Below are 71,040 nucleotides of genomic sequence, written 5' to 3'. Positions count from 1 at the left end.
GGAGAGGGGTGCTGGGGTAGGGGCAGGGTATTAATGGAGAGGGGTGCCGGGGTAGGGGCAGGGTATTTATGGAGAGGGGGCAGGGTGAGGGTATTAATGGAGAGGGAGACATATGATGTAGGGGACTCAGAATTAGATTGTCAGCTCTGCGATACTAAGCTCTGTTATGGAGGTCACTGACCCAGCCCAGTGTTAGATTGTCAGCTTTGCGGTACAGCACACGGGGCCCACGTCATTGCATTACATCACTGTGGGGTATTCTCCCCACCTTCCTTTGAATATGAAATGTATAAAGCCCACCCATCGCAGCCTGGCGGCCCCGCAGTAACACATTGATTACATCACTATTAGAGTGTCAGCTCTGCAGCACAAGCTATGCATTATACTGCATCATACCGATTAATCTCACTATTAGAGTGTCAGCTCTGTGTCATACTAATTAATCTCACTATTAGAGTGTCAGCTCTGTGTTATACAGATTAATAACGTTATTAGAGTGTAAGCTTTGTGGGAGAGACAATGTTGCGGATTAATCTCACCGTTAGAGTGTCAGCTCTGCTGACCGATCTCCTGTGGCCGTTTCCATGACGCTCACTTATTTTTTAGCCCAGTTTCCATTTCAGTCTGAGTGGTCCCCGCGGCCAGGCTGTCTCTTCTCTGTGTGTTTCGCTGTCTCGGAGGCCTCTGTATGTCACTTGGGAATGTCTCTTTTCTGCAGGGCAGTCTCCAGGTCCTGCGGGTGCATCTCAGAGCTTTGTTCTTATCCCTGGGCTGTCTCTTCTCGGTTTGCCTTTGTGCACATCTCCAGGGCGGTCCCAGTGCTCCCCCTCTCTGCAGAGGGCTGTCTCTTACACTCACTTCTGGCTGTCTCTCTGCAGATGTGTCTGGGGCTGATCCCTTGATGTCTCCAGTGGTCTCAAAGGTGTCTGTCCCTTGACCAGGGACACCTCCTCTCTCCTCAATCTCTCTCTCTCTCCAGCTGCGTCCCTTTCTCCCTTCCTTCTCTCCCCCTCACAATTGCTGTCTCTCTCCCGCTCTGTCTCTCTGCAGTCTTCCTCCCTCCAATTCTCTCTCTCTCTGTAAGCCTGTCTAGCTTTCTCTCTGTCTCCCAGGCTGTCTCTCTCTCTCTCTCCCTTTCCCTGGCTGTCTCTCTCTCTCTCCCTTTCCCTGGCTGTCTCTCTGGCTGGGACAATGGATTCAGACAGCTGTGGATGTGAGAGAGAGCTCAGCCAGCCCTGGGCTCAGAGGGACTGAGAGCCTGGTTTGAAACATGACTCTCCCCCATCCTCCTCCTCCTCCAACTCCCCTACACCTCACCATCCATTACTCCCCCAGCATCCCTTCCTCCCCCTCCTCTCCCCTGCATCCCTTCCTCCCCCTCCCTCTCCATCCCTCTCCATCCCTCTCCCTGCACTCCCCCCTCTCTCTCTCTCTGTCTCATCTGTGTAATTTATACAGTTTTGGGGGTGGGGGGAATTCCAGGACCAGACCCAGAATACAGAATGGAAACCAGCAAGAAGAGGCTGGGGAAGGGGGAGGCTGGAGAGAGAAACAGGACAAGGTTTTCAGGAGGGAAAGGAAGCACAGAGGCAGGAGAGAGGGAGAGAGAGAGGGAGGGAGGCGAGAGAGAGAGAGAGATGGAGGCAGGAGAGAGAGAGAGATGGAGGCAGGAGAGAAAGATGGAGGCAGGAGAGAGAGAGAGAGGTGGAGGCTGGAGAGAGTGATGGAGGCAGGAGAGTGATGGAGGCAGGAGAGAGAGATGGAGGCAGGAGACAGAGATGGAGGCAGGAGACAGAGATGGAGGCAGGAGAGAGAGGTGGAGGCAGAAGACATAGTTGGAGGCAGGAGAGAGAGAGAGAGATGCAGGCAGGAGAGAGATGGATGTTTGAGAGAGAGAGAGATGGAGGCTGAAGAGCGATGGAGGCAGGAGAGAGAGATGCAGCTAGGAGAGAGATGGAGGCTGGAGAGAGAGAGAGAGAGAGATATGGAGGCAGCAGAGAGAGAGATGGAGGCAGTAGATAGAGATGGAGGCAGTAGATAGAGATGGAGGCAGGAGGGAGAGAGAGATAGAGGCAGTAGAGAGAGATGGAGGCTGAAGAGCGATGGAGGCAGGAGAGAGAGAGAGATGCAGCTAGGAGAGAGATGGAGGCTGGAGAGAGAGAGAGAGATGGAGGCAGTAGAGAGAGAGATGGAGCTAGTAGAGAGAGAGAGATAGAGGCAGTAGAGAGAGATGGAGGCTGCCCCCCACTGCGCCAAAGTACCCAAAGTGGGGTGAGTCTGGTGTGTTTATGCCCCAGGTTATTGGGACGCATTCGCTGAGCATGCGCTGAACTCTCAATACAATAAATCAGCCATCTGTGATGTAAGCGGGGTCCGTGTGTCATACGTGTCCGCGCAGTGCTGTAAGCGGGGGCCGCGGTGATGTCAGCATGTGTCATACGTGTCCGTGCAGTGATGTAAGCGGGGTCCGCGTGTCATACGTGTCCGCGCAGTGATGTAAGCGGGGGCCACGGTGATGTCAGCGTGTTTCATATGTATCCGCGCAGTGATGTAAGCGGGGGGCCGTGGTGATGTCAGCGTGTCTCATACGTGTCCGAGCAGTGATGAAAGCGGGGTCAGCAGTGATGTAAGCGGGGGCCGCGGTGATGTCAGCGTCTGTTATACATGTCTGCGCGGTGATGTAAGCGGGGGCCGCGGTGATGTCAGCGTGTGTCATACATGTCTGCGCGGTGATGTAAGCGGGGGCCGCGGTGATGTAAGCGTGTGTCATACGTGTCCGCGCGGTGATGTAAGCGGGGTCAGCAGTGGTGTAAGCGGAGGCCGCGGTGATGTCAGCGGGGTCTCCTGTGCGTGGCGGAGGCTGGGCGGCTCTCCATTATTCAGCTTCTTCCTCCGGATCGGCTGCCGGAATCAGACAGGAAATTCACAGAAATCGTTCTTCCTGCACTCGATAGCGAGCGGCCCCCAAACGCCGGGCCCTCAATGTCCGGGGCCCGAATAACCCAAATAATGATAGAAATGCACAGAGAAGGCGGAATAATCTTCCTAATAAACTAACGATGATCAGGAGAGCCTCGGCGTGCTGGGTGTGAGAGTCTCCCCGGGTCCTACAGCCCTGCCAAGTACCCTGGTTTAGTTTAGCCAGTCCCTGTTTGTGCCCCTAATCTTTGATGCCCCACATCATGTCGGTAAATCCTTATGGGCACCTCGAACCCCCCCCCCCCCGCCTCATCACCGGCACAACGTCAGGATATCTTTACCGCCTGACCAATAATGGTTTCCATAATGACCGCTGTTAGAGCCGCCATTAGCGAGTCCCTGCAGTAGGGTCTGTGTGAGGGGCCCTTAAAGGGTTAATATTTAGGGGTCTCGGGGGCAGAGAATGTAGGGTTTATAATGGGGGCAGTTACCGGGCTATCCTACCCCTATCATCCTCAGCTTGCCAGTATTTGCCCCGTGGAGACCGATTTTACACGCAGCTCTTTGTATGATTTGTGACGCGATCACTTGTCAAAGCCAACACGGACGGGTCACAGATCAGCCAATGAAAGCCATGTGTGTTAGCGTGCAGTCTAACGACCAACACATGTATCGCCATGTAAAGCGTCCCCGGGGGCCACATGCCAGCATCTGCCAGGGCGGATTCAGTGAGGGTCACACACTGCATGGCACATGGAAGGAACCCAGGATCTAGGGTGCGCAGAATATTGGGGTGCACAGAGTATTGAGCTTGTTGGGTGCGCAGAGTATTGGGGTGCACAGAGTATCGGGGTGCATAGAGTATTGAGCTTGTTTGGGTCAGTAGAGTATTGGGGTGCTCAGAGTATCAGGGTGTGCTGAGTATTGTATGTCAGAGCAGAGGATTGAGTGCTTTGGGGTGTGCAGAGTATCGGGGTGCCTCGTACCACCACATTAGGGTTGATGCGGCTCCGGCGTGGTGGGATTAGGGTTGACGCGGCTCTGGCGTGGTAGGATTAGGGTTGACGCGGCTCCGGCGTGGTGGGATTAGGGCTGACGCGGCTCCGGCGTGGTGGGATTAGCGCGGCTCTGGCGTGGTGGGATTAGGGTTGACGCGGCTCTGGCGTGGTAGGATTAGGGTTGACGCGGCTCCGGTGTGGTGGGATTAGGGTTGACGCGGCTCCAGAGTGGTGGGATTAGCGCGGCTCTGGCGTGGTGGGATTAGAGTTGACGCGGCTCCAGAGTGGTGGGATTAGCGCTGACGCGGCTCCAGAGTGGTGGGATTAGCGCGGCTCCAGAGTGGTGGGATTAGGGTTGACGTGGCTCAGGCGTGGTGGGATTAGGGTTGATGTGGCTCCAGCGTGGTGGGATTAGCTCTGACGCGGCTCCGGAGTGGTGGGATTAGCGCGGCTCCGGCGTGGTGGGATTAGCGCTGACGCGGCTCCGGCGTGGTGGGATTAGGGTTGACCCGGCTCCGGCGTGGTGAAATTAGGGTTGACGCGGCTCCAGCGTGGTGGGATTAGGGTTGATGCGGCTCCAGCGTGGTGGGATTAGCGCTGATGCGGCTCCGGAGTGGTGAAATTAGGGTTGACGCGGCTCCGGCGTGGTGGGATTAGGGTTGATGCGGCTCCAGCGTGGTGGGATTAGTGCTGATGCGGCTCCGGAGTGGTGGGATTAGGGTTGACCCGGCTCCGGCGTGGTGGGATTATGGCTGACGCGGCTCCGGCGTGGTGGGATTAGGGTTGACCCGGCTCCGGCGTGGTGGGATTAGGGTTGACGCGGCTCCGGCGTGGTGGGATTAGGGTTGACGCGGCTCCGGCGTGGTGGGATTAGGGTTGATGCGGCTCCAGCGTGGTGGGATTAGCGCTGATGCGGCTCCGGAGTGGTGGGATTAGGGTTGATGTGGTTCCGGCGTGGTGGGATTAACGTGGGGTGACCGTGGCGAGCTCCAGGACACGTGCTCAGCGTTGGCCTCTGGCAGCCTCGGGTGATTCGCTGACCTCCCGCCCGCCATTTCCTTACATCACACCCTTGGCTGGGAACCCAGACGGACGGCGTCATCTTTCCCAGAATCCTCGCTGTTTCCATTACACGGAGCGCAGCCTCCGCAGCCACATCTGAATATAATCAGCCTCCCGGAGCAGGAGGTCACCGGGGCGCGAGGCCCCTGCGCTGGACTCCGCATCGTGTTTATTTATCCCAATTCGGATTAACAGCCGGGACACAACAAAGCAGGGCCCGGGGGCCAGTAACAAGGTTTAAAAAAAAGTCACGTTACCACGGTAACTCGTCATGACATCACCCCATCACGTGCGTGAAGAATGATGTGGGGCGGGGCGTCGGACGCAGGACGTGGAGGTCCGTGTCTTGGGCTCTCGCACAGAGCCCCCGTGGTGCAGATAGGGGGGTGAAGACTAGAGCTCTGCAGCACCCAAAGAGTTAAATGAGAGAAATGGGGGACTTTGATAGCAACGAACAGCAGAGTGCTGACTCCGCCTCCTTATGCTGACCGGAAACACAAGCTGGACCCCCCATAACCACTATTACCCCGCATAGTCCCCTATAACCCTTTAAAGACCATCATAGCCACTATTACCCCTCATAGTCCCCTTAAAGCCCATCATAGCCACCATTAGCCCCCCGTAGCCCCGGTAACCGTGAGATCAGCAGCATCGTTTACTCTGACTTTCCACTGAATAGTTGGTGGTTATTGACAGCATAACAGTGTATATACGGTATATATATATTTTCATACAGTACATGTTATTCAATAATTACAGGAAGATTAATAAAATACAGACCCCCCCCGGTGTAAGGACGGCTGTGGGGACCTCCCATGGGGCAGTTTAGTCACTTGTCTCGGGATCCACACAGTTTTACCCCCATTGTGGGCAGATTCGATTTTCTGCACTGTCTCGGGGGTGGGGCACCTGCGCTGCCGGCCGTCACATCACGCTCACACAGTCTTCGCGTGTTCACGTGACGGGACCGGATGGGGGTCACCGGTTCACAGCTGGCCGGGTAATTGCTCCCAGGTATGTTTTATGGGGTCACAGCTGCTGGTTATGGGGTCACCGCGCCTTAGCAATGCGGTCAGTGACTGGCAGATGGGGGGCCGAGAGCATCCTAAACGGTGATCGGCAGGACTGAGCCCACTCCGACACCAGCCTCACGTTACACGTTACACGTCTGCCGTCAGATACTGTAAGCTCTGCGGGCAAAATGCAGTACGGTGTCCCCGATGTGTTCTAAATATGTTTATTGCCCCGTTTAATATGGAGGAACCTCAGTGCCCTCCACTTAATTCACTAATATACACGCACTTACACATGACTACACACTTACACGCGACTACACACACTTACACGCGCTTTTACATGACTATGCACCCTTACACACGACTACACACCCTTACACGCGCTTATACACGACTACATACACACGCTTACACACAACTACGCACTTATACACGACGACACACTTACACGTGACTACACACACTTACACACGCTTTTACATGACTACGCACTTACACACGCTTACATACATTTACATGCTTTTACACACTCATACACATGTTACAAGCATATTTACACGCTTTCACACACTCTTACACGTGTTTTACACACATTTACATGCTTTTACACACACGCGTTACGCGCACATTTACACACTTTCACACACATTACATGCACATTTACATGCTTTTACACACTTACACATGTTACACACATATTTACACACATTACACGTACTTTTACATGCTTTTACACACTCTTACACGTGTCACACACATTTACACGCACTTACACACTCTTACACGCGTTACACGTGCATTTACACGCATTTACACACTCTTACACGCTTTTATACGTAAGCAAACATAAAAAGCGAAAGACGGAACAGTTTGTGGAATCAGAAAATCGAATGCGACAACCAGAAACATTCCAGATCTGTGCCGTTCCCACACGCAGCCCATGTGTCACGCTAATCCCGGCCACGGCTGTCACGCTAATCCCGGCCTCGGCTGTCACGCACATGTCTCGCTGTCACCACAAGTGGCTAATAATGGGCTGTTTGGAGTCTAATAAAAGGCTCAGCTATTCCCGGTGGCCCCCAGCTGCTTGTCCCGGCAGCCCGACCCCCACTACAGCAAGCCACACGCCACGGCGTGACAGCACATGATTAACCCCCGCCTGCCCAGCACAAACCGGGAAATACTGCCCAAAAACCCCGGCCGTGGAGCCCCCCCCCCCGCTGCCACAACCGGGAGCCCAGACTGAAAACGAGTGGAAAATCCTGAAATTCACTAATCTCACCAGCTGCCCCCCCTTGACCCCCCCCCCCACAAACCCAGCTTCCCCCTTCCATCCAGTCCGGTCACAAATGCCCCCAGGTGACAATTTTTACATTTTAGATGATGATAAATTTCACTTAAAACCCCAAAATCTATTATTTTATCACTTCCTGGCAGCGCAAATAACAGAAAACAAAGTAAACTGTAAGCTCTTGGGTCAGGGACCCCCTTCCCTGATCTATTTATATCTATTGGAGGAGAAACGGTTCAACAAGAGGCCATCATTTCAAATGCTTATGGCGGCATACTTTACTCCGAGTGCGGTAGAGAAGTGGAACAGCCTCCCAGCAGAGGTGGTAGAGGCTGATACAGTCAGGGGATTTAAACATGCAGAGGAGTCATCCACGGAAAGCCCCCGTTACTGTGTTTGCCGGAGGGCAATAAAGCGCCGTTTCTCCTGCTCGTCTTAGATTCAGGAGCCGTATGTCTATCCCATGCGTGTTTAATACCTTCACTGTATTACCCTCTACCACCTCTCCTGGGAGGCTGCTCCCCTTATCTATCCATATGCCTATCCCATGCATGTTTAATACCCTCACTGTATTACCCGGGGCCCGTGTATCGCAGGAGGCGCATGATGCAGGTTTGCTGCGGTTTGTGACTCTGGGGCCCCTTTTCTTGTCAGGAGCTATGTATGAAAGCGCCAGAAGGTAGATTGTAAGCTCACACACCAAGTCCCTATATTTAAATTGTACCGCGCTACGGAATATGTTAGCGCCTCACAACCCCGTTATCACCCTGCAGCGACCGGGTGCCCCTCGTTCTGCACTCTGCCCCCGTTTTGCCCCTCGCCCCCCCCGGGGGGTCTCACCCTGTTGTTGTGTTATTTTGTTTCATGTTTGTAAACACAGGGGGCGGAGACCATTGGGCCGTAAATCTACCGGATCCAATGCATCCTTAACCCTGCCCCTGATTTATCTATACATTATACAGGGGGCTGCAGGGCCGGCCCAAGGCAAAATGCCGCCTGAGGCGAATTTTAAAATGCTGCCCCCCCCTTATATACCCTTCCTCTCCCTCTGTCCCTGCCGCCGCCCCCCCCCATTATCTACCCTTCCTCTCCCTCCCTATTATCTACCCTTTCCCCCCCTTGTACTTCCCTTTCAGCAGTCCTGCGGCGAGTCTCCCTGTTCGGTCTCGGTGCCGGCTTGTAACGCTGAGCACAGGAAATGAGATCATCTTCCGGCACTCAGCATTACAAGCCGGCACCGAGACCGAACAGGGAGACTCGCGGCAGAGGAGAGAGGGGCACCGAGCCGGTACTGACAGCTTGGTAGCGAAAACCACGCGCCGCCCCTCTCTCTCTCTTAAAAAAAAAAAAGGGCTTGGGGCGGTTGCCCCACTCGGCTCCATTGTCGGGCCGGCCCTGGGGGGCCGGTCACTGATTTATCTATACATTATACAGGGGGCCGGTCACTGATTTATCTATACATTATACAGGGGCGGTCACTGATTATGGGGCCCTATTAGCCACTGGCCCCCGGGGGCTTGTCAGTAATTGTCGCGTCCTGCGGAAGGAATTGCCCGCTGGTGATGTCATCACGCAGGTTCTAGATCCGGTTCTCAGACTCCGGAACCATTTCTGCTTTTCTCCTGTTTTGAAATCTTTGATATTTTTGAATGAAATCTGCCATGAAGGGTTAATAAAAGGTTATTCATTCTCTGCGTCTCATTGGACGGTCGACGTGTCTCCCGCCAGGTCTCGTCTTTATTCCGTGGGAATTATGACACTTCTGGGGTCCCCGGCTGCAGCCTCACCTCAGAACCCCGGAACTTTCTAAACGAGCGGCCCCTAAGACTCGCAGAATATTAACCCTTTAATAGCCCATCGTGGACATCCCACGCAGTGACTCCCCGAATGTGTCACCCAATCGGCTATGTAACCGGTCTTCATAGAAACCCCAACTTGTCATTATCCAAAAGATGCACTTAATTGATTCACCTGTGTTCAAGCAGGGATATCACCCATAACCTACCCCAGCGGGCCTCTCCTTGGCCCCGGCACACCTACTGGGGGTACAGTTTGTGTACCTCCTGATGCGGGGCCCTGAGATATGACATCATAACCAGCTGCGCAAACCCCCGGTCCCTGCTGCGGCCTCCACCGTAAACTTTGCCTCCACAAGTTGGGGGGCTGCTTTCAGGGGCAAACGTCTCGATCAGGGGGCCATCTCGTTCTGGAGTCATTCTAGTGCGTGGCACCTGGTGGCAGTGGCCTTAGGTATGGGGGTTCAGACAGACCTTAGCAGGGAGACCCTTAATACCCCAAATGGGGGTAAGAATGAGTAGTTAAAGCCCAATCCCCGCTTTATCGAAGGATAATTGACAGCTCCAGGCCTCACGCAGGAACAGGCCCTGAATCATGGGGGTATCCAGGCCCTGAGATGAGATGCCCTCAGTTTGTGTCCCCGCTGGGAGCCCGGGGGCCATGCTCTCATGTTTCCCTGCTACAGACAGGCAGCAGCTTTCCTTTTTTCCCATTTCGCTATGATGTCACAGGATGACGAAGTATTATTACTAATCAGCGGCCATCTCGTTGGGAACGACGACGTTTTGGGGCCTGGAGGCCTCAGAGGTTTCTTTTTCCTCGCAGGGTTATAACTAAGAAAATATTCGGTGCTCCCCCTGAGCGTTTGGCTCCCGGAGAGACTCGTGAGATCTTCCGGATCGTTTATTAAGAAGAGACACACGTGGTTTCTATTTGGCCGCCGGAAAGACTCCACGTATCGGAACGCGATCCCTCGGCGCGCTGATTCCTTCCTGATGTCTGCGTCTGTCTGAGGGGAGCCGCCATTTTCAGAGCAAGCTGCCAGGCTGGCCAGCGGGGTAACGAGGGCCATGGGGGGGGGATGACTGAGGCGATGAACCCCACAGACCCCCCCCCCCCCTCGTGGGGCAATTCCTGGAGTCAGAGGGCAGGGACGGCTTCCTTTTCCTGTCTTTTGATGAGAGCGTTTCTATCCCCACATGCTGCAGATACCCCCCGCAGATACACGGGAGAGGGGTCAGATACCCCTCGCAGATACACGGGAGAGGGGTGTTACAGGGTCACCGTACCCAAGGCCGGGTCCCCTGTTTGAGGGCCGAGGAATCACCGGTCGGTCCCTCATACGGAGCTCCTGCTATCCACGGATCAGTCAGACCACCATTCACAGTAAAACAAGAACTTTATTTACAAACACACAGAACTTTATATATAACCTCAATCCAATGAACACAAAACCCAACCCCCAATCCCATCACAAATCCCATCAGTATACAGGGGATGTATCAGGTGAGGGGATGAAGGGATACAATGGGTTCCCCCAGCTGTGTTATCCCCCTGTAGTGCGGGGGCCGGCGGGGCAGACAGGGCTGTGCTGGCTGATTAAGAGCCCCAGCCAGATTATAGGATCGTCTCTTTGAAGGCTGGGGCTGAATCCACATCAGTCTCTGGGCCGGTTACACAATAAACACAATATAATATTATAATATAATATATTACCGGGTCACGGGATACGGAACCGGACACAGGCGCTCCATGACCCGGCTAAACTTCATGACACGGGATTAGCATGACACATGAGCCAGCTAGCCTGGCCCTGTCACATGGGGGCAGATACCCCCGCAGATACACGGGAGAGAGGGCAGATACCCCCCGCAGATACATGGGAGAGGGGCAGATACCCCCCGCAGATACACGGGAGAGAGGGCAGATACCCCCCGCAGATACACGGGAGAGAGGGCAGATACCCCCCTCAGATACACGGGAGAGGGGCAGATACACCCCGCAGATACACGGGAGAGAGGGCAGATACAGTGGCGTCGCTACAGGGGGGCAAGGGGGGGCAATTGCCCCCCCTAGGTTAATCTTTGCCCCCCCTGTTGCCCCCCTGCTAAATTTGGATCCCGTCTTTCTTTCTTTTTTTTAATTTATTTTTAAACGCCGAGGAGAGAGAGGGTGCGGCCCGAGTAAGATCGGCAGCCAAGGCAACCGATCTTACGCGGGCCGCACCTCGAGCCCGGCTACTTACTAGTGATGTCCGGATCATGAACGAATCGTTCATTTGATCCGGTTCTTTTTAGTGATCCGGATGAGTCGGTTCACTAGACTGAACGATTCGTTTGTAACGGTTCAGTCTGTGAATCATTCAGCTGTAACCTGATCCTAGAGCTGTGAGTCATCTGCAGAGCACTCAGACACAGACTCTGGGGTCAGGTTACAGCTCATTAATTCACACAGGAACGATGACTCTTAGAGTCAGAGAGTCGTTCGAAGAGTCGAATGATCCGAAGAGTCGAATGATCCAAAGAGTCGAATGATCCGAAGAGTCGAATGATTCGAATCTTACAGGGATCCGAATCTTACAAGGATCCGAATCTTACAGAGATTCGAATCATTCAGAGAATATCACTGATACCATACTTTTATAAATAAATACATTAATAATGTTCACACTGTCCCCAGGATTTAGATTCCCCTGAGTTTGCCCCCCTTTACCTATAACTGCACCTACAGTTAACTTTATTAAATTAATTAAATTAACCCTCAGTCATCAGCATAAAATTAACCCTTATACCCCATCAACCATAACTGCCCCTGAAATTAACCGTAAAGATCCCATTAACCATAACGGCCCCTGAAATTAACCCTAAAGACCCCATTAACCATAACGGCCCCAGAAATTAACCCTAAATACTCCATTAACCATAACTGCCCCTAAATTAATTGCATGTACTCCAGATAAATTACCTAATAAATTGGTATGGTTGATGGGGTCTTTAGTGTTAATTTGGGGGCAGTTATGCTTAATGGGGTGTTTAGGGATAATTTAGGGGCAGTTATGCTTAATGGGGTCTTTAGTGTTAATTTAGGGGCAGTTATGCTTAATGAGGTGTTTAGGGTTAATTTGGGGGCAGTTATGCTTAATGGGTCTTTAGTGTTAATTTAGGGGCAGTTATGCTTAATGAGGTGTTTAGGGTTAATTTGGGGGTAGTTATGCTTAATGGGGTCTTTAGTGTTAATTTAGGGGCAGTTATGCTTAATGAGGTGTTTAGGGTTAATTTGGGGGCAGTTATGCTTAATGGGGTCTTTAGTGTTAATTTAGGGGCATTTATGCTTAATGAGGTGTTTAGGGTTAATTTGGGGGCAGTTATGGTTAATGGGGTGTTAAGGGTTAATTTTAGGGGCAGTCATGGTTGATGGGGTGTTAAGGGTTAATTTTAGGGGCAGACATGGTTGATGGGGTGTTTAGGGTTAATTTAATGGTGAGGGTTAATTTAATTAATTTAATAAAGTTAGCTTAAGGTGCAGTTGCAGGTAAAGGGGAATGTAAATCCTGGGGGCAGTGATTATTAATGTATTATTTATAACAGTATGGTGATATTCTCTGAATGATTAGAATGCCAATGAAGGCAGAGAGTCGTTACAGTGATCCGGATCTTACAATGATCCGGATCTTACAGTGATCCGGATCACTGTAAGATTCGGATCCCTGTAAGATCCGAATCTTTGAACGACTCTCTGCCTTCATTGACATCACTGGAGGCAGGGGGGAGGATTCATAATGAAAGGGGCGGGGCCAATCGTTAGTGTGCCTGCACGGAGTTACTGGAAAACAGTAACTCCGTGCAGGCACACTGAGTGATCCGAAGATCCGGATCATGAATCGGATCATTTCAGTGAACGAATCGAAATGATCCGATTCACTTTAATGATCCGAACTTCCCATCACTACTACTTACCTGTAAGAGGGTCTTCTGTACTGCAAAGAGGAAGCGGAACCTAGCAGAGTTCACGTGACATCACATGACTCTGCTCCAGTCCCGCTTCCTCTGTGCTTTACCAGAGAACACAGAGGGAGGCCGCGCCCTCTGCTGAAGTCTGTGAGCGGCATCAAGGAGCTGCAGTGCAGGTAAGGGGGTGGGGAGGGAGTTTGAATGAGAATGTATGATTGAGGGAATGAATCTGTGAATGAAGTGTGTGATAGCATGGATGTGTAAGTGCTGGAACCTAGGCATGATGGGACTGTGATTGCTGTTAGCAATCACACTCCTATCATGCCAAGTCAGCCAGTACATGCTGAAACCTAGCTAGCTGCCCCCCTTGTCTATGGGTGCTGCCAGCAGTATGGGGTCTGCACATCACTTACAGCCATCCTGTACCAGCATGTACTGGCTGACTTGGCATGATAGGAGTGTGATTGCTAACAGCAATCACAGTCCCATCATCCCTAGGTTTCAGCATTTACTGGTTGGATGTGTAAGTGCTGGAACCTAGGCATGATGGGACTTTGATTGCTGTTAGCAATCACACTCCTATCATGCCAAGTCAGCCAGTACATGCTAAAACCTAGCTAGCTGCCCCCCTTGTGTATTGATGCTGCCAGCAGTATGGGGTCTGCACATCACTTACAGCCACCCTGTACCAGCATGTACTGGCTGACCTGGCATGATAGGAGTGTGATTGCTAACAGCAATCACAGCAAGCACAGTCCCATCATGCCTAGGTACCAGCATTTACTGGTTGCCTGGGTATGATAGGAGTGTGATTGCTGTGTGGGCAGTGTGGACGGCAGGGCCGGCTTTGGGGTGCGCAACCTGTGATCTATGAATGTAATTTAGGGGGTTTTAAATATACCTTTTAATGCCGTGTTTTTATGTGAATTCCAATTGATCTTTACCTGCAAAGCTGGGTTTTTGCGTTATTCTGTAGATCCATATCTATATATTTCCATACATTATTTATGTGTACCTGCAAATACAGTGTTTGTATGTCTTATTCCAGTGATGGCAAACCTTTTTGAGCCCAAGTGCCCAAACTGCAAACCAAAACGACTTATTTTTTTCAAAGTGCCAACACTGCCATTAAACCTGAATAACGAGGTTTTAGTTTAGAAAAAACAATTCGTACAGTTTTTCAAACTAATTAACAGCTTTTGTTTAAAAAGAAAAACACAATAACAGAGCTTTCCATTAAACATTTTTTGTATTGAAAAAAAACAAAAAAAAAACAACTGTACACGTGCATGTATTTTTTTAAAGACACCTTTTGTGGGCACATATACACTGCCCATAAACGTATGCACATACACGCACATATACACAGCTGCCCTATACACACACACATATGCCTGCCCAAGTGCCCATACATATGCCTTACCATATGTATATGCACACACATCATTCTCCACCATCAGACCCCCCCACCCACCTTCATTCTCCACATCAGACCCCCCCCAACCCACCTTTGTTCTCCACATCAGACCCCCCCACAACCTTTGTTCTCCACATCAGACCCCCTCCCACCCACCTTCATTCTCCACATCAGACCCCCCTAACCCACCTTCATTCTCCACATCAGACCCCCCTAACCCACCTTCATTCTCCACATCAGACCCCCCTAACCCACCTTCATTCTCCACATCAGATGCCCCCACCCACCTTCATTCTCCACATCAGACCCCCCTAACCCACCTTCGTTCTCCACATCAGACCCCCCCAATAATCAACCACCCACCCACCTTGGTTCTCCACAAATCTTACCTTTTCTTAATCCTTTCTGCTTTTTCTTCCTCCTTTCTGCTTCCTTTTCCTCCTTTCTGCTTCCTTTTCCTCCTTTCTGCTTCCTTTTCCTCCTTTCTGCTTTTTCCTTTCTGCTTCTTCCGTTCTAACTGTGCAGTGCAGCCGCGCACAGCTGTTTATGCTGGGCGCCGGGGCTGGATATAAGCGTCATATCCAGTCGCCCGGCGCTCAGCACTGAGAACTGTGGGAGATGTAGTCCGGGGGACGCCGTGACTATAGTATATTACTGTAGTCACGGCGTGCCCACAGAGACGGCTCGGCGTGCCAACAGCGGCACGCGTGCCACGGGTTCGCCATCACTGTCTTATTCAGTTGATTAATACCTGCAATGCTGTTTCCATGTATTTATTTGATCTATACCTGCGATGCTACGTTTCATATATTATTATTGTATACCTGCAAATACAGGATTTGTATGTCTGATTCTGTTTATTTGATATATATCTTCAGTGCTGAGATCACAGGTGAATTTCAGTTGATCTATCCATGCAAAGCTTGGTTTGTGTGTTAATGTGTTGATCTATACCTGCTATCGGCAACTGGGGCTAATATTAATATATATGGGCAGCAGGGGCAAAAACTCTAAGGGGGGTATAAACGACAATGCAGTGTGAAAAATCCATCCTGATGCAGACGTCTGTGACGTGGATTGTGTCCTGCTGTTTGTGTGTTTTTGGTTATCAGTGTAGCAGAGCCTGTCCTCGGGTGTGTGTGTATAGGTGTTGGTGTGGCAGAGCCTGTCCTGGTGTGTGTTTAGTTGTCAGTGTGGCAGAGCCTGTCCTAGGGTGTGTGTTTGGGTGTCAGTGTGTCAGAGCCTGTCTGTGTGTGTGTGTGTGTTTGGATGTGGGTGTGGAAGAGCCTGCCCTGATGTGTGTGTTCAGTTGTCAGTGTGGCAGAGCCTGTCCTGGTGTGTGTGTGTGTGTTTGGATGTGGCAAAGCCTGTCCTGATGTGTGTGGGTGTCTGTGTGGCAGAGCCTGTCCTGGTGTGTGTGTGTTTTTGGATGTGGGTGTGGCAGAGCCTGTCCTGATGTGTGTGTTCAGTTGTCAGTGTGGCAGAGCCTGTCCTGGTGTGTGTGTGTATGTTTGGTTGTCGGTGTCGCAGAGCCTGTCCTGGTATGTGTGTGTCTGAGTGTTGGTGTGACAGAGCCTGTGTTGGTGTGTGTGTCTGAGTGTTGGTGTGACAGAGCCTGTGTTGGTGTGTGTGTCTGGGTGTCAGTGTGTCAGAGCCTGTCCTGGTGTGTGTGTGTGTTTGGATGTGGGTGTGGCAGAGCCTGTCCTGATGTGTGTGTGTGTGTTTTTGGTTGTCAGTGTGGCAGAGCCTGTCCTGGTGTGTGTGTCTGGGTGTCGGTGTGGCAGAGCCTGTCCTGGTGTGTGTGTCTGGGTGTTGGTGTGACAGAGCCTGTCCTGGTGTGTGTGTCTGGGTGTTGGTGTGACAGAGCCTGTGTTGGTGTGTGTGTTTGGTCATCTGTTCCTGGCACTTAACTTACAGTAGGAATTATTTAATTTATATTTATCCAGAGATAAAATGCCCTCCTGAAGTTGTAGTGACTTCAGGGGACAAAACGTTCAAGGCCCTGAAATCATTTAGTGGAAAAGTTATTTATTGTGTTATAATATTTATTTCAAGGATTAGTCGCACTCAATTGTGGCTTCAGGCTTCCCATGTTGAATGATCAAGTATTATTTTAGCCCAATAACAAAAGTATAATTCCATAGCACATTATTTTTGGAAATTATGAAAGCCCCCCCAGTTTGAATGTGATATCTTGTGTGCCCCCCCTATATATTGTTTCTAGAGTCGCCACTGGGCAGATACCCCCCGTAGATACATGGGAGAGGGGCAGATACCCCCCTCAGATACACGGGAGAGGGGCAGATACCCCCCGCAGATACACGGGAGAGAGGGCAGATACCCCCCGCAGATACACGGGAGAGGGGCAGATACCCCCCGCAGATACACGGGAGAGAGGGCAGATACCCCCCGCAGATACACGGGAGAGAGGGCAGATACCCCCCGCAGATACATGGGAGAGGGGCAGATACCCCCCGCAGATACACGGGAGAGGGGCAGATACCCCCCGCAGATACACGGGAGAGGGGAAGTGACAGCAGCCTTTGACATGTCAGGGGGGTAACAAGATGACAAAGTACAGAACTTCTGAGCTGCCCTGAGAGGGAGCACAGAAAGGATCCAGTCAGAGCTGGCCAGAAATGGAGTACCAATAGAGAAAAAAAATAAAGCTGAGGACCCCACAGGAGAATCTGCGCTGAGCTCTGATTTCACCCCAGTCTGGCCGGATCCCTCTAAATACATTCTGGACTTTTCCGGGAATAAGCGGCTGCGTTAGAGGAATGGGAAGGTCGGGGTCTGAGCAGCGAGGGGCCTGGGCCCAGCATGCGGCCCACTGGACACCCCTCGGCGATCCCATGGAAACGGTCCCACCTATCCTGCTTTATCTCAGGAAATAGAGAACCGTCTTATCTGCCCCATCTGAATTTCCAGTTTGGAACCAGTGTGTGGAGGAACCGGGGGGGGGGGGGGGGTGAGGAGATCACGGCTGCCATTTTATTCCATGATTCATATCCACGCTCCAGGCGGCTAACCGGCCGAGGTAACGTTCTGCCCCCTGCAGGGCACGGAGTGTAACTGATTCCCTTCTGTGGGTTTATACGTCCCACAGACTGCAGGGGGCAGCACTGTGATGCGTGAGCGCCACCTGCTGGCGGATTTACACATCGCTCGCCGCATGGCGCCATCTTGTGGTCGTTGCTTCAATTTCTTTTCTTTCCTTATTTTTTTTTTTCTCGCATTTAATTAACATAAATTTTTCATGAAAATATCTCTTTTTTTTACATGCTTTGCTTGTCTTGTTTATATGAGATTTTCCAGCTGTAGATTTTCTTGCATTTCCATTACCGGCTCTACAGGGGTCCCGGACCCCTCCGGAAAGGTCCGTCACCGGCCTCGGATATCTGGGTGACGCCATACAGGGACTGCTGGCCTCATCTGCACTCTGATGTTAAGGAGCGTGAAGGATGAATTTTCAGGGTTTGGGCCCCTGAGGGCCACTGAAGGGTGATGTAAATGCTGCATCATACAAAGACACTTAAGATAACTCTATGGTTCACACTTTGTGGCCCCAGTTTGGAGAGGGGGGCAACTGCATATTAATGCCCCTGGTTATAGAATGGGACGGTGTGATGGTCGGGTGTCCACGTGCTTTTGGTCACATGCTTTTGGTCACATGCTTTTGTCACATGCTTTGGTCACATGGTGTCGCACTGGGGCCTAAATATTTAGGAGAACCTAAAGATAGGGAGGCAATGCAATAAAGGGGCAGAAAAATCAAGCAGCATGCTGGGTGTATAGCGAGGGGCATTAGTGGCAGGAAGAGAGAGGAGATTCTGCCCCTTTACACAACTCTAGTCAGACCCCCACCTAGAGTAGTGGGTACAGTGCTGGAGATCCCATCTACAGAAGGATAGTGACAGACCCTGGAGAGAAGGCGACTAAAACGGGGAACGGAATGATAATTCTCTGTAACACATATCCTGCCCCCCACGGGGCCGGTATTCTGCCTCCGCTGACGTGGGGGGTGAGCATAGTGCCCCCGCTGGGGGGTTAGAGTAGTGCGTGCACTGGGGCTACTTTTCCACACCCTGCTCATGGCTGCTTCGCTGCTGCTCTCTGACTTCACCCTGTTGCCCCCTGTCTGCGCTGCGGATAGGAATTACCCCGCATGGAACGTGGCCCTCAGGCAGGGGCCACAGACATATTTATTAAGGGGGTTGGCGATTAGAGATCTGCTCCCCAGTTCCCGCCGCTCCGGTTTCATTCCTGCCCATTAGAAAGAAATCGGATCAGAGCCAAAAAGTTCTGAAACCCCCCCCCACCGATGTAATCCCCCCCATCCCCAATGTATTCTCTCCCCAATCCCCGATGTAATCTACCCGCCCCCCACGATGTAATCTCCCCCCATCCCCGATGTATTCTCTCCCCCCCATCCCCGATGTATTCTCTCCCCCCCCATCCCCGATGTATTCTCTCCCCCCCATCCCCGATGTAATCTCTCCCCCACATCCCCGATGTATTCTCTCCCCCCATCCCCGATGTATTCTCCCCCCATCCCCGATGTATTCTCCCCCCCATCCCCCAATGTAATCTCTGCCCGGAGGAATGTTGTTGACTTTGTTGGCCGCTTTATCAGTACAGAGAGAACAGCAAACAGAGAGGACAAACACAGGTAGCCCGGCGGCGCTTCTGGAAACTGGACACCAGTAACCAGTTACACTGGGAGACACCCAGATCTCCCCTGCGGTGAGGAGAGCAGCCTGCGCCTCCAGGACTTCTTCATAATGCTCCAGGTGCCGGGGCATTAGCCCAGGGCCTGAGACATTAGCCCAGGTGCCGATACATTAGCCCAGGTGCCGATACATTAGCCCAGGTGCCGATACATTAGCCCAGGCGCTGAGACATTAGCCCAGGTGCTGGGGCATTAGTCCAGGGCCTGAGATATAAACCCAGATGGTAGAAGATAAGCCTGTAGGATTCTGAGTTACCCTGTTTACACCATGACCAGATCCTTTGCCGATCCAATGGTCAGAACATGTTGCTGTGACATCACTATGCCCCTCATACACTTTGGGGGACAAAAAAGTTTACTGATCAGAGAAGTTAAGGTTGCAGGGCATGCGAGTTGAATTAACCGTTATGTGTCCTCACCTAAAACTCACAACATTGGGTAACAAAACATCATTCCCCGAAATAAATACATAAACTAGAAAAAAAGAAATCTAAAACAAACAAAATGGGGATGTTGGTGAAACGACTCTTGAGGGCTTCTACCCCCCCCATCCCCCTAACCACAGCTTAAAACCCCTTGGAGAGGTACGGATGCCATATCTCTCCCCTTCCCTCCATTCCTACCCTGTAGAGTGGGGGGGAATCCATTCTCAGCCCAACGGCAGCAGACTGGTAAAAGGGCTACTAACGAGGGCGCAAATCTATCCCTGTGCACCAGCGGCCCCCAGTGGTTGGAGGGTGTACTCCACTCCATTCCAGCAACGTGCAGGCTAATGAGTCTGGGGGTCGCTTGCAGGCGAGTGAGTGCGAGTTCTGAGTGGTTCCTTGGGACTCTATGCTGCAGAATACGTTCACTCACGAGCACTCACAGTTTAGTGAGTAGGCCCCTCTGTAATGCCATGTTGTTTATGTTGGCGTTCCCCCCAAATAGAGACGCAGACACTGATATCAATTTAATATTTTACTCCCGCTATTAATAAATAAATGGCCACGAGGGCCGGTTACGTAACACACCGCGACACAACAACATATTTCACAACAGTAACAACAGTCAACGTTACAGCCACTAAAAACTGATACAGTCTCCATGGAAACCATGGGCCACTGAAGCCTGCACAGAGGCTACGAAACCACTTCTCACCGGGCCCAAGCAAACCTCCCAACTTCTACCCCCGGGGGGAACGATGGGGGGTGACTTGGGAGGCAGAGTGTTACTCAAAATGGCAGCGCTACTGCGTATGCGCACGATTCTGCATTCTGCATTCTCCGGTGTTCCCGAATCCCTCTGTCCTGCCGAAAAACCGGGGCAGAGGTAAATCCCGGCAAGATGGATTGCAAAATTCGGGATTGTCCCTCGTTAACCAGGACAGTTTGCAGGTATGCATCACCATCTGCCAAAGGGGAGGGACAATCGGTGGTCAGATTAGGAAAAGGCGCCAAATACAGAACCCCCCTGTGACAGGGCCAGGCCAGCTGTCTGTTTTTGTATACATTGTACAGCCAACACACTGTATTTGCAGCGCTCACGCTGTTTGGTAGGCCTCAGATTATACATTTGTATTATTTGAGCCTGAGACTAGTTTAGCGCACCGACATTTTTTCTTTAGCCGGCTCATACGTTTGTGTGACGTGTAGCCGGGTCATGGAGCGTCTGTGTCCGGTTCCGTATCCCGTGACCCGGTAATATATTATATTATAATATTATATTGTGTGTATTATTGTGTAACCGGCCCAGAGACTGAATGTGGCTGCAGCTCCGGCCTTCAAAGAGACAATCAGGTAACCCGGCTGGGGCTCTTAATCAGCCAGCACAGCCCTGTCTGCCCCAACGGCCCTTTATCACTCCCATCACTCCTGTGCTCCAACGGCCCTTTATCACTCCCATCACTCCTGTGTTCCAACGGCCCTTTATCACTCCCATCACTCCTGTGTTCCAACGGCCCTTTATCACTCCCATCACTCCTGTGCTCCAATGGCCCTTTATCACTCCCATCACTCCTGTGCTCCAATGGCCCTTTATCACTCCCATCACTCCTGTGTTCCAATGGCACATTGTGTTTGCTGATCCAAATTTAAGTTTAAAAGGCTGATTGATCATCAGAAATGTCCTTGTTTTCCATGAAAACATCTCAGGGACCCCAAACTTTTGAGCGGTAGTGTGTGTGTAAGTGTGTGTGTGTGTAAGCTTGTATAAGTGTGTGTGTGTAAGTGCGTGTGAGTGTGTGAGTGTAAGTGTGTGTACATATCCTCTCGGGGAGGGTAATTCCCGCAGGGCTGGGGAAAAGCCCGGAATAAAATCACTGAATCCATTGAGACGTCCGCAGGTGTCTCGGGGGGGTTGTGGCGTTTGGGGATTTTGTGCTGAAATTGTTTGACATGAATCGGGTTGTGAAACCTGGCAGACGGAGTTTATGGGAAGCCGGACCGGTCAGAATTGTGCAACAAACTTCTGGGATGTGACGGTTTGTTGTCATTCCCTGGGTATAAAGTCTGCTAAATTCACTCAATCTCGAGCTGTCACTCAGAGACACACTCAGGGTCTGGAGCTCTCACTCAGAGACACACTCAGGGTCTGGAGCTGTCACTCAGAGACACACTCAGGGTCTGGAGCTGTCACTCTGTTTGCCACACACCTCCAAGTTCATGAAGATGGCCAGACGTCTCGCAGTCAGCGCTTTCATCTGTCTGTTGTCTCTTGGTGTCTCGTACCCACTGTGAGTAAAGCGTGAGTGTGAGTGTGTATGGGTAATGTATAGAGCAAGCGTGTCAAACTCCAGGCCTCGAGGGCCACAGCCGGGCCAGGATATCCCAACATGAGAGACTGTAACGGATTTAAATCACTGGTGTTCAGACATCCTGGTCTGTTTGTGGCCCTCGGGGGCCAGGAGTCCAACACCCCTGGGAGCCCTTTTTGAAAACGAGTTCCTGCGTAGGACGTGGATATGGGGGTCAGGCCAGTAGCTGCTACTTACCTGCCGCAAGAGAGAAGAAAGAGAGGGGATGGGAGAGAGAGATGGGGAGAGAGGGGATGGGAGAGAAGATGGGAAAGAGAGATTGGGGGAGAGAAGGCATAGAGGGGATTGGAGAGAGACCTGGAGAGCAGAGAGAGAGTGGGGATGGAAAAGAGAGAAATAAGTGAGAGAGGGAATAGGAGAAAGGAAAGGGGGGGTGACATTTAAATGCATAAAGGGGTTAATAAAGGACAGGAGTAAATTTATTTAAAAAGGGAAAAGTTACAACGAGAGACCGTAAACTAACACTAGAGATGGAATGCAAGGAAGTTTTACTTTACTGAGAGGGTGGTAGATAAGTGGAACAGCCTCCCAGCAGAGGTGGTAAAGGTTTTTCCGTGGGGTTTGGTACTGGGGGGGTCACATCGCGGCTGTAAATGTCTCCAGTAATGAGAGGATATTTTTCTCTTTTAGGATTAAAGGGAAACCAGATGATAAAGGATCCAACCGGCTCCATATTAATGAGACAAATACTAATGCAACAGGTGAGACCCCCGCAGTGAGACCCCCGGTACCCACACTGCAGTGAGACCCCCACAGTGAGACCCCTGGTACCCAGACTGCAGTGAGACCCCCGCAGTGAGACCCCCGGTACCCACACTGCAGTGAGACCCCCACAGTGAGACCCCTGGTACCCAGACTGCAGTGAGACCCCCAAAGTGAGACCCTGGTACCCAGACTGCAGTGAGACCCCCACAGTGAGACCCCAGGTACCCAGACTGCAGTGAGACCCCTGGTACCCAGACTGCAGTGAGACCCCCACAGCGAGACCTCCGGTACCCAGACTGCAGTGAGACCCCCGGTACCCAGACTGCAGTGAGACCCCCACAGAGAGACCCCCACAGGGCGCGGTGACATCGCAGAGAGACCCCCGCAGGGCGCAGTGACAGCGCAGAGAGACCCCCCGCAGGGCGCGGTGACAGCACAGTGAGACCCCCGCAGAGAGACCCCCCGCAGGGCACGGTGACAGCACAGTGAGACCCCCGCAGAGAGACCCCTGCAGAGAGACCCCCGCAGAGAGACCCCCACAATGCGCGGTGTCATGTTGTAGCGATCGAAGTTCTCGCTCTGTCTCTCAGACCCGGCCGATCGCTGCGCGGAGGAAGGATTTGGAGCGATGACGTTAGACGATCAGGGAGTGATGCATTACTTCAGAGGTAACTTGCGCAGGCGCGACACCCGGGACCCCGCACACTAATCCAGGGGGCCTGGCTGACACTACAGGGTTAATAAATTGCCCTATTCCAGGTCAAGACCCCAAAGCTGGTGCTCCGGTTCCTCCGAGGCTGCAGGGGGCGCTATATGGGATCTGTCACATGTCCACTAAATAATCCCATTCAATATCATATATATATATATATACATTAACCCTGCCCCCTCCATGTGTATCCCATGGGAACAGCCATCTAAACTTCCTGTGCGGAGGATCTGTAGGATTATTCCTCCCCATTAGAGTGTGTGTTAGAATAAGTATGTGCAGCATGTGTGAGTCCATGTGCCAGTGAGTATCATAGGGGAGGGCAAGGGGCCACTTGGCTTTACGTGCCCCCCAGGCCAGAATGTGCTAGTCCTCCCCTGTAACTCCGCCCTGTCCCTTTAAATCCGATTCCTGGGGATGCAATGGCCTTTCCAATCCCTGGCTGAATTGAGCTGAACTTCCTACTGAGCAGCCGACAGCTTCCTAATGCCCCGGCGCTGTATATAATATACATGGGGCCCCTAACCTGTATTCATATTACAGTTTAACTAAGCGGTGCGGTGGGTGGGTTTGTGGCGGTTTAGTTATATAATAATCCGTGTGTCTCGGGGTCACTCCGGGGGCCCCACAGACTCCTTCGTGTGGACCGGATTCCGAGGCAAAGCTCAGTACATTAATGAGACGTGGCCGGGGCTGACGGGTCCGGTGGACGCGGCGTTCCGGATTCACAACAAGGAGCAACCCCAGCTCCACCAGAGGACCTACGTCTTCAAGGTAACACAAGCACACCCCGATATACAGCCATCTGTCCATATACACCCCCAATATACAGCCATCTATCCATATACACACCAATATACAGCCATCTGTCCATATACACCCCGATATACAGCCGTCTATCCATATACACCCCGATATACAGCCGTCTATCCATATACACCCCAATATACAGCCATCTATCCATATACACCCCGATATACAGCCATCTATCCATATACACACCGATATACAGCCATCTATCCATATACACCCCGATATACAGCCATCTATCCATATACACCCCAATATACAGCCGTCTATCCATATACACCCCAATATACAGCCATCTGTCCATATACATCCCGATAAACAGCCATCTGTCCATATACATCCCGATAAACAGCCATCTGTCCATATACACCCCGATATACAGCCACCTGTCCATATACACCCCGATATACAGCCACCTGTCCATATACACCCTGATATACAGCCATCTGTCCATATACACCCTGATATACAGCCATCTATCCATATACACCCCGATATACAGCCATCTGTCCATATACACCCCGATATACAGCCATCTATCCATATACACCCTGATATACAGCCATCTATCCATATACACCCCAAATATACAGCCATCTATCCATATACACCCCAAATATACAACCATCTATCCAAATACACCCCGATATACAGCCATCTATCCATATACACCCTGATATACAGCCATCTATCCATATACACCCTGATATACAGCCATCTATCCATATACACCCCCAATATACAGCCATCTATCCATATACACCCCGATATACAGCCATCTATCCATATACACCCTGATATACAGCCATCTATCCATATACACCCCCAATATACAGCCATCTATCCATATACACCCCGATATACAGCCATCTATCCATATACACCCCCCCATCTACATATAGACCCCCATAAACCCGATTCCTGTACTTACACCACAGCTCCCACACACACCCTATTCCTCTACTCAACATCTGTATCATTTTCTTTGTACAGCGCTGCGGAATCTGTCGGCGCTTTATAAATAAAGTATAATAATAATAATACTCAGGCCACAGCTTACATTCAGTCACTACACGCCATCCCTACACGCTAAGCTCACTCTTTGCTGCGTCTCTCTTTCTGTAATTCCAGGGAAGCCGCGTGTGGAGTTTTTTTGAGGGCCGCCCGGTATCCGGATACCCGCGGCCCATCAGCCAGGAGTTCCCAGGGGTTCCCGACAATCTGGATGCTGCAGTGGAGTGTCACTCTGGGGAGTGCAAGACAGACAGCGTCATTTTCTTTAAAGGTGACTGAGTGACATGCGTGTGAGAGAGACAGCTCTATTACCCAGTGAGCAGTCTATGAGAACGTGGTATTACATGTATAACATATTGCCCCCAGGTGGCAAGGTCTACGTGTACAGCCCCCATGAAGTGCCCCCCGTGAAGGAGCGGCGTTGGACGGCGCTGGGTAACTGCACAGCCGCCGTCCGCTGGCTGGAGAGATATTACTGCTTCAAAAGCACCAACTTTACTCGGTTTGACCCGGTGAGCGGAGAGGTGCTGTCACCGAGACTTCTGGACACGAGAGATTACTTCGTGAGCTGTCCCGGAAGAGGTGAGAAAGAGGCTGAACATCCCTCTCACACTCATTCCTTCCACCCTCCACTCACCTTCCTCACTCAGAGGATCATCTCTCTCTTTGTAGTGCTAAATCTCTTTCTGTTCTGTAGATCTCTTTGTCTCGCTAGATTTCTGTGTCGCTAGATCTCTCTCTTTTCCGTTAGATCTCTTTTCCTCCTTTAAACACTAGACCCCTCTCTCTAACTCTTTCTCTTTCTGAGTCACCCCTTCATCTCTTCCTTTCTCTCTCTCTTGGTTTAAGTGCTTCCTTTATCATTCTCACCAGCTTTGACTTTCTCCCCCTCTCCACCACCCGGCAGGTCATGGAGAAGCCGCCATGAGAAACGCCACCTTCGCGTCAATCAAGAACCGCTGCAGCGGCCGACCGTTCGAGGCATTCTCCTCTGATGATAAAGGAAGGACCTACGCATTTCGAGGTGATGATTGTATCTGAATGCGTTTTAGTGATGTGTGTGGAGTGCGAGGGAATGGCAGACAATAATGAGCGTGGCGTGCGAGGGAAGGGCAGATAATGAGCGCGGCGTGCGAGGGAAGGGCAGATAATGAGCATGGAGTGCGAGTGTTAGAAAAATGCTTATGTTATCGTAAATATTATTCCCGACAAATACATCAGAAAGCAGGGAATGTCTAGTCTGTGATATATGCACGAGTTCCCGCCAACACGCCTACTCTATGTTATTCTATATATATATATATATATATATATATATATATATATATATGTGTGTGCAAAGGGTCAAGTCTGGGCCATTTTTAATTAATGCAGCTTAAAGAGGCGTAACCTGCTTGAAAAGTAACCAATCATAATGATGCATGCTATTAGAAGTAGATAAGAGGTTATATAAACCCTGTAATTCAAACATGTAATTAGACAACGCTTCGACTTTTGTGTGTTGTCTCGATTATGCACATGATCTAAATAAAGGAAAACTCTTTCTGAGGAGAATTCGACCATTAATTCAACCAACAGCGAGGGAATGGCAGATAATCTGTATGGAGTGTGAGGGAATGGCAGATAATGTATATAGAGTGCGAGGGAATGGCAGATAATGAGCGTGTAGTGCGAGGGAATGGCAGATAATCTGTATGGAGTGCGAGGGAATGGCAGATAAGGTGCATGGAGTGCGAGGGAATGGCAGATAGTAATGTGCAAGGGAATGGCAGATAATAATGAGCGTGGAGTCCGAGGGAATGACAGATAATGTGCGTGAAGTGTGAGGGAATGGCAAATAATAATGTGTGTGGAGTGCGAGGGAATGGCAGATAATAATGTGTGTGGAGTGAGAGGGAATGGTAGATAATAATGTTTCTTGGGGCCCGAATTACCTCTTTCTGTTTATGCAGGCGGCTGGTATTTCCGTGTGGACAGCAGTAAAGATGGATGGCACGCGTGGCCCCTGAATCACACCTGGAGGACCCTGCAGGGCCCAGTGGACACTGTCTTTAACTGGGAGAATAAGATGTACTTCATTCAGGTATAAAGAGAGTCTAAGACACAGCTGGGGGTATACGGGGCAGAAGGGGTACACACAGAGTGAAGTGGGGGGCAGAAGGTGTGCACACAGCATGCAGTGGGGTGCAGAAGGGGTACTGTGTGTAAATATCACATTTTATTCCTCCTCTCCCTCAGGGATCTCAGGTGATTATTTATTTAACGGACCAGATCTACGTCCCGGTTCTGGGGTATCCCAAATCTCTGCAGGAAGAGCTGGGGTTAACAGAGGTGGACGCTGCCTTCACCTGCCCCCTCTCCAGTGAACTATATGTTATCAAAGGTGAGTGTGAGCCAACAGACACACAGGGGAGGAATAACAGGGCACAGAATGGCAGCTCAGGGGTTTTAACAGTTGGATAATAAATATATGGGCGGATAACAGCCAATAATGTATAACGGTATATAATATGTGTACGAGCAGTATAACGGTATATTATATGTATACGGGCCGTATAACGGTATATTATATGTATACGGGCCATATAACGGTATATAATATGTATACGGGCCGTATAACGGTATATAATATGTATACGGGCCATATAACGGTATATATTATGTATGCAGGCCGTATTACGGTATTTAAAATGTATACGGGTCGTATAACGGTATATTATATGTCTATAGGCTGTATAACTGTATATGTATATGGGCCATATAACGTTATATAATATGTATGCGGGCCATATAACAGGATGGAATATGTATACGGGCTGTATAACGGTATATTATATGTATATAGGCCGTATAACGGTATATGTATATGGGCCATATAACAGGATGGAATATGTATACGGGCCGTATAACGGTATATTATATGTATACAGGCCGTATAACGGTATATTATATGTATATAGGCCGTATAACAGTATATGTATACGGGCCGTATAACGGTATATAATACGTATACGGGTCGTATAACGGTATATTATATGTATACGGGCCGTATAACGGTATATAATATGTATACGGGTCGTATAACGGTATATTATATGTATATGGTATATATATATATATATGTATATAATGGTATATAATATGTTGTGTATACCGTGATCACTTGTTGTCCTCAGTGTTGTCTGGGTGATTATCACAGGTCAGTGTCATTATACCCCCCCACCCCCCGCTGCTTCTCCCCAGCCCTGCCCACTCATGCTCATGACCAATGTGTATGAAGTGTCCCCTCCTCCATGTCCTCAGGTAACAAGCTGCAGATGGTGGATCTCAAGAAGACCCCACGAGTTCCTGGAGAGGAGAAGGTCATCGCTCACACTCAGGTGGACAGCGCTATGTGTAACACTCACGGGATCTACCTCTTCCAGGGGCCAGTCTATTACCACTACCTTAACGTGGGGCAGCTGCTGACCTCGTCTCAGTGGCCCAAACCAGGAAACATCTCTGTTAATTTCTTTGATTGTTAGATTGTCTACGTTGGGCCGACGTGGAGATATCTGCTAAGATGTTGGCAGCCCTCTCTGCCCCCCCCAGCCGTGTTACTTGCTGTCATTCTCACCGAGTCACGTGGCGCACAGCTTGCCGTGTTTGTATTGTACTGGGAACATGTAGCAATAAATGAGTGATAACAGGCCTCACGCGTAATTTCTTTTGGTAACTGTCTATTTAATTGGCCCCCCATTCGTTTCCAACACATTCTCTGAGACCACGTCCTCGCCCAATGCATTTCATTTGGAATCAGTCCCTATTCTATAACATGAATGTATCCACGCAACAATAAAGCATACGCGACTCTTAGCGCAGGAAGATTTATTGGATAAAATATTAGAAAACCAACAACGATCAACACCAAGCATTTTCACCCAAAGATGCAGACCGTGCCGGATGCCATGCGGTGCTTGTACTCGTATAACACAAAAGAGGCCGGGGGAAAGTTCCCCATCATTTCCAGGCTCCCCGGCACGGTGTGGATGGTGATCCCCTTGCCCAAACCTTCAGACAGCTTCTGCAACATCCGTTGGGCCAAGTATCGCTTGGCGTAGCTGGGCTCGGCCTCGATGTTGGCGTAGACATCTGGAGGGGGGTTTGGAATTTTCCATTCCAGGTCACCAATCAACTGATTCGTTTTAACTTTGTCCAAGGACACAGGGTTCTCGCTGTAAGACATCACGACCTGGGTCCCACAAGCCCCCCGCACTGAGATGTGGTTCCCCTTCACTAAGACCTCCCCAGGCTTCTCCGAGGGTGGTTGGGACACCATCACTGCCCAACGCAGCCAGTCGTAATTCTTCCCCATCACCTTGAAGATGGCTTCGGCTTTTTCACGGTCGGTCAGGGACTCGTTTGCCGTCAGGAAGGTCTCCACGTCTTCCTGGGCCTGCTCCTTGAAATACGCCGCGCAGTCTTTCGACGTTTCCTCCATTCTCCGATAAAGAACGGTCATTTTTTCTGTCCATCTGCTGATCATCAGTTGAGTGTCGCGGCCGGTCAGGGATCCGTGGACGAACAGACACAGTAAGCCCGTGCCCAGGACAAAGTTGACCTTTTGGCAGAAGGCAATCATTTGCCAGCGGCGCGGGCGGTGGTCTCGAATAACCTGCTGCAGGAGGGTGATCTGATCTGCCAGGACGGACACTCCCAGCAGACGGTTGTAGAGAGCGTTCAGCTGTCTGTCGATCTTGTAGTCCTGCACATACTGTAAGAAGACTTCCTTCTCCTTGTCTGAGTAAGACTTCCCTGCTCGGACCACAGAACCCAGCTGCTGGTAGACCACCGTGATGTCATCTTCACATCTGGTCACATCGTTGTCCCTCATCAAGCCTTTTCCTGCCGCCAGCTCCTTGTCAATAGACTCCAGGTGTTTCTTCACAAACTCGGTCTCTTCAGGAGTGGCCAAGCCCTTAATTTGAGCCACGGTCCCCATGACAAGAGCGTTCACAGACTGAAGGAAGCCCACCGACTCCCACGCCTTCCCAAACAGAGCCATGATCAGCTCAGAAATCCTGAAGAAGACACAAAACATGTAAAACAAAGACAGCGAGACATGCCCTTCATAGAACGCCCTATAAATTACCACGCGCACCACCTACGACCCCCCACCAGCGATGGATCGCATAATCTACGAGCCCACAACCCACATCCACAGAGCCTCTGCCTGTCTCTATACTGCTAACCCCATATCTGCCTATAAACCCCCCAGTCCCCCAACTCTCTGTCTATATGACCGCAACCCAAACCTACCTGCTTATATACCCCCAGCAACACCCTACCTGTCTTTATAACTGCAACCACATTTACCCCCAGCCAAACCCTACCTGCCTATCTACCCCCAGCAACACCCTACCTGCCTATATACCCCAGCCAAACCCTACCTGCCTATATACCCCCAGCCCACCATCTACCTATCTATAGAACCGCAACCCAAAACCACCCAGATGAAATACCCTCTGCTCACCCTACCCCACCTACCTATATACCCCCAGCCCCCCAACTACCTGTCTATATAACCGCAACCCAAACCTACCTGCTTATATACCCCCAGCAACACCCTACCTGCCTATATACCCCCAGCCCCCCAACTACCTGTCTATATAACCGCAACCCAAACCTATCTGCTTATATAGCCCCAGCCAACCCTACCTGCCTATATACCCCCAGCCAACCCTACCTGCCTATATAACCGCAACCCAAACCTACCTGCTTATATACCCCCAGCAACACCCTACCTGTCTTTATAACTGCAACCACATTTACCCCCAGCCAAACCCTACCTGCCTATATACCCCCAGCCAAACCCTACCTGCCTATATACCCCCAGCCCACCATCTACCTATCTATAGAACCGCAACCCAAAACCACCCAGATGAAATACCCTCTGCTCACCTTACCCCACCTACCTATATACCCCCAGCCCACTCTACCTTTCTATATACCCTCAGCCCACTTTACCTTTCTATATACCTCCACCCAACCCTACCTGCCTATATATACCCAGGCCATCCCCTACCAGATGAAATACCCTCCACTCACCCTACCCTTCCTGCCTATATACCCCATCCCACTCTACCTTTCTATATATACCCTCAGCCCACTCTACCTGCTTATATACCCCAGTCCAACCCTACCTGCTTATATACCCCCAGTCCAACCCTACCTGCTTATATACCCCCAGCCCAACCCTACCAGCTTATATACCCCCAGCCCAACCCTACCAACCTTAGATCACCCCTTACCTGTGTCTATACCCTCAACCACCCACTACCTTTCTATATACCAACAGCCCACTCCTACCTGCCTATATACCCTGAACCCACCAACTACCTGACGTTATACCGTCACCCCATCCCATACCTGTGTATACATCCTATCCTCACCTTTATTCCTTATTCCTGATAAATTCTCCTGGGCACTGATGGGGTGGATTTCTATGATGGCTGATAAACCCTGTCCCTGGTCAGTCCTGTGATCGGTCGGGGCAGTTGTCCCTGGTCAGTCCTGTGATCGGTCGGGGCAGTTGTCCCTGGTCAGTCCTGTGATCGGTCGGGGCAGTTGTCCCTGGTCAGTCCTGTGATCGGTCGGAGCAGTTGTCCCTGGTCAGTCCTGTGATCGGTCGGGGCAGTTGTCCCTGGTCAGTCCTGTGATCGGTCGGAGCAGTTGTCCTTGGTCAGTCCTGTGATCGATCGGGGCAGTTGTCCCTGGTCAGTCCTGTGATTGGTCGAGGCAGTTGTCCCTGGTCAGTCCTGTGATCGGTCGGGGCAGTTGTCCCTGGTCAGTCCTGTGATCGGTCGGGGCAGTTGTCCCTGGTCAGTCCTGTGATCGGTCGGGGCAGTTGTCCCTGGTCAGTCGTGTGATTGGTCGGGGCAGTTGTCCCTGGTCAGTCGTGTGATTGGTCGGGGCAGTTGTCCTTGGTCAGTCCTGTGATCGGTCGGGGCAGTTGTCCCTGGTCAGTCCTGTGATTGGTCGAGGCAGTTGTCCCTGGTCAGTCCTGTGATCGGTCGGGGCAGTTGTCCCTGGTCAGTCGTGTGATTGGTCGGGGCAGTTGTCCCTGGTCAGTCCTGTGATCAGGCTGCGTCTGTTGATCGCAGGTGAATTTTCTAGCAGTTATCGCTCTCTTATCAGAGGCTGAGAGCAGGTAACACAGAAATAACAGAGCGGCTTCTGATTGGCTGTCAGCCCAGGGGACGAGGAAAACCCACGGCGGGGCGAGGTGAAAAAAACAATGCAAAGACATTACAAAGTCACCGCCGCGGCGTCGCCGTCCGGTCGCCGTATCTCTCCAACGTCCTCTAACCTCCCATGATGCCTCTTTCTCTCCCTCCTCATCTGTTTCTGCCCTGGAGTTCCTTGTTCTCTTTCTCACTCTAATAGGGCATCTCGTCCCACTTCCCATCTCCCCGTGACCTCCATCCCTTCACCTCAGCATCTCTCCCCTCTCCATCTGAATAATAAGAAAATAATCAGAACAATCCAGCTAAACTGCAGGACAGAGTGACCGAGCGGGGAGGATGAGGGTGACCGAGCGGGGAGGATGAGGGTGACCGAGCGGGGAGGATGGAGTGACCGAGCGGGGAGGATGGAGTGACCGAGCGGGGAGGATGAGGGTGACCGAGTGGGGAGGATGGAGTGACCGAGCGGGAGGATGGAGTGACCGAGCGAGGAGGATGAGGGTGACCGAGTGGGGAGGATGAGGGTGACCGAGTGGGGAGGATGGAGTGACCGAGCGGGGAGGATGGAGTGACCGAGCGGGGAGGATGAGGGTGACCGAGTGGGGAGGATGAGGGTGACCGAGCGGGGAAGATGACGGTGACCTAGCGTGGAGGATGGAGTGACCTAGCGGGGAGGATGAGCGTGTCCTAGCGGGGAGGATGAGGATGACCTAGCGGGGAGGATGGGGGTGACCTAGCGTGGAGGATGGGGGTGACCTAGCGTGGAGGATGGGGGTGACCTAGCGGGGAGGATGGAGTGACCGAGCGGGTAGGACGGAGTGACCGAGCGGGTAGGACGGAGTGACTGAGCGAGGAGGACACAGTGACCGAGCGTGGAGGATGAGGGTGACCTAGCAGGGAGGACGGAGTGACCTAGCAGGGAGGACAGAGTGACCGAGCGGGGAGGATGAGGGTGACCTAGCAGGGAGGACGGAGTGACCGAGCGGGGAGGATGAGGGTGACCTAGCGGGGAGGATGAGGGTGACTTAGAGGGGAGGACGGAGTGACCGAGCGGGGAGGACGGAGTGACCGAGTGGGGAGGATGAGGGTGACCTAGCAGGGAGGATGGATTTTCTTCAGAAAAGACGGCAGTCTAAGTAATTTTATTATAAATTGCTTTATATAGCACCGCCATATTCCTTAGCGCTGTACAATGGGTAAGCAGGACAAGCAGTACATCATGTAACAAGGAGCTTACAATCTAGAAAGAGGAGTGGAGGGGATTACACAATAGGTACCCCAGGGATAAAATAAGTGATTACCGGGCATATACACAAAGCGACCCAGGGGTAACAGGGTGATGGGCCTTGGAAGGGCAAGGAAGTTTTACTTTACTGAGAGGGTGGTAGATAAGTGTAACGGTCTCCAAGCAGAAGCGATAGAGACTAATAAAGCGAGGGAAACATGCATGGGTGGGGCATATGGAAAAATAAGGTTCACACTTTTTTTTAGTTTTTTTTTTTAAATACCTTCATTTTAATTACAATAAATAATAATAATAATAATAATAATAATAATTTGCTTCATTGGTCTCTTGCCATTGATTTCTATCTTTAGAACGCACTGATTTCTACTTCTTTCCCTTCACAAGATGGCGGCTTGGAGCTGACGACCGGAAGTGCGTCATCATGCAGCGGAAGTGCGGCGGTGCCAGTCAGGGCTGGGCAGAGGAGATAACGGGATCGAAGGAAGCGGAAGTGATCAGGTGAGCGGAGATCCGCTATGTGTGTCCCGTACCGCTAGGACTGTACACCGAGAGGTATTAATAAACGTCATTAGGGGCAGTTAATATTTAGGAATATACCCCGGGAGAGGCCTGCTTCTAGTAAACATTTACCTATAGGGGCAATTTACTGGTAAGAATTACAGCGGGAGGGGTAGATTCACATAAAAAGCTGGGGAATATACCCCAGGAGGGGGCAGATCCCAGTATCTAAATATAAATGCATAAGGGCAGTGTACCTCTAGGAATATACCCCAGGAGGGGGCAGATCCCAGTATCCAAATATAAATGCATAAGGGCAGTGTACCTCTAGGAATATACCCCAGGAGGGGGCAGATCCCAGTATCCAAATATAAATGCATAAGGGCAGTGTACCTCTAGGAATATACCCCAGGAGGGGGCAGATCCCAGTATCCAAATATAAATGCATAAGGGCAGTGTACCTCTAGGAATATACCCCAGGAGGGGCAGATCCCGGCATGTAAATATAAATGCATACGGGCAGTGTACCTCTAGGAATATACCCCAGGAGGGGCAGATCCCGGCATGTAAATATAAATGCATAAGGGCAGTGTACCTCTAGGAATATACCCCAGGAGGGGCAGATCCCGGCATGTAAATATAAATGCATACGGGCAGTGTACCTCTAGGAATATACCCCAGGAGGGGCAGATCCCGGCATGTAAATATTAATGCATACGGGCAGTGTACCTCTAGGAATATACCCCAGGAGGGGCAGATCCCGGCATGTAAATATAAATGCATAAGGGCAGTGTACCTCTAGGAATATACCCCAGGAGGGGCAGATCCCAGTATATGATCCTCGTGCCACTCGGTCAGGGAAATCCCGGCTCACAGAAATATCAATAAATGGTCACAGGAATGCGGTATTTTACCCAAAACCTGCGTGGTCGGGATCTGTTTGTAACGATGTCGGCGGCGTCTGGGCTGCCCGGCCCGGGGGGAGTAGTATCTCTGCACCCTACATACAGGATGAATACATTCTGTTACATGAAGCTCCTCGTTACTCTGCGCTGCTGCGCATGTCGGTGCCTCGCTGAGAAGAACTTTGTCTCGTTGCAGGGTCTGTCTGTCTCCCCAGAGGATGAGCGGCTCCTCCTCCACTTATCAGGTGAGTGTCACTCATTCTAAGCCAATCAGGGCAGTTCTTTGTGTAACGTGAGCGCTTCTCCTCTCCAGACACGAGCAGATACCCCGATGTGAGTATCCCCCCCTTCGCGGTAAGCGGTGCTGAGTTTCCCCCCCTTCGCGGTAAGCGGTGCTGAGTTCCCCCCCTTCGCGGTAAGCGTCGCCGGGTATCCCCCCCTCGCGGTAAGCGTCGCCGGGTATCCCCCCCTCGCGGTAAGCGTCGCCGAGTATCCCCCCCTCGCGGTAAGCGTCGCCGAGTATCCCCCCTCGCGGTAAGCGTCGCCGGGTATCCCCCCCTCGCGGTAAGCGTCGCCGGGTATCCCCCCCTCGCGGTAAGCGTCGCCGGGTATTCCCCCCTCGCGGTAAGCGTCGCCGAGTATCCCCCCTCGCGGTAAGCGTCGCCGGGTATCCCCCCCTCGCGGTAAGCGTCGCCGGGTATCCCCCCCTCGCGGTAAGCGTCGCCGGGTATTCCCCCCTCGCGGTAAGCGTCGCCGAGTATCCCCCCCTCGCGGTAAGCGTCGGCGAGTATCCCCCCTCGCGGTAAGCGTTGCCGAGTATCCCCCCCTCGCGGTAAGCGTCGCCGAGTATCCCCCCTCGCGGTAAGCGTCGCCAGGTATCCCCCCCTCGCGGTAAGCGTCGCCTAGTATCCCCCCCTTGCTGTAAGCCGCGCCGAGTATCCCCGGGGCAGCCGATCCTCCCCATGCGCAGCTCCTATCTGAGGATTAACTCCAGCTGGCGTCTCTTTGTCTCAGCTCCTCGGTGACCATGTCGGGATCTCTGAGTGAGAAGAGCCCAGCGTCCGCACTCACTCTCAGCCTTCTCTCGTCTCACCATGACCTCCTGTCGCCCAAGAGCCGGCAGATCTACAGCCACGCCGACCTGGTCAGCGCCGAACTCGGCGGCGGGGCTCCCACTGACCGCCCCAACCCCAAGTGGCTGAAAGAAGGTCAGAACCAGCTGCGCAAAGCGGCGGAGAATGGGAAGGAAGACCAGAACTGCAACCCGGATCCCGAGAGCGGCAACAAGGACTGGGCCAATCGGAACCAGGAGAAGGATGAAAAGGAGACGCACCTGGGAGACGTCGAGGCTCTGAACTGCGCCAACCTGAGTGCCCGACACGGCTCTCCTCTGCTTATCCAGGAGCGAGACGACGACGACGAGGAGGACCTGACCCCCGGCCGCAGCGAGCTGACCGACCCCATCACCACCGAAATGTCCGAACCCAGCTCCGACTTACTGGCCGCGCAGGAGAGCGGCGGCAAAGAGTCCGCCGAAGGTCCGAGGGAGGGGGGCCGCAGCGCCAGTCTGCTGTTTGGAATGAGGAACACGGCTGGGAGTGATGAGGATTCTAGCTGGGCGACGCTGTCCCAGGGAAGCCCGTCCTACGGCTCGCCGGATGACACAGGTAGGAGAGCGGTGGTGCTAGCGGTGGCGTAAGGGGGCTGCTCGTGGGGGGTCTGGTGCGTCTCAGGGCTCCTGTACCAGCGTGGTCTTCATTAACTCCCGACAGATTGCTTCTGGACACGGAACTCCATGGAGACCGACTCGGATTTGCCCTCGGGGTGGATGAGGGTGCAGGACACTTCGGGGACGTATTACTGGCACGTTCCCACCGGGACCACTCAGTGGGAGCCCCCGTCCGATTTCTGCAATGGGGAGCATAAGGTGTACGCCCCGTCCATGGAGCAGACCCCCACGGAGGAGCTGGAGGTAAGAAGTCTGCGTTTGGGGGGGTAAGAAATTGCTTTCATACATAAAACGTGTAAAAAAAAAATGGAATTTCACTGGAATATCTGTGAACCCGCCCTGATTTACGCCTATAGATCTTTATTTACATTTTTTACTAACCCTCCACACCTGTGCTCACACTCACGCCCGTGCTCACACTCACGCCCGTGCTCATTTGGTATACCCGTACTTTTTTGAGGAGGGGGCAGTATTAATACATTGTCAAGGTTTTGGATTCTGCGATCCAACCCAGATCTGCCTTTTTTGCCAAATAATGCTGCTAAACTGGCGCTAGATATGGACGTGCCTGCGCCCCGCGCTGCTCTGTGTCAATACGCTAGCGATTTTATTCCTCCCCAGGCCATGTCGCAGGAGGACTTCTCTGACGTCAGCAGGAATGATCTGGAGGACGCAGCTTTACACGTGAGCTCCATGAGCATTAGGTGAGTGTGGTGGGTTTCACCGTGTGGGGGGTCCCGGGTCATTTAGTCGCCAGCAGACCTCAGTGTTTTCCAACTGATGCACTTTGTTGATTGGTGCCGCCCGCTCCCCTCCTAATACCCATTCTCACCGCCGGTCCCAGCGCGGCGTCATTCTCACCGCCGGTCCCAGCGCGGCGCTGCTGGTTTCCATTCGGGCTGCTCTCTAATCCTTGTATCTTTTACCAGCTCCTCGCAGCCTGAGGATGAAAAGGAGTCTCATCTGGCGAGTGATCCCAGCGCGCAGGTTTGTGTCCGTCTGTCGGCCCATCTGTACGTCACGCCGTCCTTGCCTCCCCTCGTTTCCCCCCCCCTCGCCTCCCCTCGTTTCCCCCCTCGCCTCCCCTCGTTTTCCTGCTTACCGGTGTTTCTGGTGGTCTGTCTCTTTCAGAGTTTCGCCGTGCAGTCCCTCGGATGGGTTGAGATGACAGAAGACGATTTGGCTCCCGGGAAGAGCAGCGTTGCAGTAAACGGCTGTATCCGCCAGTTATCGCTTCATACGCAGAGCCTGACGCAGGTGAGATCCGCGTGTCACATGACGCACACGCATCGTCGCAGGTTTATATGTCACCGGCTGATCACTGAACCGACCCCCCCCCCCCCCCCCCGATCCCTGCAGGTATTCCGGTGTCTTGTCAGCAGACATCGTCGCTTCTCCTGCGATACCCTCAGCCGCCACATTATGTGTATTAAAACTGCCTGTCTGCCCCCCCCCCACGCCCGTCTCCCCCCCGCCGTTGGGTGCATTTCTGGTAATTTAGGTGCTGTCGTCTCTCAGGGCCAGGACATGCTGCTGGTTCTGGATCAGGACTCGCTGAATCTCTTTGACCCTTCGGGTCAGAATCTGCTCCACTCCCAGCCGATTGTCAGCATCCGCGTGTGGGGAGTGGGGAGAGACGACGGCAGGTGAGAGATGGTCCTGGGGAGGGGATTGTTTGTGGCCCCCTGGAGCCCCTGTGTGCGATGCAGACTTTTTTGTGCTTTTAAGTATCTTTTCTGTGTTCTTGTGCATTTCACGCTGCTGATGGACGCAGGGAGAGGTACGTTAAACATGCATGTTCATACTGAGTGATTTGGATTATGGGGGGCCGCGGGGGCCGTGAAATGTCCGTCAGTCTCCCGCATTCCTGTCCGTTTTCTGATCTCCCCGCAGAGACTTTGCTTATGTAGCGAGAGACAAGTTGACCCAGTTGCTGAAATGCCACGTGTTCCGCTGCGAGGCGCCGGCCAAAGCCATAGCGACGGCGCTTCACGGGGTCTGCTCTCGGGTGAGTAACGCTCCAGCCCGTGCACGGCATCTCTGGTTTTAAATCCTCGGCTTAAACCCTGGCTGGGGCGGACATTTTTCTGGGTTTTGTCAGATTCTATCGGTTGTTTGCCGGTCACCAGCGTCTCGGGAAGGATTTTCTTTGCCGTCGCTGCACTCTACTCTCTCCTTTCAGATAATGGCTGAGAGACGAAGCACTCGCTCTATAATGGACGGCCTGTTTTTGGATCAGTCCAGATTGGTGGATATACCTTTTCAAGGTACTTACATTGGCTTTGTGTGCCTCTTTGTGCCGCCTGCCTCTGGCTCGCGCCCTCTTTGCCCCGCCTGCCTCTGGCTCGCGCCCTCTTTGCCCCGCCTGCCTCTGGCTCCCGCCCTCTTTGCGCCGCCTGCCTCTGGCTCCCGCCCTCTTTGCGCCGCCTGCCTCTGGCTCCCGCCCTCTTTGCGCCGCCTGCCTCTGGCTCCCGCCCTCTTTGCGCCGCCTGCCTCTGGCTCTCGCCCTCTTTGCGCCGGCTCCCGCCCTCTTTGCGCCGCCTGCCTCTGGCTCCCGCCCTCTTTGCGCCGCCTGCCTCTGGCTCCCGCCCTCTTTGCGCCGCCTGCCTCTGGCTCCCGCCCTCTTTGCGCCGCCTGCCTCTGGCTCCCGCCCTCTTTGCGCCGCCTCCCTCTGGCTCCCGCCCTCTTTGCGCCGCCTCCCTCTGGCTCCCGCCCTCTTTGCGCCGCCTCCCTCTGGCTCCTGCCCTCTTTGCGCCGCCTGCCTCTGGCCCCCGCCTGCCTTCTTTGTGCCGCCTCCCTCTGGCCCCCGGCCTCTTTGTGCCGCCTCCCTCTGGCCCCTGCCCTCTTTGCGCCGCCTCTCTCTGGCCCCTGCCCTCTTTGCGCCGCCTCTCTCTGGCCCCTGCCCTCTTTGCGCCGCCTCTGTCTGGCCCCCGCCCTCTTTGCGCTCTGTGTATCTCGGGCTCCATCTCCACTTCAGCCATATTTGTCTGCACTCCACAGTTGAGTTTCCTGCTCCAAAGAATGATCTGGTTCAGGGCTTTCATGTCTTCTATCTGGGATGCGTTCCCGTCGCTAGACCTGTTGGTGAGTTCATGGATCTGACTTCTGCTCTGTCTGTGGGAACCCGTCAGAGGTCATGTTGGTGACAGACGCGGAGTCCTTGTGGCTGATGCTCTCCAGATATGTGTCTGCGTGTCTCACAGATGCCGTCTCTTTCAGGAATGGACGTCATTAATGACACCCTGCAGACAGCTCTCAGCACCTGTAAATCCAACTGGATTCCCGTGACCATCAATGTAGCCTCAGCCACAGTCACCATAATAAGCCAGCAGGTACAGGGCTGAATTGGTGACTGGCGTCAGGGGTTGTTGTGTTGTGGTTTCTGCTGACTGGTAGCGGGGCAGGTGTGAGTGGTATTGGGTTCCATTGACTGGTAGCAGGGCTGGTGCAAATGGTGTTGGGGTTTCTGCTGACTGGTAGCGGGGCAGGTGTGAGTGGTATTGGGTTCCATTGACTGGTAGTTGGGGAGGTGTGAGTGGTATTGGGTTCCATTGACTGGTAGTTGGGGAGGTGTGAGTGGTATTGGGTTCCATTGACTGGTAGTTGGGGAGGTGTGAGTGGTATTATGTTCCATTGACTGGAAGCGGGGCAGGTGTGAGTGGTATTGGGTTCCATTGACTGGTAGCAGGGCTGGTGCAAATGGTGTTGGGGTTTCTGCTGACTGGTAGCGGGGCAGGTGTGAGTGGTATTGGGTTCCATTGACTGGTAGTTGGGGAGGTGTGAGTGGTATTGGGTTCCATTGACTGGTAGTTGGGGAGGTGTGAGTGGTATTGGGTTCCATTGACTGGTAGTTGGGGAGGTGTGAGTGGTATTGGGTTCCATTTACTGGTAGTTGGGGAGGTGTGAGTGGTATTGGGTTCCATTGACTGGTAGTTGGGGAGGTGTGAGTGGTATTGGGTTCCATTGACTGGTAGTTGGGGAGGTGTGAGTGGTATTGGGTTCCATTGACTGGTAGTTGGGGAGGTGTGAGTGGTATTGGGTTCCATTTACTGGTAGTTGGGGAGGTGTGAGTGGTATTGGGTTCCATTGACTGGTAGTTGGGGAGGTGTGAGTGGTATTGGGTTCCATTGACTGGTAGTTGGGGAGGTGTGAGTGGTATTGGGTTCCATTGACTGGTAGTTGGGGAGGTGTGAGTGGTATTGGGTTCCATTGACTGGTAGTTGGGGAGGTGTGAGTGGTATTGGGTTCCATTGACTGGTAGTTGGGGAGGTGTGAGTGGTATTATGTTCCATTGACTGGAAGCGGGGCAGGTGTGAGTGGTATTGGGTTCCATTGACTGGTAGAAGGGCTGGTGCAAATGGTGTTGGGGTTTCTGCTGACTGGTAGCGGGGCAGGTGTGAGTGGTATTGGGTTCCATTTACTGGTAGTTGGGGAGGTGTGAGTGGTATTGGGTTCCATTGACTGGTAGTTGGGGAGGTGTGAGTGGTATTGGGTTCCATTGACTGGTAGTTGGGGAGGTGTGAGTGGTATTGGGTTCCATTGACTGGTAGTTGGGGAGGTGTGAGTGGTATTGGGTTCCATTGACTGGTAGTTGGGGAGGTGTGAGTGGTATTATGTTCCATTGACTGGAAGCGGGGCAGGTGTGAGTGGTATTGGGTTCCATTGACTGGTAGCAGGGCTGGTGCAAATGGTGTTGGGGTTTCTGCTGACTGGTAGCGGGGCAGGTGTGAGTGGTATTGGGTTCCATTGACTGGTAGTTGGGGAGGTGTGAGTGGTATTGGGTTCCATTGACTGGTAGTTGGGGAGGTGTGAGTGGTATTGGGTTCCATTTACTCGTAGTTGGGGAGGTGTGAGTGGTATTGGGTTCCATTGACTGGTAGCAGGGCTGGTGCAAATGGTGTTGGGGTTTCTGCTGACTGGTAGCGGGGCAGGTGTGAGTGGTATTGGGTTCCATTGACTGGTAGTTGGGGAGGTGTGAGTGGTATTGGGTTCCATTGACTGGTAGTTGGGGAGGTGTGAGTGGTATTGGGTTCCATTTACTGGTAATTGGGGAGGTGTGAGTGGTATTGGGTTCCATTGACTGGTAGTTGGGGAGGTGTGAGTGGTATTGGGTTCCATTGACTGGTAGTTGGGGAGGTGTGAGTGGTATTGGGTTCCATTTACTGGTAGTTGGGGAGGTGTGAGTGGTATTGGGTTCCATTGACTGGTAGTTGGGGAGGTGTGAGTGGTATTGGGTTCCATTGACTGGTAGTTGGGGAGTTGTGAGTGGTATTATGTTCCATTGACTGGAAGCGGGGCAGGTGTGAGTGGTATTGGGTTCTGTTTACTGGTAGGGGGTATTTGGGGTTCCACTCTGAGAGATCTCTGTATGTGATATTGGGGGATGTCTCGTCATCGGGAGATGAACTTCTGCTCTGTAGACATGTCATTGTTCTTACTCCTTACTGCAGACAGAGGAGACGCTCAGTGAGTGCCGAGTGAGGTTCCTCTCGTTCATGGGGGTCGGAAGAGATGTCCACACGTTTGCGTTCATCATGGCTGAGGCTCCGGGGATTTTTACATGTCACATGTTCTGGTGTGAACCCAACGCAGCCCACCTGTCTGAGGCGGTGCAGGCCGCCTGTATGGTAAGGATCACGTTGTGTTCTCCTTTGAGGTCCCCGGTAAAATCCAGCGAGATGCTCAGAGACCCTAATATCGCGTCACTGGAGTATTTATTTACATAAAGAGTTTGGGATCTCAGGGACCCTCCTGTCATAACACCCCAGTGCAGATCCGTTAGTTTGGGGTCGGATAATCTCTGTAATAATCCGGTAGAGATCCGTTTCTCTGTAATAATCCGGTAAAGATCCGTTTGTTTGGGGTCGGATAATCTCTAATAATCCGGTAAATTCTGTAATGTGATGGTTTATTTGGTTATTTTTTACTGACCGTTGCTCCTCTCTCTTTTTTCTTCTTCCCCGCTCTTTCCCTCTCCTCCTCCTCCTCTTCTTCCCCCCATTCCCTCTCTGGTGCTGTTCCCCTCCACAACATTTCATCCTGTTCCCTCCTTGTCTGTATATCCCCCCTCCCATTCCACTTTTGCACCTAATCTCACACTCCTGTCTGATGCCTCTCTCCCCGCGCCCCGTCTCGCTCTCTCTCCCCGCACCCTGTCTCGCTCTCTCTCTCTCTCCCCGTGCCCCGTCTCGCTCTCTCCCCGCGCCCCGTCTCGCTCTCTCCCCGCGCCCCGTCTCGCTCTCTCCCCGCGCCCCGTCTCGACTCTCTCTCCCCGCGCCCTGTCTCCCTCTCTCCCCGCGCCCTGTCTCGCTCTCTCTCCCGCGCCCTGTCTCGCTCTCTCCCCGCGCCCCGTCTCGCTCTCTCCCCTCCCTCTCGTTAGCTGCGGTATCAGAAGTGTCTGGATGCGCGGCCGCTGGGCTCGTCCTGCCTCCCCACTCCTCCTGCCGACTCGGTGGCTCGCAGAGTGGGCTCCAGCGTCCGCAGGGGAGTGCAGTCTCTGCTTGGCTCTTTCAAACCCAAACGCCCCGGAGGGCAGACGCCGTGACCTTGTGGGATTAGGCCGTTGTCCTCCCCTCATCTGTGCTTCCTTTTGGTCTCTCCCGTTAAACATCACGGGCCAAACGGGCAGCACAGTTTGTATGAAGTCGTGTTTCCCGTGTAATGACAACAAGGCGCTCCAGGCTCTGGGTTACCGTTAGATGCCTAGAAGCCTTTTGAGTGGCAATAGGGCCCTCGGGGGCTGCCGTTCCCACCCCGCTCCCCCTCCTCTGGGAGGTATGGTTAGTAGTCGTGTCTGTGATAGTGTGAGTGTGTGTGCGCTATAGACACTCCTGCTATAGGCTCCGCGGGGTACTAATGCTGCTGACCCCCGTCATATCCTGCTATAATCTCATGCCATAGCGTGCTGTGTCGGGGGGCAGCTCTGGGTCGGGGGCAGAAAGGCTCTGATGGCGCTTTATGTTCACATGGCAGCAGAGAATCTGCGTCACCTGAAAAGGGATCTGATCTTTCCGGTTCCCCTGCCCTGATACCGGTATATCGACCCAAATAAAAGGGTCTTAACGCCTGGCTAGGAGGGGCTTCGTGCCACCCTATGGGGGGGCAATAAGGGGTCAATTGCTGAGCAATCAGGAGTGACCCTCTACCTCCCTGAATACACCTACAGAGAGACTTATAGCCGCCGCCCCCCCCCCCGCAGTCTGATCGTAAAGGGCCCCCCCCCGCAGACTGATCGCATCCTACCCCCCCCCCGCCGCAGACTGATCTCCCCCCCCCCCCCGCAGACTGATCGCACTCCTGCACATTAGCGATAGGATTTGTATAATTTCCGTGTAAACCAATAATCTCTCCTCTGCTTCGGAACCGCGGCGGACGCCATTCAGACGCCATTCACTACGCCGGTGATTCTCCCCTTCCAGGTCTCCTCGGATCACCCATCGCTCTTTTTGCACTAAATAGAAACCCGAGAGAGCGTCGGAGAGCTGAGAGCGTTCGCTCCGACGCGTTGTCTGACGTTAGCACCGCACCCTGGGGGGGGGTTATTGTGTTGTCGTGTAGTGATTGTGTTACTTGTATGTTTTCACTGTGCGTATCCAGCGCTGCGTGCAACACGGAACATGTGATTTCAGCTCCCCCCGTGTAATGGGAACGTGTTCTAGGTTCTCTGCGTGGCCTCGTCTGACACCGATCTGATGCTGCCTGAGTCTCTCGCTGACTTAGTAATACCAGGAACCTTTAGACGGGTTTGGGGTCAAGCTGAGGAGAGCGTTCTGTCTCTAAGGCTAGTAGCTCTGCTGCCATCTTGACGTTCCGGGTTGCCACGGAACACGTGGGTTCTATGGTACCATTAGGAATTAGCTCCGTTATCCTCGTGAGTCGGATCAGTACCCTACATGAGGCTTTTTGCTCTGCTGCCAGCTTGATGTTCCGGGTTGGATATGTCGGGATACCGCGGAACGTGTGGGTTCTATGGTACCATTAGGAATTAGCCCTGATGCCCCCGTTATCCTCGTGAGGCTTTTTGCTCTGCTGCCAGCTTGATGTTCCGGGTTGGATATGTCGGGATACCGCGGAACGTGTGGGTTCTATGGTACCATTAGGAATTAGCCCAGATGCCCCCGTTATCCTCGTGAGCCGGATCAGTACCCTGCGTGAGGCTTTTTGCTCTGCTGCCATCTTCGATGTACTAGAGCCGGATCCGTACGTGGCATTAGCAGCTCTGCTGCCATATTTATGTTCTAGAGCAGGATGAGAACTTTATGCAAAATAAGTAGTTGTATGCCAGCTCTAGAACGGTATGATTATTGTATATGGGATATAACTGGATCAAATAAACACTAAAACCCCCTCACTGGGTTATAACCTCGAGCCCCATGTGAGCCGCGTGTCGTCTTCTACCTAACTCAATAAACCCGTAACCAACCAATGAGTGCGTCTGGTCTCTTCCTGCGCGCCGGCCCGGCGGATACTCTGCTGCTGTCACTCGCTGCCGCCTTTTATACATACAGTCCCCCCCCCCGTCCTAATGCTAATTAGATTTCATTTGTTGAATTTAATTACCCCCTGGGTGACCTGACCAGAGGTCTATAAAGGGCAGAACTGCCACTAATGCCCCTCACTATTTTAAGTCCTTTGCCGTTTGTTCCACCCAGACTGTCTCTCCTGTCGCAGACCTTTCTAATATCTGCAAAAATACACCCCAGACCGCCGAGACCTTCTGTAAAATCGCTGATAAAAAGTGCAGGTCCCCCCCATACTGACCCCCCGAGGGGCCCCGCTAGTGACGAGTCCTTCCTCTGAATATACCCCGCTAGCCCCAACCTTCTGCCTCCTGTGACTCGGCCACCGCTTCATCCAGTCAGCCCACAGACTCCACTTTGTCTTCTATGGGGGGGGTAGATTGGAAAGCATTACTGAATTGGGAGCTCTTTCCTGCCACTGATTGGCTGCTTCAAGCAGGTGAAGCTGTCTCGAAAGGTCTGGAGCTGCAACTTCTCCTAAAGGTAAGTGCATTTTGATAGAGATTGATTGCTGGTGGGGCTGCCCCCTAATATGTATTATGTAGGTAAAGCGCCCTGCCCGCCCCTCGTCTATAACATTACCCAATCACAAAACAAACGACTGCTCATCTCCCTGCACCTGACCCGGGCCTTTAACCATTTGTGTCTCTGTCTTCCATTGATGTCTCCGTGGAATTCCTTCACCTCTCGGGCTCCTTTCTGCTCCAGTAACCATTCTACGTTATTTCATCCCAATTCATACAGGGTGTCCAACCTCCGGCCCTCCAGCTGCTGCAGGACTACATCTCCCATAATGCTCTTCGGCTGAGGAGTATGGGAGATGTAGTCCTGCAGCAGCTGGAGGGCCGCAGGTTGGACCTAAAACGACCACAGATTTAAAACTAAGCGTTGTTAATATTTTTAAATAACTCTTGAGGGTGACATTTAAATTAAATCTAACACATCATAGACGTGAAGAACCCCCCCGTGTCATCTGTGAGACGTGAATTACGATTTTATTTTTCTTTTATGTGACTTAAAGCGGTAAATTATTTGGAATTAAAAACATTTAACAAAGTGAGCTGTGAGAAATGATTCCATGCAGATCATAAAACATGCACCCCGGCCTTAATCAGTGGATGCAGGATCAATACGTCGGTCATCGGGAGAAGACCCCTCAATGACCTCCGATGGAATTGCGGTGATTGTGCCCTCAGTGTTTACGAGGTCAAAAAGCGCATCACCGGAGCCTGATCCTTCGACGGATGAGGTTTCTGTATCGGTGGGATGAGGAGATGCGGTTGACGTTGAGGCATCGCTTGGATTCCCAGTGACCTCGGAATTATTTGATGATGTAGGAGTAAATGTGACCTCGGGGTTTATCGGATATAAGAAGTCATCACCGGAGCCTGATCCTTCGATGGATGAGGTTTTTGTATTGGTGGGATGAGGAGATCCGGTAGACGCTGTGGTTGACGTTGAGGCTTCGCTTGGAATCCCGGTGACCTCAGAATTATTTGATGAGAGAGGAGTAAATGTGACCTCAGGGTTTACCGGATATAAAAAGTCTTCACCGGAGCCTGATCCTTCGATGGATGAGGTTTTTGTTTCGGTGGGATGAGGAGTTACGGTAGACATTGTGGTCGAAGTTGAGGCTTCACTTGGAATCCCGGTGACCTCAGAATTATTTGATGAGAGAGGAGTAAATGTGACCTTGGGGTTTACCGGATATAAGAAGTCATCACCGGAGCCTGATCCTTCAATGGAAGAGGTTTTTGTATTGGTGGAATGAGGAGATCCAGTAGACGCTGTGGTTGACGGTTTGGCTTCGCTTGGAAACCCGGTGACCTCAGAATTATTTGATGATGTAGGAGTAAATGTGACCTCAGGGTATACAGTATATGAAAAGTCATCACCAGAGCCTGACTCTTCAGAGGATGAAGAATCAGAAATCATGGACATGTTGGGAGACTCAGGTGGTATTTCGGACGTGGTGGAGGCTTCTCTTGGAATGGCCTCCGTCTCAGAAGCTGTTGCTGAAGGAGTAGTATCTGCGCTCTCTGGGTTCAGTGTATTGGAAAATGCGTCAGTTGAAGGAGTAGTTTCGGAAATTGTAGGTTGTGTATCTGTAGCAGTGAAGGTGGTTTCAGATTGTGTTTCAGACAGAGTTGAGATCTCATCATCTGTAGGACCTGAAAGCTCTTCGGCGGTGTTTGTGGAGCTCGGATTTTCAGATGCTATCGAGGCTCTGGGTGTAGTAGGGTTCCGTGTGAGTGGAGCAGCCGTAGTGGTCGTAATAATGGAAATGATGGTTTTAAGGGCACTTGTAGGTTTGGTGGGACTATTTGTTCTTGTATCAGGTAAACCTTCATCGGTTGTGACAACGGCTTGCAGTATTTTGACAATAGCAGAGAGACCGCTTGCAACGGGACCTGCTGTGGTCACATGGAGGGTGGGGGCTGCAATAGTTGTCAGCGCGGCTGTGGCTTCTGTGGTGGTTGTTGTAGTCAGCCCGGCTGTGGCTTCCAGGACAGCGGTTGTAGTCTGCCCAGCTGCAGCTTCCGTGGTGGTGGTTCTAGAGGGCCCTGCTGCGGTTTCTGTGGTGGTGGTTGTTGTCGGCCCGGCTGTAGCTTCCGTGGTAGTGGTTGTAGAAGGCCCGGCTGCGGTTTCTGTGGTGGTGGTTGTAGAGGGCCCGGCTGCGGTTTCTGTGGTGGTTGTAGAGGGCCTGGCTGCAGTTTCTGTGGTGGTTGTAGAGGGCCCGGCTGCGGTTTCTGTGGTAGTGGTTGTAGAGGGCCCGGCTGCGGTTTCTGTGGTGGTGGTTGTAGAGGGCCCAGCTGCGGTTTCTGTGGTAGTGGTTGTAGAGGGCCCGGCTGCGGTTTCTGTGGTGCTGGTTGTAGAGGGCCCGGCTGCGGTTTCTGTGGTGCTGGTTGTAGAGGGCCCGGCTGCGGTTTCTGTGGTAGTGGTTGTAGAGGGCCCATCTGTGGTTTCTGTGGTAGTGGTTGTAGAGGGCCCGGCTGCGGTTTCTGGGGTGGTTGTAGAGGGCCCGGCTGCGGTTTCTGTGGTAGTGGTTGTATAGGGCCCGGCTGCAGTTTCTGTGGTGGTGGTTGTAGAGGGCCCGGCTGCGGTTTCTGTGGTGCTGGTTGTAGAGGGCCCGGCTGCGGTTTCTGTGGTGCTGGTTGTAGAGGGCCCGGCTGCGGTTTCTGTGGTAGTGGTTGTAGAGGGCCCGGCTGCGGTTTCTGTGGTGGTGGTTGTAGAGGGCCCGGCTGCGGTTTCTGTGGTGCTGGTTGTAGAGGGCCCGGCTGCGGTTTCTGTGGTGCTGGTTGTAGAGGGCCCGGCTGCAGTTTCTGTGGTAGTGGTTGTAGAGGGCCCGGCTGCGGTTTCTGTGGTGCTGGTTGTAGAGGGCCTGGCTGCGGTTTCTGTGGTGCTGGTTGTAGAGGGCCTGGCTGAGGTTTCTGTGGTGCTGGTTGTAGAGGGCCCGGCTGCGGTTGTGGTTGGTGTGGTTGGCACAGTTGTGGTTGTAACTGGATTCTTGACCACCGGATCTGAAATAGAACAGAATCCAACCATTAACAGCCTGATGTCCACAAGAGCAACGTTCAACCCAAAATAATGTAAAATGCAAAGATTTAGAGATGTTGATGTCACCTAGATTTGATCGTGTTCTGAACGTTACAGCATTAAGTTCCCGCAGCTCCGCCGCGGAACTCTGGAAGAGATTGTATCATGTGACCGAGGGGGGAAGCTGCAGCACTCACCTGTACAATAAACATCATACTTAAGCATCCCGGAGAATTTATAGACATAGAATCCCTCGGGGCAGGCTTTCACCGGGAGGGTGGAGCCAGGTAGGCAGCCAATCACAGAATTTATTATAAGGGGCACCATCTTCACTCCTTCTCCAATAGATGGATGTGAGTCACCAAGGCTGAGCGGCTCTAGGGAGCCACATTTCATGGAGCCAACGCACCCCTCTGCAATGTTTACACCAACGCGGCCGGTGTACCGGAACCACCCAAAGCCGTATCTGTCGCTCCGAAACCTGCCGGCAGAGGACATTTTGGCCAGTCGGCTCTCTCCATTTATTTCCTGGTAGTTGGTACAAGGATCGGCACACTGAACCTTCCCGCTGGCGCTCAGACAGTCCAGGTCACTGGCGCAGGCGCTAGTCGGACAGACGGGCTTCTTGCCTTTGGCACAGAGGAAGATGCCGTTCTTGTTGATGCAGGTGTCCGTCGGGGAGCACTTGTTGAGTGCGGGGTCGGCACACTCATCGATGTCCACGCAAGACTTTTTGCCGTTCTCCCACTCGTAGCCGTCTGGGCAGCACCGGAACCTGCTGCAGAGAGCCATCTTGGTGCAGTTCAGGCCGTTCCCTACGAAGCCATTTTTGCAGGAACACACCACGTAGCCGGGGCGCTGCTCGCAGTTGGCGTTGGTGGAATTACAAGAATTACAGTTTTCAGCAACTATGAAAAAAGAGAAACCATCAATACGTTACCAAGGAAACAGATCTATTTACTACTATTTAACCCTGGTTAACCATGTCTCGTCTGAGCTGCCGGTGAGTCTTCTCCTTGGCGCATGAGATCTGGCCTTTTATCCCGTACTGTCGCTCTTTCCCATGAGCTTTACTAATCCCGCCTCCTCCTTCCCATAGCCTCCACTAATCCCGCCTCCTCCTTCCTATAGCCTCCACTAATCCCGCCTCCTCCTTCCCATAGCCTCCACTAATCCCGCCTCCTCCTTCCCATAGCCTCCACTAATCCCGCCTCCTCCTTCCCATAGCCTCCTCTAATCCTGCCTCCTCCTTCCCATAGCCTCCTCTAATCCCGCCTGCTTCCTTCCCATAGCCTCCACTAGTCCCGCCTCCTCCTTCCCATAGCCTCCGCTAATCCCGCCTCCTCCTTCCCATAGCCTCCACTAATCCCGCCTCCTCCTTCCTATAGCCTCCGCTAGTACAGCCTCCTCCTTTCCATAGCCTCTGGTAGTCCTGCCTCCTCCTTCCCATAGCCTCCACTAGTCCCGCCTCCTCCTTCCCATAGAAGAGAAGAGAACATTTCTTCCACGGGACTCCTGTCCAAATACCCACCGGAGACGAACATGCATCACGTGTCAGATACTCACATGAAGTAAAAGCTGTGAAAATTAAAGAAAACATGTCAGTAACAGTCGCCGCGGAAACCAAGGCATGTTCTATGCTACATGTTACTCTCTGCGAGGCGTGTTCTATGTTACGTGTTACTCTCTGTGAAGCGTGTTCTATGTTACATGTTACTCACTCTCTGTGAGGCATGTTTTATGTTTCATGTTACTCTCTGCGAGATGTGTTCTATGTCACATATTACTCTCTCTACGAGGCATGTTCTATGTTACATGTTACTCACTCTCTGCAAGGTATGTTGTATGTTACACACTCACTTTGCGCGAGGCATGTTGTAGAGCAGACGCCTAAACACAGAACAGCCATCAGGATCTTTGTTTTCTGCACCATCTTCCTCACCGTGTCTGTAACATATTAAAGGAGGTACAGGTGACACGCGTGACATACAGAGCCATGTCTCCAGCGGTCTGGGGGGGGGGGGTGACGTGTCGGTAACATCACGGAATTCAGTTCGGTTACAATCTGCCTCCAGCTGAATAAATAAACCCGGTAATATATCGGTAATATATCACTGCAGCGTCCCTTCAAACTGCCCCCGGGAGCCGCCGGCAACGCAATACTCTGCGGGACGAGTCCGACCGGCCGGGCGACATTTCATCCGCGTGTCCCGAGGGCCGAGAACCTGCTTTATGTATTCTGTACACCGGCCCCTGTATAATGTATAGATAAATCAGTGACCGGCCCCCTGTATAATGTATAGATAAATCAGTAGCCGGCCCCCTGTATAATGTATAGATAAATCAATGACCGGCCCCCTGTATAATGTATAGATAAATCAGTGACCGGCCCCCTGTATAATGTATAGATAAATCAGTGACCGGCCCCTGTATAATGTATAGCTCAATCAGTGACCGGCCCCCTGTATAATGTATAGCTCAATAAGTGACCGGCCCCCTGTATACTGTATAGATCAATCAGTGACCGGTCCCCTGTATAATGTATAGATCAATCAGTGACCCCTTATAATGTATAGATAAATCCGTAGTAGATTACTGGGGGGGGGGGGTGTATTTATTTTACTTTACAAAGGTATTTAAATGAAGTGGTGGATAAGTGGAACGGCCTCCCAGCAGAAGTGGTAGAGGCTAACACAGTGATTGTGATAAACGCAACTCCCTGAACCGACTGCAAAGAAACAGGATTTTCCAGAACTTTCTGCTTTTCTGGAGAATTTCAATATCATTCAGCCAGCCGCATGTTAACCCTTTTAATCCATCTCCCCGGCAACCACCTCGCGTAACATTATACAGGGGGCCGGTCACTGATTTATCAATATAATTTATGGGGGCGGGCAGTATAAATTATACATGGGGCCGGTATACATTATACAGGGGGCCGGGGATGATTGCTCTGTGATTGGGTAGAACTGTTATTAATATACGTAGTGTGAGTAGTAAGGAATGTATTTTCAGAGAGTTAAGCTTCACTGACAGCAGAATCCCGATACACTGAGCTGTACTATGTCTCTGTCTGTCCCTCTGTCTCTCTCTCTGTCTGTCTCTCTCTGTCTGTCTGTCTCTCTGTCTGTCTGTATCTCTCTGTCTGTCTGTCTCTGCTGTTTCATAGTAACAGGTATTTAGGATAGAATAAGAACCTCTTGCTGGAGCGACTCTCCTTCTCTAGAGAGAGAATGCGCGAGGAAGCCGTGTACACTTTCCGGATCGTTCTTTTTATTGGATGATTATTGATATATTATACTATTATTATACTATTATATTGTTATTATTATTATACTATTATTATTATATGATATTATTGACGCATTTCAGTCGCTTAGGTTGCTTTTGCTCATTAAACAAAGTTATATATGGAAAAAGTGTGTGTCAGAATTCTGGCGTGCAGCTTCCCATAGCGGTGAGAAGTCATTCTTACCCCGGTACCAGCTCCACGTCCCCTCGGCGCCCCCTCCACCTACCTGCTCGTCTCCTGTGATCACCTTCGTCTCCGTCACAGATCTGAGGTCCAGGTTTCTGAGATATGATTGTAGTTACAGGGAGCGCTGGCCTCAGCCAATCAGTGCCGCGGCTCGCTGGGGCAGATACGTCGCCTTGTTATTTGCCCAGAGTGATCAGACTCGTTTAACTGTACTAACTCCCCAGTCCTCTCTGTCACATAAATCCCCCCCAGACACGTCTCTGCGCTGCGTAACCCAGTAATTAAGGTGGGGAAATAGAAACAGCCCCCCCCCCTCCATCGAGCAAAACCTCTAGATGTGGATTCCACGTCTTTACCGCCCTTACTGTAATATATAAAAGGAACTATTGGATCTGATAGCGCGGCCTCTGCAAGGAGCGGATTCCACGTCTTTACCGCCCTTACTGTAACAAAAGGATCTATTGGATCTGGTAGCACGGCCTCTGCGGGGAGCGGATTCCACTTCTTTACCGCCCTTACTGAACCACGTCATTACGGCTCTTACTGTAATATATAAAAGGATCTATTGGATCTGATAGCGCGGTCTCTGTGGGGAGCGGATTCCACGTCTTTACGGCTCTTACTGAAATATATAAAAGGATCTATTGGATCTGATAGCGCGGTCTTTGCGGGGAGCGGATTCCACGTCTTTACCGCCCTTACTGTAATATATAAAAGAATCTATTGGATCTGATAACGGGGCCTCTGCGGGGAGCGGATTCCACGTCTTTACGGCTCTTACTGTAATATATAAAAGGATCTATTGGATCTGATAGTGCAGTCTCTGTGGGGAGCTGATTCCATGTCTTTACCGCTCTTACTGTAATATATAAAAGGATCTATTGGATCTGGCAGCACGGCCTCTGCGGGGAGCGGATTCCACTTCTTTACCGCCCTTACTGTAATATATAAAAGGATCTATTGGATCTGATAGCGGGGCCTCTGCGGGGAGCGGATTCCACTTCTTTACTGCCCTTACTGTAATATATAAAAGGATCTATTGGATCTGATAGCGGGGCCTCTGCGGGGAGCTGATTCCATGTCTTTACCGCTCTTACTGTAATATATAAAAGGATCTATTGGATCTGGCAGCACGGCCTCTGCGGGGAGCGGATTCCACTTCTTTACCGCCCTTACTGTAATATATAAAAGGATCTATTGGATCTGATAGCGGGGCCTCTGCGGGGAGCGGATTCCACTTCTTTACTGCCCTTACTGTAATATATAAAAGGATCTATTGGATCTGATAGCGGGGCCTCTGCGGGGAGCTGATTCCATGTCTTTACCGCTCTTACTGTAATATATAAAAGGATCTATTGGATCTGATAGCGTGGTCTCTGCGGGGAGCGGATTCCACGTCTTTACGGCTCTTACTGTAATATATAAAAGGATCTATTGGATCTGATAGCGCGGACTCTGTGGGGAGCGGATTCCACGTCTTTACCGCTCTTAATGTATTGGATTTTGGGGCTCTGTCCCGATTTGCCGGTGGAGCGCAGACACTGCTTGTGTGTGCCGTGCTGCTTCTGCTTCAGTGAGGGTCCCGCCCCCTTCTGTGGCAGTCATTCCTGTGGAGCAGTAAAAAGGTCGCTGGCTGGCTGGGGGCCATGAGTACTCCAAGTGATGGGGGCAAAATTACACAGTAGCGAAAAGGCTGGGGCATTATATAAATCAGGAGTAAAGGGCTCTACTGGCTGGGGGAATACATACACAGTGGGGGACGGCAAGGGACACAAGGTTGTGGGGGCATTAATACACAAGGGGGGGCTGGCTGTGGGCAACACACAAGGGGGTTAGGGGTATCACATAAAGGGGGGCTGGCAGGGGGCATGAAAACATAATTGGGGGCAATACACAAGGTTGTGGGGCCAATACACAAGAGGGCAGCTGGGGCCATTACATGATAAATCAATATTAAAGGGATTAATATAATTATAAAAAGAATGGGAGGGAGGCTAACATTAGAATTTTTTGTAATTCTAAAAAAAAAACATCTCTTCTGCTGTGGACTACTCTTCCAATGATGCTTAGCCAGCATCATGATGGACACCTGGCTGGCTGAGCATAATGGGAATTGTTATTCACAGCTAACATCTGCAGCTTTACCAACCGTTAACTGCATTTCCCATGATGCTCAGCTAGCTTGGGTGTACTATCTGAGTGCTGGCTGGGGCATTGCCTGGATGCATGTTATCTGATACATGATAATGCATGTTACTGTGTGATATTACCTGGCTGGGGCTCTGATATAGATAATACATGTTACTGTGCGATATTACCTGGCTGGGGCTCTGATATATGATAATGCATGTTACTGTGCGATATTACCTGGCTGGGGCTCTGATATATGATAATGCATGTTACTGTGCGATATTACCTGGCTGGGGCTCTGATATATGATAATGCATGTTACTGTGTGATATTACCTGGCTGGGGCTCTGATATATGATAATGCATGTTACTGTGCGATATTACCTGGCTGGGGTTTTGATATAGATAATGCATGTTACTGTGTGATATTACCTGGCTGGGGCTCTGATATATGATAATGCATGTTACTGTGTGATATTACCTGGCTGGGGCGCTGATATAGATAATGCATGTTACTGTGCGATATTACCTGGCTGGGGTTTTGATATAGATAATGCATGTTACTGTGTGATATTACCTGGCTAGGGCTCTGATATAGATAATGCATGTTACTGTGTGATATTACCTGGCTGGGGCTCTGATATAGATAATGCATGTTACTGTGTGATATTACCTGGCTGGGGCTCTGATATATGATAATGCATGTTACTGTGTGATATTACCTGGCTAGGGCTCTGATATAGATAATGCATGTTACTGTGTGATATTACCTGGCTAGGGCTCTGATATAGATAATGCATGTTACTGTGCGATATTACCTGGCTGGGGCTCTGATATATGATAATGCATGTTACTGTGTGATATTACCTGGCTGGGGGGGCTGATATAGATAATGCATGTTACTGTGTGATATTACCTGGCTGGGGGGCTGATATAGATAATGCATGTTACTGTGTGATATTACCTGGCTGGGGGGCTGATATAGATAATGCATGTTACTGTGTGATATTACCTGGCTAGGGCTCTGATATAGATAATGCATGTTACTGTGTGATATTACCTGGCTAGGGCTCTGATATAGATAATGCATGTTACTGTGCGATATTACCTGGCTGGGGGGGCTGATATAGATAATGCATGTTACTGTGTGATATTACCTGGCTGGGGGGCTGATATAGATAATGCATGTTACTGGCAGTGTTAAGGCTGACATTGTAAAGTGCAGTTGCTTGTATTGGTGAGTTACGCGAGATTTAAAAAAAAAAAAAAAAAAAGTGTCCCTCTTTCACATTTTGAAATGTTGGGAGGTATGTATAAAGGGATCTATTGGATCTGATAGGGCAGCCTCTGCGGGGAGCGGATTCCATGTCTTTTCCACTCTTACTGTTATATATAAAGGGATCTATTGGATCCAGTGGTAAGACAGTGGTTATGCCTTCTGACATTGTGATCGACAAAAGAGAATCCTAGAAAGTCAAAAGCGATTGTCTGACCCCGGGGGGTTTCCGGGTCCCTATTTAGAAAGAACTGTCCATATTCCCCAAATCTGTCCTCTCCTGTCTCCCTCTCTCCTCCCCTAATACTCCTCTCTGTTTCCCGTGACATCTCTCTCTCTCTTATGTGTATAGATTTCTGGTTGGAACAGGTTAGCGGGGTGGTCTTGGGGGGTCCCCCCTGTGCAGCTGCGTACCCCCCCCAGCTTCCTGCTCGCTGATTTCCTCTCAGAAAGTCCACGTGGAACATTCTGCGGTTCCTACATGTGTGTCGCAGACTGTCTAATGAGTAAAACCTTCTCTAATTGGATGAGACAGGATCACGGAGCCATAGTAGCTTTTTATTGGATATCACCTCACTATTGTTAACAGATTGTCCCCGCAGCCAATCATCTGTACCCTCCTTACTGCTACATATGTGTTCTATGTCTATGGAATCGCGTCAGGTGCTTCTGAATTTAGGAGCAGGTTATAAATGTGATAAAGGAGCGCCCGGCCCTGTCTTCATGATAAACGCATATTAGAGTCCAGTTTGTACGGACGTTTTACTGCATGCGAATTGGTGCAGCCATTCTTTGGTTATTGTCTCATTTGGCTCCTCCCCCGGCTGCCTCTTCTGAAAGCAGGAAGTGTACCTCATTATGCTGCTTGCACATGCTCAGTATGCTCCAATTTAATCACACGTACGCTTTCTGAACACTGTTTTGCTAGAATGCATGTGATTGGCTGCTGCTTCAGTGACCTCAATGAGAGAGCTACTGAGCACGTGAAAGAAGAGATTACATGCAGTGGAGCGCATTAAACATGTCAGGGGCTGGACTCGCCCTCCAATGATTTGGAATTTTGCTAAATATCTTCTATGTCTATGATCTGAATTTTTATTAATTCGGCTTTATTATTGGATGATTATTAATTTCAGCCAATCAAACGCATGTTTCCAGCTCCTCGGTCTCCACGCCGCATCGCCGCTTCAGGATGCTACCGAGACTCTCGCGGGAACCCAGCTTTTCAAGGCACTGTAAAAGTTTTCGGACGTTGGGGGGCAGAATGCACGAGGTGGAGACTCTTGTGGTCGGTGCCGGGCCTGATGAAATCTGGGAACTCATAGGAAAAAAATCTGAGATGGGGAGAGAGAAACATTTCGCATTACGTTCCGGAGGGGGCAGACAACGGAACGGAAGACATTAACTGACGGACAGAATTTACTATCTGATCGGGATTCCTGCTGCTGCGAGAGCTGACACTTTACTTAGATTCAGGAGCCGTATGTCTACCCCATGCATGTTTACATCCCCTCACTGTATTACCCTCTACCACTTCTGCTGGGAGGCTGTTCCACTTATCTACCACCCTCTCAGTAAAGTAAAACTTCCTTCCGTTCCATCTCAGCCTCTGATTTCTCTATCCCATTCCCTTTCTCTTCTCTCCCCATCGCTCTCTTCTCTCCCCCATGCTGTACACATGAGGTATGGGGTAACACAACGTCACCTAAACCCTGTCCCTAGAAATGTCTCTAATTGCACCCCTTCTTTGGCCCTTTGACGTATTGGGAGGTGTGGGTACAAAGAGGCAGAAAGAACAAACATGGTGTGGGGTGCATAGAGAGGGTCATTGGGCAAGAGGAAGCTCCCTGGTCAGACCTCACCTGGAGTAGTGGGAACAGTGCTGGAGACCCCGGCTTTAGAAGGATATTGAGAAGGAACGATTTGCAGGATAATAATTATCAGGATAGATGGAGGGATCTCAATATGTCTGGCTTGGGGAGAGAGTAAAGGGGAGATAAGAGAGAGAGGGGATGGTAGAGAGAGATGGGGGAGATGAGAGATAGGGAATGGAGGGGACAGGAGATGGGAGAGAGATAAGTAAAGAGAGAGATGTGAGATAAGAGAGATAGGGAATGAAGGGCGGAGAGAGGGAATAGGAGAGAGAAATGAGGGAAGGAGAGGAGATGGGAGAGACAGGGGAGAAAAGCGAGATAGGGGATGAAGGGGAGAGACATCTCGAGTACTTGTCCATGCTGACTGGCTGCCAACTGAATCCCATCAGTCCCAGAAGTGTCTCGTGGGGCTTCATGGGCCCCAAAAACAAGGTGGAGAGCCTTTGCTTATCATCAGGTGGCTCCGGGGTGGACACTTCCCTCCTTGTCATTTAGATGGAGCCCTTTAGGAGCCGCGTTATCTCCGTATTTTATAGCAGTGACCGGTTTACACCATTAACACCCAGCCTTATAAACAGGAAATATGGAGAAGGGCCGGGGGCCAACGGCAACCCCTACTGCCTAATATACCCCATGTCTGAATGCTGCTCCTGGTTTACCCCACTCTGGGGGAAAACACAGGATGGATCAAAGACTGCACGTGAAGCACAGGAGATACCCACCGACCCAAGTGTGAGCGCTGGAGCCAGGCGGCGGTGTTGTGTGACTGTCTCGTGTCGGTGGGGAGAAGGATGTTTTATTAGACAGCTGCAGAATATCTACAAAAATGAAATGAGACGCGGTTTAGTTCCTTTATCTTATACACAGATCCGTGGAACATCTTATTACACATCACAAATTACACCAATAAACATAGTGACGGAGCTCAATGTCAGGTAGCTGCTCCAAAGGCCACTAAAATATCGTCTTGTATAAAAACGGGTATTGACTCACGGGGAGGAAATATAATTCTGCCCCTGTATAAATCAACAGTAATAACCCAACTTAAATATGCAGAGCAAGTGCAGCCAACTGCTCTTAAAAAGAACATTATAGGGCTTGAAAAAGTAGATACAATGCCATTATACAAACGGTTATACAGATTAGTTATACGACCGGAAAGTATATAATATATAATATGAGGAATATACAGGGATATAACGGGTTATAAGGACGGGATTAGTTATACGGCCAGAGAGTATATAATATATAATATGAGGAATATACAGGATATAACGGGATATAAGGACGGGATTAGTTATACGGCCGGAGAGTATATAATATATAATATGAGGAATATACAGGATATAACGGGATATAAGGACGGGATTGGTTATACGGCCGGAGAGTATATAATATATAATATGAGGAATATACAGGATATAACGGGTTATAAGGACGGGATTAGTTATACGGCCGGAGAGTATATAATATACAATATGAGGAATATACAGGATATAACGGGTTATAAGGACGGGATTAGTTATACGGCCGGAGAGTATATAATATATAATATGAGGAATATACAGGGGTATAACGGGTTATAAGGATGGGATTAGTTATACGGCCGGAGAGTATATAATATATAATATGAGGAATATACAGGATATAACGGGATATAAGGACGGGATTGGTTATACGGCCGGAGAGTATATAATATATAATATGAGGAATATACAGGATATAACGGGTTATAAGGACGGGATTAGTTATACGGCCGGAGAGTATATAATATACAATATGAGGAATATACAGGATATAACGGGTTATAAGGACGGGATTAGTTATATGGCCGGAGAGTATATAATATATAATATGAGGAATATACAGGATATAAGGACGGGATTAGTTATACGGCCGGGGAGTATATAATATATAATATGAGGAATATACAGGGATATAACGGGTTATAAGGACGGGATTAGTTATACGGCCGGAGAGTATATAATATATAATATGAGGAATATACAGGGATATAACGGGTTATAAGCACGGGATTAGTTATACGGCCGGAGAGTATATAATATATAATATGAGGAATATACAGGGATATAACGGGTTATAAGGACGGGATTAGTTATACGGCCGGAGAGTATATAATATATAATATGAGGAATATACACGGATATAACGGGTTATAAGGACGGGATTAGTTATACTGCCGGAGAGTATATAATATATAATATGAGGAATATACAGGATATAACAGGTTATAAGGAAGGGATTAGTTATACGGCCGGAGAGTATATAATATATAATATGAGGAATATACAGGGATATAACGGGTTATAAACACGGGATTAGTTATACGGCCGGAGAGTATATAATATATAATATGAGGAATATACAGGGATATAACGGGTTATAAGGACGGGATTAGTTATACGGCCGGAGAGTATATAATATATAATATGAGGAATATACAGGGATATAACGGGTTATAAGGACGGGATTAGTTATACGGGCCGGAGAGTATATAATATATAATATGAGGAATATACAGGGATATAACGGGTTATAAGCACGGGATTAGTTATACGGCCGGAGAGTATATAATATATAATATGAGGAATATACAGGGATATAACGGGTTATAAGGACGGGATTAGTTATACGGCCGGAGAGTATATAATATATAATATGAGGAATATACACGGATATAACGGGTTATAAGGACGGGATTAGTTATACTGCCGGAGAGTATATAATATATAATATGAGGAATATACAGGATATAACGGGTTATAAGGACGGGATTAGTTATACGGCCGGAGAGTATATAATATATAATATGAGGAATATACAGGGATATAACGGGTTATAAACACGGGATTAGTTATACGGCCGGAGAGTATATAATATATAATATGAGGAATATACAGGGATATAACGGGTTATAAGGACGGGATTAGTTATACGGCCGGAGAGTATATAATATATAATATGAGGAATATACAGGGATATAACGGGTTATAAGGACGGGATTAGTTATACGGCCGGAGAGTATATAATATGAGGAATATACAGGATATAACGGGATATAAGGACGGGATTAGTTATACGGCCGGAGAGTATATGATATATAATATGAGGAATATACAGGATATAACGGGTTATAAGGACGGGATTAGTTATATGGCCGGAGAGTATATAATATATAATATGAGGAATATATAGGATATAACGGGATATAAGGACGGGATTAGTTATACGGCCGGGGAGTATATAATATGAGGAATATACAGGGATATAACGGGTTATAAGGACGGGATTAGTTATACGGCCGGAGAGTATATAATATATAATATGAGGAGTATACAGGATATAACGGGTTATAAGGACGGGATTAGTTATACGGCCGGAGAGTATATAGTATATAATATGAGGAATATACAGGATATAATGGGTTATAAGGACGGGATTAGTTATACGGCCGGAGAGTATATAATATATAATATGAGGAATATACAGGATATAACGGGTTATAAGGACGGGATTAGTTATATGGCCGGAGAGTATATAATATATAATATGAGGAATATACAGGATATAACGGGATATAAGGACAGGATTAGTTATACGGCCGGAGAGTATATAATATGAGGAATATACAGGGATATAACGGGTTATAAGGACGGGATTAGTTATACGGCCGGAGAGTATATAATATATAATATGAGGAATATACAGGGATATAACAGGTTATAAGGACGGGATTAGTTATACGGCCGGAGAGTATATAATATATAATATGAGGAATATACAGGATATAACGGGATATAAGGACGGGATTGGTTATACGGCCGGAGAGTATATAATATATAATATGAGGAATATACAGGATATAACGGGTTATAAGGACGGGATTAGTTATACGGCCGGAGAGTATATAATATATAATATGAGGAATATACAGGATATAACGGGTTATAAGGACGGGATTAGTTATATGGCCGGAGAGTATATAATATATAATATGAGGAATATACAGGATATAAGGACGGGATTAGTTATACGGCCAGGGAGTATATAATATATAATATGAGGAGTATACAGGATATAACGGGTTATAAGGACGGGATTAGTTATACGGCCGGAGAGTATATAATATATAATATGAGGAATATACAGGGATATAACGGGTTATAAGGACGAGATTATTTATACGGCTGGAGAGTATACAATATATAAGGGGTTATAATGGGAGAGAGTATGTATGTGTGTATATGTGCATGTTAGAGTGAATGTGTGTGTTAGCATTAGTGTGTATGTGTGTGTGTATAAATATGTGTGCCGGTGTGTATGTTAGTATCTGATGGGAACGGGAAGAGGCTGATGGGGCACTCGTCTTTCTCTGCCCCCCAGGTCAGGTTGTAGGAGATGCCGTTAGGCCAGCGGCTGCACCTACCCCAGATAATGAAAAGGCCGGAGGGGATCGTGGTTTCCTCCTGCGTGGTTTGGGGGATTTCTGTGGTTTGTTTGTTGGATGACATTTCCCACGGCCATGACGTGAAGAGACCTGCAAACACACAATAACATACTAAAGAAAAGACAGCAGGAGCTACACACTCTGGACCAGGCATGTTCTATGCTACGCGTTACTCTTTGTGAGGCGTGTTCTATGTTACATGTTACTCTCTGCAAAGCATGTTCTATGTCACATGTTACTCTCTTCACTAGCCATGTTCTATGTTATATGTCACTCTCTGCGAGGCATGTTCTATGTTACATGTTACACACTCTCTGTGAGGTGTATTCTATGTTACATGTTACTCTCTGCGAGGCATGTTCTATGTTACATGTTACTTAGTCTCTGCGAGTGTAACATGTAACATAACATGTCCTGTGTTATGTTTTACTCTCTGCGAGGCGTGTTCTATGTTACATGTTACTCACTCTCTGCGAGGCATGTTGGAGAGCAGATGCCCAAACACAATAGAGTCAGCAGGCTCCTCATTGTCCGCTACACGTCTGTAACATATAAAGGAATGACGGGCCAGAAACACGCGTGGATCTGGGGATTTCATGTAAATGAGGAAAAAAAGATTTGCTGGAGAGGCAGCTGGTAAAAAAAACCCTTTCCGGTGATTTATTTTGGATTGATCCCCGGCGCATGCGGAGACGCGGAGCCCGTGACACAAATCCCACGCTATTACTTCATATGTTATTTACTCGCCCGTCCAGATTCAGATGCAGTTATTGGACGGGGTAATCGAAAGGGGAAGAAATGAAATGAGTGTACGGAGCCGGCCTCTCGCCCACCAATCACAATCCCACCCCCCAGCAATTACTCTCCTCCACACCATGTCGCACCGCTCTCCCTCTCACCATTAGTAAAGCAGGTTATTAGTTCAGATGCGAGGAGTCCTACCTTCTATAAATGATCCGCCGCTCAGTGTGGGCGTCCCGGGCAGGCAAGGTAGATATAGTGAGTGAACGCATGCTGGTGGCCCCTCACAGACGAGCGGAACAATCGTGGGATGTTGGGTGGATTCCCAGTTACCGGCCCTGGGTCACCCTGACACGTTCTATCCGGTTATTTCCATGATCATTAATGATCTAAACAGACGGATAGATGGATGGATGGATAGATAGATAGATGGATAGATAGATGGATGGATAGATAGATAGATAGATAGATAGATAGATAGATAGATAGATAGATGGATGGATAGATAGATAGATAGATAGATAGATAGATGGATGGATAGATAGATAGATAGATAGATAGATAGATAGATAGATGGATAGATAGATAGATAGATAGACGGATGGATAGATAGTTAGATAGATGGATAGATAGACGGATGGATAGATAGATAGATAAATAGATGGATGGATGGATAGATGGATGGATAGATAGATAAATAGATAGATGGATAGATAGATAGATAGATAGATAGATAGACGGATGGATAGATAGATGGATGGATGGATAGATGGATAGATAGATGGATGGATGGATAGATAGATAGATAGATGGATGGATGGATAGATAGACGGATGGATAGATAAATAGATGGATAGATAGACGGATAGAATAGATAGACGGATAGATAGATAGACGGATGGATAGATAGATAGACGGATGGATAGATAATAGATAGATAGGTGGATGGATGGATAGATAGATAGACGGATGGATAGATAATAGATAGGAGGCACTCTTCTGTCCCACACTGGTTTATGTTTCGGTCCCTGCTTCCCATGTCGTGGCCGGCAGCTCGTGGCTCATGGCCAGCGTCACTCATTGTTCCCCAGTGGGGGCCCTGCTCCGGGGGGGGGGGGGGGGGGGCTCCGGGGAATGTTCCGGGTCACCAGCATACAGTCCATGAAGTGCTCATTGTAGTGATATTTATTACTGCCAATAAAACCATGCCAAATCCACAGGGAGGGTGACTGCTGGAACTGGTGAAGAGTCATTGGTGCGTGGATGGGACTCCCTGCAGAGGACTGGAGCCGGTGGAAAATCAAACGTGGGGCTGGTGGTTTTGGTGGATATTATAGGACGTTTCTGTGGGTTGCTTGATATTTTAAAATATCACCTATTTTGTTCATTTAAAGCCCTGGCACAGGGGGCAGTCGGGATTATTTACCCCCCGCTGCCCCCGACTCTTCCTCTTATATTAAAGATTTTACCCCAACTGATTTCTCATCCTGAGTTTTTTTAATAGATAATTTTTGCATTTATTATAAGAAGAATCATTCCGGAAGCAAAAGAAGACGAGATCAAAAAGATGCAGGGAGAATCGGACGAAGAAAGAAGAAGCGGAACTGCGTGAAAGGAGAAAGGACATGGAGGCAGTCCACGGAGAAGGTAGTAAGACATTACATAGTAACATAGTTCATAAGGTTGAAAAAAGACCAAAGTCCATCAAGTTCAACCTATATACATATTGTGTCCCTACTGTGTTGATCCAGAGGAAGGCAAAAAAACCCTTATGAAGCAGATGCCAATTGCCCCATACCAGGGGGAAAATTCCTTCCCGACTCCAAATATGGCAATCAGAATAAATCCCTGGATCAACGTTCTGTCCCACATTGAGAGAGTGTGAATGAGAGCGTGAGAGACAGTGAGTGAGCCACACCATCAGGATTTTTTTTTTCCTACTTATCTTTTTGGTGGCAAAGATGGCACACACAGGATGTTTGGGGATTCTGACAAGCTGTTTCATGGCAAAGATGGCACAGATAAACTGCTTGGGGGCACAGGCAAACTGGATAAAAATGGCAGAGACAAACTATTTGAGGACAAAGATGGCACAGACCAGTTGTATGGGGATAAAGGTGGCACAGATAAGTTGCTTGGGGGCACAGACAACCTGTTTGGGGATAAAGATGGCACAGACCAGCTGTATGGGGATAAAGGTGGCACAGATAAGCTGTTTGTGGATTAAGATGGCATATGGGTCTCATTACAAATTGTAATTTTTTGTACAGAATGTGCCCTACCTTATTTGCAGGATTTTTTCAACCCCTTAGCTGTCCAGTCGCAGCGAGCAGGTGTGATGGCGGGAGACTGGCGACACCTCGGCCGGTGAGGGCTCCTCCTCATGCCCCCTCTAATTGGTGGTCCCGTAGTATTGGAATCACGAGCTGGTGCCAAGTTTTTTTTTCTTTTAGAAATGCTTATACTGAAGAAGGTTATTCCCCCTAACTGTACCCGTTGTGATGTTGTCGTGATGGCGTCGTTATGTCGTTGTGATGTAGTCGTGATGTCAGCGTGGGAGTCGGTAACACTGCATCAGATGGCAAAAGCATTTTCACCGAAATAATGGAAAACAGACAAAACCCACTAAGTGCTGTTTATTTTTCTGGACGCAGGCGATGGAAATAATCCTTTGTTTATACAGCTCGGTGTCGCTCTGAGAGCCGTCAGGCCGGGGTCAGACCGGGGCAGAATATAGCAAAACAACTGAATTATTAATAGAGTGCCCAGGTGTAACCCCTCGGTTACCGGAGCCTCCATGCATTTACCGCTGGGCCGAAGGGAACGCGTGCTTAGCGGGAGTGTCTCATAATGACAGCCCAGTGCACACCGATTCCACATCTAAAGTGCGAGCTGCTGCCACGGCAGAAGCTCATTACAGCCTTTGTGGTAGAGCCAGCTGAGTGAGAACCTTCATGTTCGCTGATCATTTTCAAAATAAAAAAGGAGTTTCCATTAGGAAACTCGGGGTACATGCGCAGCACTAACCCCAGGTCTCTGTGACCGCTGGGCCATGGCAAAGGTCTAAAGATTTTAAAGAAGGATGAGAAAGCAACTTCCGAGGGGCCGGAGACAGCCCAATAATCAGCAACTGGCCGTCCAAACCAGCACCGGGCAACCAGGAGAAGGGAACACAGGAGCAAGGATCGTGGTGGGAAGGGTCTGGCAGGGGGGTAATGGTGGGAAGGATCTGGTGGGGACTGTGGTTGGGAGAATCTGACACGGTGGTTATGGTGGGAAGGATCTGGTGGGTGATCGTGGTTGGAAGGATCTGGCAGGGGGGTTATGGTGGGAAGGATCTGGTGGGTGATCGTGGTTGGAAGGATCTGGCAGGGGGGTTATGGTGGGAAGGATCTGGTGGCGATTGTGGTGGGGAGAATCTGGCAGAGGGTTATGGTGGGAAGGATCTGACAGGGGTTATAGTGGGAAGGATCTAGTGGGGATCGTGGTGGGAAAGATCTGGTGAGAATTGTGGTGGGGAGAATCTGACAGGGGGTTATAGTGGGAAGGATCCGGCAGGGTGGTTATGGTGGGAATGATCTGGTGGGGATCGTGGTGGAAAGGATCTGGCAGGGGGGTTATGTTGGAAAGGATCTGGTTGGGATTGTGGTGGGGAGAATCTGACAGGGCACTTATGGTGGGAAGGATGTGGTGGGGAGAATCTGGCAGAGGGCTATGGTGGGAAGGATCTGGTGGAGATCGTGGTGGGAAGGATCTGGCAGGAGGGTTATGGTGGGAAGGATCTGGTGGGGATTGTGGAAGGATCTGGGAGTTGAGGGGGGGGGCGTGGTGGGGATTGAAATTAGCCGTGGAACATATCGGATGATCTGTTATGGAGATACCGGATATGCCTACGTATTTGTCCAGTTAAATTGCAAATACAGGATCCTGATGTCTGTGAGACATGTCAGAGACAGACATGGACAGCAGAGTCATTCCCCATGTGGCCTCACAGGGTGCATAGTAAAATTACCACTTGTGACATCAGACTAAAAGCCGAGTACCGGATGAGATCTCCTGCAGAGGTTGCCCGCTTTTGATGCCCCATTAAACCAAGATAAAGACCCCCTTCTCAGCCCGCGGCTCATTTTCACGCATTTCTGTGGATTGTAAACATTTTTATAAGTGAAAGGATACAAAATTACAGGAAATGTGACACGGCTAATAAGGCACCCACATCAATGACGTTAAATGCTTGCACAGAAACATACATGTGGCAGTGATAGTTCATTTGCTGAGGCCGGTCCCTCTTCTCATGGATGCACTTTGGCCTTTCCCAGAAGCCTCTTTGCGGCTTCCCTGATCTCCTTGGTCATGACCCCATACACTATTGGGTTCAGAGCTGGGGGTATCAGGTGATGGAGGAGAGCAAGCAGGACATGGACGTGACGTGGAATCTCCTTCAGCGTTTGGCTGGACGCTATGGTCGTTGCGATGGTGAAGTAGAAGAAGCAGATGAGGATCAGGTGGGAGCCGCATATCCGGAAGGCTTTGAAGGCAGTCGCGCAGGAACGCGCTTTCACCACTGTCCTCAGGATTGCCGCGTACGAGATGACGATGAACAGGAGGTCGGAACCCCCGACAATGAAGAAAGTGACCAAGCTGTAGATGCTTCCAGGGGGATGCGCGTCGCAGGCCAGCTTCTCCACCGACATGTTCTCACAGAAGCAGTGAAGGATTTCTCTTCTGGAGCAGTAGTCAAGGCTGGCGGACAGCAACGGGATGGGTAAAATCACAACAAGGTTCCTGGTCAGTATGAAGACGATGGCTTTGGCCACCAGTTTGTTGGTGACGACGGAAGGATAATGTAGAGGATGGCAAATGGCGACGTAGCGGTCATACGCCATTACCAGGAAGATGGAAGACTCCATGGATGACCACAGCAGAATGAAGAACATTTGGCTGAAGCAAGCGCTGGTGCTGATACTGTTGGCTTGCGTCCAGAGGATTGCCAGGGTCTTAGGGGTGGCCACGGTACACAGCAGAACGTCCGCCACGGCCAGCATCGCCAGGAAATAGTACATGGGGTGGTGAAGTCTCTGATCGGCACATATGATAATTATCAGAGCCATGTTACAAATCAGGGCCACCATGAGACAGAACATGAAGAGCCCAGACAGAAAGGAACCGCGGACCTCCGGGAAGCAGATGAGGAGGAACTCGGTGACCTGGGAGCTGTTTGCCCCGGAGTAGGATCCGTTACCATAGAGCAGCGGAGGACCATCTACCTCCAAGAAAAGAGACAGTCAGCAGAGCACAGGCTATAAAAATAAATGGCTCTCTTTCAACAAGTGATAAACAGTTAAAAAGGAGTTTTATTTGCCAGTTTATGGTCCCGTCTTACAAAAGAGCCAATGGGCCACCAGATTTACACCCACAGAAACTTCCTTCCATCCCATCTCAGTCTCTGACGCTCTAGTGTTGGATTCCAGTCTCTTCTTGTAACTTTTCTCCTCCTTTGAAATAAATTTCCACCCCTTCCTCTATGTATTTCTTTGTCTTTCTCCCACCCCCTCTCTCTCGTCTCCCCGTCTCTCGTTCCCATCCCTTCTCTCTCGTCTTCCCCGTCTCTCGCTCCCATCCCCTCTCTCTCTCGTCTTCCCCTTCTCTCTCCCATCCCCTCTCTCGTCTCCCCGTCTCTCTCCCATCCCCTCTCTCTCGTCTCCCCCATCTCTCTCCCATCCCCTCACTCTCGTCTCCCCCGTCTCTCTCCCATCCCCTCTCTCTCGTCTCCCCCGTCTCTCTCCCATCCTCTCTCTTGTCTCCCCGTCTCTCTCCCATCCCCTCTCCCTCGTCTCCCCCGTCTCTCTCCCATCTCCTCTCTATCGTCTGCCCATCTTTCTCCCATCCCCTCTCTCTTGTCTCCCCTGTCTCTTTGCCATCCCCTCTCTCTCATCTCCCCGTCTTTCTCCCATCCCCTCTCTCTCGTCTCCCCTATCTCTCTCCCATCCCCTCTCGTCTTCCCTATCTCTCTCTTTCTCCCAACCCCTCTTTTTCGTCTCACCCATCTTTCTCCCATCCCCTCTTTCTCGTCTCCCCTGTCTCTCTCCCACCCCTCTCTCTCGTCTCCCCTGTCTCTCTCTCTCTCCCATCCCCTCTCTCTGTCTGAGCCTGTCCTGGTAAAGATGGTAGTGTTAGTTGGCGCTCTCCCGTGTTCTCTCACCCATGGCCGCTCTGTGCTGTCCCTCGGCTGCGGTCAGTGACTATTGTTGCAGAGATCCGGATTAGTGTCTCTCTCTTTCATTAGCAGAGGTCGGAATATAACGAAGCCGATTAGAGGCGCTCAGATTTAGGAACCGGTTGCTCAGAGATGAAATCAAACCACATCGTCACCTCCCAGAGCGTCACGTGCCGGATAATGAGAGTCATTAACGGTCTCAGAGACTTCAGCATATTCATGTTCTTGGAATAAAGAGACGTTACGGGAAGAAAACATTAAAAGGATCCCATTCCGGGGGCGACGTCCGATTCACACAATGATCAGGATTAAGGAAAAGGATGTGAATCTATAGATAAATCAATAAAATCTAAAGATCCGACGCCGTTCCATCTCTGCGCATGGTACAGTGCCGCAAACTGCACCTTGATCCGGCTGCCTAGGGTTAGTGATTTCTGAGTGCAGTCCATACCTGAAACACGCGCACACTAACACTCACTCTAACCCCTTGTCTTCTCAGCGCTGCCCCTGATGTTTGCAGCTGGTAGTACAATTACACCCCCCCCCGGGGCCACGCCGCTGCCCGGTGAAATGTGCGCCCCCTGACCCCGCGGGGATAAGAAAAGGGTGTCAGATATTTTAGGAAATTCTTTTTTTACAAAAAAATTATCCTATTCTGAGAATGTTGGAAATCCGCTCGTCGTCCGACCGCCTCGACTCTCCAGGGATTATATTTTGGTGAATTTGACGTAAAATGACTTCTGTGATCACCGGGGCCCCTGGAGAGGCCTGCGAGCCGACCTCCTCCCTACTGCCTATGGGCCCTGGCTTTGTAACAACTTCTGTGGGGTACCGGGGGGGGCAGTTTCTGCTGATTTTGCCCGCTTTTCCCGGAGTGTGAATGTCAGCGGGACGTCGTGTTGTAGGAAGGAGGCTGTTAATCTTGTCAGCCCCGTTAGCCATCGTCTCTTTCAAACCGATTCTATGTCTGTCAATAATGTCATTATTTCTGTCTCGTGTTATTCCTCCCCGGATATTGTGATCTAATGACTTCTTTCCCGATATGGTAATTAGATCATGTGATGTTTGTCGGCCCCTTTTCTTACTGTATATATAGTCATGTTATTGGGGTAGCCCCGGCGCTGTCCTTGTCGCTGGGATCCCCGAGACGCCTGACTGTTGTAGCCTCGATTTTCCGGGCTAGGCTTAACCCAATAATGACCCCACACACCACTGAATACGGATAAGAAAAGGCCGCAGCCAACTTTATTTATTACGCCAAGACCTGAAATAATAAACATTGGACAATGTATACAATAAACACAAACATGTCAATATATACAATAAACACAAACATGTCAATATATATACAATAAACACAAACATGTCAATATATACAATAAACACAAACATGTCAATATATATACAATAAACACAAACATGTCAATATATACAATAAACACAAACATGTCAATATATATATATACACAATAAACACAAACATGTCAATATATACAATAAACACAAACGTATATACAATAAACACAAACATGCCAATATATATACAATAAACACAAACATGTCAATATATACAATAAACACAAACATGTCAATATATACAATAAACACAAACATGCCAATATATATACAATAAACACAAACATGTCAATATATACAATAAACACAATGCACACACCGAGCCTGCCGGGTAATCCGGGTACCAGAACCAAATACCACTTAAAGAAGGGACCCGGATGCCCCCTCCCTGACCTGGGGTTCCCAGCACTGACAGCCAAGAGCCCCCCACCGGTTACCAACTTACCACCACTTTAACCCCCTGGATACCTGGCAAGCTGCCGCCCCACAGACTGTGACAAAACAACACAAACCAACAAACAAAATAAAGAGAGGGAGGGTGGGACTCGCAACCAGGTAAGCTGACCACAAGAATGGCTCCTGAGCCTGGGAAAGCAGCCACTTATATAATCTTCCCCCAACTCCACCCC

General features: G+C 50.3%; 5 protein-coding genes across 5 annotated transcripts; 2 read left to right on the top strand and 3 right to left on the bottom strand.

Annotated features, from left to right (window-relative positions):
* Positions 1–21,830: 21,830 nt before the first annotated feature.
* Positions 21,831–28,738, top strand: LOC149274585 (hemopexin-like). Its single transcript, XM_089505295.1, has 10 exons — positions 21,831–21,895; positions 22,607–22,677; positions 23,272–23,349; positions 24,022–24,164; positions 25,332–25,485; positions 25,581–25,796; positions 26,122–26,238; positions 27,167–27,297; positions 27,453–27,597; positions 28,518–28,738. Exons 1-10 carry the CDS (start codon positions 21,831–21,833, stop codon positions 28,736–28,738), a joined length of 1,341 nt encoding a protein of 446 aa, XP_089361421.1.
* Positions 28,739–29,130: 392 nt separating this feature from the next.
* Positions 29,131–30,258, bottom strand: LOC149274584 (uncharacterized). The gene has a single exon (XM_089505294.1). The coding sequence runs from the start codon at positions 30,256–30,258 to the stop codon at positions 29,131–29,133; it is 1,128 nt and encodes a 375-aa protein (XP_089361420.1).
* A 3,371-nt stretch (positions 30,259–33,629) lies between these two features.
* Positions 33,630–43,359, top strand: LOC149274583 (amyloid beta precursor protein binding family B member 1-like). The gene is made up of 14 exons (XM_089505293.1): positions 33,630–33,658; positions 34,068–34,181; positions 36,101–36,753; positions 36,859–37,058; positions 37,437–37,519; positions 37,745–37,802; positions 37,947–38,072; positions 38,334–38,461; positions 38,709–38,823; positions 38,998–39,082; positions 39,816–39,899; positions 40,035–40,147; positions 42,266–42,442; positions 43,195–43,359. Exons 1-14 carry the CDS (start codon positions 33,630–33,632, stop codon positions 43,357–43,359), a joined length of 2,130 nt encoding a protein of 709 aa, XP_089361419.1.
* A 4,461-nt stretch (positions 43,360–47,820) lies between these two features.
* On the bottom strand, positions 47,821–63,110 carry LOC149274582 (uncharacterized). Its single transcript, XM_089505291.1, has 6 exons — positions 63,040–63,110; positions 62,565–62,639; positions 52,347–52,429; positions 50,732–50,818; positions 49,298–49,779; positions 47,821–48,855 (listed from the first exon to the last, which is right to left on the bottom strand). Exons 1-6 carry the CDS (start codon positions 63,108–63,110, stop codon positions 47,821–47,823), a joined length of 1,833 nt encoding a protein of 610 aa, XP_089361417.1.
* A 4,020-nt stretch (positions 63,111–67,130) lies between these two features.
* On the bottom strand, positions 67,131–69,044 carry LOC149274581 (olfactory receptor 56A4-like). Its single transcript, XM_089505290.1, has 2 exons — positions 69,041–69,044; positions 67,131–68,101 (listed from the first exon to the last, which is right to left on the bottom strand). The coding sequence occupies exons 1-2, from the start codon at positions 69,042–69,044 to the stop codon at positions 67,131–67,133; spliced, it is 975 nt and encodes a 324-aa protein (XP_089361416.1).
* Positions 69,045–71,040: the final 1,996 nt, after the last annotated feature.

The sequence above is a fragment of the Sceloporus occidentalis genome, unplaced genomic scaffold (assembly GCF_023333645.1).
Source record: "Sceloporus occidentalis isolate IW3139 unplaced genomic scaffold, rSceOcc1.0.p SCAF_322, whole genome shotgun sequence".
Lineage (NCBI taxonomy): Eukaryota > Metazoa > Chordata > Lepidosauria > Squamata > Phrynosomatidae > Sceloporus > Sceloporus occidentalis.
This window is presented reverse-complemented; position numbering and strand designations above follow the sequence as displayed.

Excerpts from the sequence above, each read along its gene's own strand:
- LOC149274585 (XM_089505295.1), top strand. The coding sequence starts at position 21,831 with ATGGCCAGACGTCTCGCAGTCAGCGCTTTCATCTGTCTGTTGTCTCTT. Across the intron at positions 25,486-25,580 it reads CAGCGTCATTTTCTTTAAAG|GTGGCAAGGTCTACGTGTAC; the intron begins GTGACTGAGTGA and ends TATTGCCCCCAG. Across the intron at positions 27,598-28,517 it reads TGAACTATATGTTATCAAAG|GTAACAAGCTGCAGATGGTG; the intron begins GTGAGTGTGAGC and ends CCATGTCCTCAG.
- LOC149274584 (XM_089505294.1), bottom strand. The coding sequence starts at position 30,258 with ATGGCTCTGTTTGGGAAGGCGTGGGAGTCGGTGGGCTTCCTTCAGTCT.
- LOC149274583 (XM_089505293.1), top strand. The coding sequence starts at position 33,630 with ATGGGTAAGCAGGACAAGCAGTACATCAT. Across the intron at positions 34,182-36,100 it reads AAGGAAGCGGAAGTGATCAG|CTCCTCGGTGACCATGTCGG; the intron begins GTGAGCGGAGAT and ends TCTTTGTCTCAG. Across the intron at positions 38,073-38,333 it reads ATACGCAGAGCCTGACGCAG|GGCCAGGACATGCTGCTGGT; the intron begins GTGAGATCCGCG and ends GTCGTCTCTCAG.
- LOC149274582 (XM_089505291.1), bottom strand. The coding sequence starts at position 63,110 with ATGCGTTCACTCACTATATCTACCTTGCCTGCCCGGGACGCCCACACT. Across the intron at positions 62,640-63,039 it reads CGGCGGATCATTTATAGAAG|ACGTGTAGCGGACAATGAGG; the intron begins GTAGGACTCCTC and ends TATATGTTACAG. Across the intron at positions 52,430-62,564 it reads TCCAACATGCCTCGCAGAGA|ATCTGTGACGGAGACGAAGG; the intron begins GTGAGTAACATG and ends CCTGGACCTCAG.